Source organism: Zingiber officinale, chromosome 1B (assembly GCF_018446385.1).
Source record: "Zingiber officinale cultivar Zhangliang chromosome 1B, Zo_v1.1, whole genome shotgun sequence".
Classification (NCBI taxonomy): Eukaryota; Viridiplantae; Streptophyta; class Magnoliopsida; order Zingiberales; family Zingiberaceae; genus Zingiber; species Zingiber officinale.
Window position 1 is genome coordinate 148,276,522 of NC_055986.1, and position 60,948 is coordinate 148,337,469.

The window sequence follows — 60,948 nt, forward strand, 5'->3', positions numbered from 1 at the left end:
TCCAATCAAAAATCAAAATTTTGGTACAATTCTAGATTTTAAACCTTGCAATGATCACTAACCAACCCACAACTTCATCTATCCCAAGATTTCTAAACACCTTTAACGTGTGATTTGCTCCTATAACACCTATATTAACAATTGCATGACGCCAAGCAACAAAGGATAGTGTGTCACTCAAAAGTGATCCAAACCAATGGATGGCCCAAGCCATCTAGCAATGATTGGCTTCTTTAAAAGCCATGTAAAGGATAAATAGAGGATATAGCCCTTCAAGTTCAAGCCACTTGTTTATTCTCTTCATATACTTCCTAAATTTTTGGCATATGAATCAATTATTAAAGTGACTCTGGGAACTCCAATCCCATGTGCAATTTCTATTTGTCAGCATGTCCCTTCAGCCAGTCTGAATCAGATCTTTTTTCTTTGCTTTTAGTATCTTGCATGGTCTCTCAAAAGGAGCAAAGCTGTGAACAAGAGCAAGAAAGTACTTGGGGTCATTGGAAAAGGTCACATGAATGGGGTTGTCTTCGCATTGATATCTGATCAGGGGGATTTGCGGTTCCGCGACCTTGCTGGTGAAAAATCGGGTCGGACATACAAGAATCGCTGGCAAGCTGATTTGCTCAGGAGTTTACTCAGGGACACTATTCTGGGCTTTATACTTTGGTTACTATATGAGCAATTGAAGACAACATTATAGTGCACATCACTATCAGATTTCAATAACTTCCATCCTTGAGCTAAGTATTCTGCTACTAAATCTATTTGATGTGAGTATTACTAGGCTTAACAAAGTGGGTGTTCAATCATTTGTTTTCATTTCATATCATTAACTGCTAGTGAACTATTCTGGTGATCATCTGATTGCCAAAAGAATTTTCAGCATCAGGTTAAGTATTTTGTATGAAGTTGAATCTTTGAAATGAATATATTGCTTATATTTGTTGATACTGGGAATTAGACAGGGAAGAAGGGTTAGATTAAAAAAACAACCATAGAGATATGGTCAAGATAAAAAATATTAACATTGTAAAAAATATAAATCTTATATATAAAATGATTGTTGTTGACAAAATTGTCTTTAACTTTTGCACTTTTTATTTTCTGCCAATATCTACTTGTCAAAAACTGGCCAAATGAGACCACTTATTTGTAAGTCTATAAATATTCTTGCCCTTGCTGAAATATTCATTGAAGTATATTGTTGGTGATCGATCAGAAGGAACCTCCTTAATTAAATATCGATGGCCGGCTGACCACTGATAAAAGTGGGTCCTTCACTTTTATTATATCAATGAAGTAAATTTTGGCTTTTGGAAGAGTTGAATGAAATATTACTTCATGGTGGATTTTTTGACTTATGAACGATAGTGAAGAAAAAAAATCAGTGAAGAAGTAAAGGAAAAGTTTCTAGAAAATTTTAAGTCCATAATTACTTTGTAGTATGGTCTCCCAACGGAAGAATTAAATAAGGAGAGACCTTTCCCAAATGCAAAGGATTTACGAGGGAAGTTGATCAAATTGCATGAGGACACCTTTGATTCCAAGATTGTCAAGAGGGAACTTCTGATGAATTAATTACAAAATTTCATGATGCAAGATAGATAATAGGCAAATCACCTTCATGAAGAATTAAACTAAAATTCCAAGTAAACCAAGAAATAGGTTACATTTGGTCCAAGAGAAAGTTGAAGAGGATGGTTAACTACCACCATCACCACCATTATCACTCTCTTCATCTCCCGAAGTGATGAAGACTCACACATAGCTCACATGGTGAAGAGAGCAACCAAGAAGAACAAGAAATTGCACACGAGTGGCATCAAGTAGATGCTTAATGATGAGAGAAGAAGCTAAGGGGAAAAAAAAGACACCGCTTGCATTAATTGCAATAAGGATGGGCACTTCAAGACTAATTCCCCTAAGTTGAAGAAAAAAAAACCTTGAGGGCAATATAGAACGACATATCATCCTCCAAAGAAGATGAAATATCCAAGAGAAGAAATCACTTTACTCTCATAATAATAGATATCTCGGTGGTAAGTTTGAGTGATAAGAAGGAACCTAGCACAAGCCACAAGGAACCATCAAACAAAATCAATTATGGCACAAACTCTCCTCATGTAGATAGATTACTTTGCACAATAACTATCCTATTTATGTATAGTAGAACGGAACACTTGGAAGCAATTGAAAATCCTTCAGGCCAAAGGCCTCTCACCTTTCACCAAGTGGAAAGGATAGTATGAGAAAAGTCCTAAAAAAAATTTAATAATAGCTTTGGATATCTTGAGAAGATTAGTCAAACAATAAATTATATAAAGTTAAATTTGTTGGTACAATTTACCACTAGATTTTGTATTTGTTTGACAATATATTTAAATAGAGTTTGGTTAAGGTTAACCTAGTCAAGATGTTTAGTCAGGCCAATATTGATTGGATGACTAGTAAGGAAAGTCTCAATTGGAGGTTATGCAAAAGAAAGTCCTAACTTAGGTTAGGCAAAGAAAAGTCTTAACTTAAAGTTAGGCATGTGAGGAGTCCTAACTGGAGGTTAGGCAAGTGAGGAGTCCTGACTGGAGGTTAGGTAATAGAAAATCCTAGGGAGAGGTAACTCAAGGTAATGAGAAGTCTTAGAGAAGTGAACTGTAAACAAGGGAAAATCATAGGGGAGTGAACCCTAGATAATGAGAAGAGTGAACTCTAAGCAAAGGAAAACTCTAGGGAAGTGAACCCTAGATAATGAGAAGTTTTAGAGGAGTGAACTCTAAGTATGGAAAAAATCTTATGGGAGTGAATCCTAGGTAATGACAAGTCTTAGAGAAATAAACTCTACGGAAAGGAAAACCCCAGCAGAGTGAACCTAGATAATGAGAAGTCTAAACAAGGGAAAAATCCTGAGTGAACCCTAGGTAATGAGAAATCTTAGAAAAGTGAACTCTAAGCAGGGGAAAAGCCTAGGGGAGTGAACTCTAGGTAATGAGAAGTCTTTAAAAAGTAAATTGTTAATGTTGCAAGGTTACAAACATAGTCCCACATTGAAAACACATGGGAAAGATCATGAGTTTATAAAGAGAAAGATATCTCCATTGGTATGAGCCCTTTTGGGTAGAGTCCAAGAGTAAAACCATGAGGACTTAGACCCAAAGTGGACAATATCATGTCATTGTGGAGATATCTAAATTCTTTTCGATCCAACATAAACTTTAAGTAAAAGAAAATATTAGGAGAGTGAACCCTATGTAGTGAAAAGACTTGGAGGAGTGAACTCCAAGCAAGTGTGACTGAAAGGTTTTCGGTTGACCATGCACGATCGACCGGATCAACAAATCTTGAATGCTATGAGCACTGCTTTATTTTACTATTTTATATTTATTCTACTAATTCAGTGTTATATGAAAGTCTTAGTGGATTTGGTTGTTGTAAAACATTAACCAGAACCATAAAAGATCTAAATAGGTCTGGAGGACTAAATGTTTGGCGAGTAAGTTAAAGTAAGCTTCTGGAGTGTAGTTGTGAGATCATGCCCCAGTCAGGACAAACCTTAAGAGTTGATCCAACTGAAGAAACCAACAGAAATTTTTAAGTTGAGATCAAGATAATCCTAACTGTCATACTCATGCATCTATTTCATCTATTATCTAACCTTGTTTTGAAGGATTACTATTATTATACTAATATGCTAACTTTATTTTATAGATAAATAAAATTTGGGTTTGATTGAGGATTTGGTCGACTGATCCGTGGGATCAGTCAACCGATCCAACCAGTGTGGCAGAGATCATATCACGACAAAACAAAAATGGAAGACAACTGGATCCGTTGACGGATCAGTCAATCGATCCATAAAAGGTAACAATAGCCGATTAGATCAAATCGTCAAGGAAAGGAATCCAGTGGTTCCATCGACAGATAACCTGGTCAATCGATCGAACCACACAGATATGATTAGAGCAAACAAGGAAGGGCGCGGAGTTTAATCGATGGATAGAGGTTCCGTCGATGAAAAGGTTTAGTTAGCAAATTAATTTTTTAGTCGACCGAACGGTGTCTATAAAAGAAATTCTTGGAGTTCGAACTAAACATCAATTTCTCTTTGTGCAGTGTCTCGTCTGTGCTACTGTTACTCGTGCAAGCTTCAACTATTATGACGTTCTGATAACTTACGCTTCATCTAGTTCATTTGTTGTTGGTATATTATTGTACTTACATTTTCTATACATCTTGTACTTGTATGAATCTACTTCTTCTCTGATAATTTTCGATGAGAAGAACTATATTAGATTATCGATCGGAAGTAATCAAAAATCACGGATCTTGAAGTAATAGTCACTAGACTACAAATCAAGTAAAATTAAATTATGTCCTTTACTTTATTTCCGTTACTATTAATTTGATTCAATTTTACGAAATAAGATGACAAGAAAAGATTTTAAACGAATAAGACTCACCTCTCGACTTCTACGATCGTACAAAATTATGATGTACGTTCACATCTAAGTAAAAGGTCTACTTTTCATTGATTGCTAGAGGTCAATCAAAGTTTAAGAAGAAATCAAATATACCCTGCAACGGAATCAAATCACGATAAATTAACATGATTACAAGAAGTCAAAGAGTGAATTACAACAAAGTCGGACTGTGATATAAGTTGACATTTAAGGGAAGTGCCTACTCTTTATTGATTGATAGAGGTCAATCAAAGTCTAAGAAGAAATCAAATATTCTCTCATGTATAAGAATGCAACTAAAGGATCCAAGAAGGCAGTGAAGACATCGATCCCTTGCGTTAACTTGGAAATTTAATTAAGTAGTCTCGAATTGGATAAGTTAGATTCCAATTCCTTAGAATAGTACCAAAAATACCGAAATCATGAATATTGGAATCATGATTTCATCAAAACACTTGTTTCTTGTTGGTACTTGTTATAAGATCTAAGAATAACTATTTTACTAAAGTCGATAAGGAATAAAATACTACCCCATGGACCAAGTGACACCTTGTCGATTGATGTGCCTCTTTTAGAATTTTTCTTCTATAGATTGACATATTTTTCCCTCCTCAAATTATGATCCATAACCAACCAACACAATAAAAAATCAAGCATTGCAGCCTATTTGCCCCTGTTACGGTGGATGGTAAAGTACTTTGGCAGTTAATCAGATATTTACGAATCGATTCTTAACTGCGGTGTACTTACGGATTCATTTCCTCGGATGGTAAATAAAAAACTTCTATGCAACCGAATTAGTCCATTTAAAAAATTGAATATCTAAATTATTATAATATAAAAGTATTGCAATATATTAGAGAGGTGAAGAAACTAAAATTACCTACTAACTATGAACTAACCATGAGAGTTTTGGATGAGTGACACATGCACTTTTAGATTGCTTAAAGGAGAAAAAGTGTCAATTTGTCCATACTCACTAGATAGTTAAAACCATTACAAAGACACATTCCATCCTTTGCAAAAGTTTTGGCATAATTGTGGCTGGTAAAAAAGGGACAAGGCCACCTGGAAGAGAATCTTCGAAGTCACACTTTGAAGAATAGCAACACAATTCCATAGAAGAAGAATAAGGCCATAAACTTTTTTCTTGCACTTCACACAAGTCTGACGCCTTGTTTATTTGAGATGACGAATTTAAAAATTAAAGAAAGTTTTTCATGCTTAATTTTTTTTGGTATTTATTTTATGAAAAAGGATGGTTTTTCATCTATTTTACTTATTATAAAATAATAGAGGGTCGGAATTATGAATCCACATTCGTGGGATCAAATTTTATATATTTTTATATCTATTCAAATAAAAATATACCTGAGTCATTTACCTGATGGCTTGTCACTACCTCAACCATGCAAATCACGAGTAGCTACGGGCTACTCTACATGGGCCCATGGCCGCCTTTCGGCTTTGATTCGGTGGGACTATGGGGCCACTCACAAGGCCCGGCATAGTTGTCTCGCGTAGGTGGTCATCTCGTGCTGCCCTATGCAGGTGGCCGTCCCACGCAGTCGCAGGCCATGGACAGTCTCAGTCCCAAGGCGTGGCCAACTTCGGATGTCTCTCTCTTTCTTTTCCTCTTCATTTCCACACATTTTTAGGGTCATTTTATTTGGGAGGATAGATTCAAAAATTGAGAAAAGGAAAACTTTTTACTATTTATTTTGTAAGAATGGAAGAATAGACGGATGGATTTACAAATCTATCCACCAATAGATTTCTTAGCAAACTTTTATCCACCCAAAATCCGACGGAACGAGTTTCTTTCCTTCTCGTCACGTCCTCCTTGTCTCAGCCTCGCATGCACTAGCATTCCCTCATGGCCGTTTGCGAGTGCGGCGTCCCCCCTCACGAAAGCTCACGAGCACGAGCAGCAAGAGCTCAGCCGCTCACTGGTTGCTCGCTCTCACTGGCACAAGCAAGGCCTCTCGTGAGCGCGAGCACGACCGCTCACCGCACGGGAGCACGGTCGTGCTGCGAGCAGCCTCTCGTCGCTCGCAGGCGCAAGCACGGCCGCTCACGAGCATGGCCGCTTCTGATTTCAAGCAATGAAGAGGAAAAAATCACTTTAGCTCATTAATAATAACAATTGTTTCACCTGAATAATAATAACAACTAAAATTAAGCCATTCATCTCAAGAGAACTGTTAGTGGTTAGTCAAGCGGGTTAAGTGGGAAAGTCAATCTAATTGGGCCAAACCAATCGGTTAGGTGGTCGTGTTGGTAAATCAGCCTTGTGAATTAATTGGATCAAATAGGTCGATTGGGGTCAAGTGGGCCACATGTGCAAAAATGGATAAGTACACTAGTCGATCTACCCTAGAAAAGGAAAATTCTTTTCTTTTGTCTTCTTAAAAAAAAAAAGAAAATGGTTTTCACATGTAAAATATTTTATAATGAACAAATAAACACTTTTTAAAAATAAATTATTTAGGGTCGTGTCCGGATATTTCTATTTTTTTATTTATCTATCCAGAGGATTAGCTCGATCTTATTAAAAAAAAAAAAAATCTACCGATTATCTTAAAAATCATCGATGGACAATGGATGGACAATGGGAATAACTCAGTGCCATGAGCGATTGAGCGTTGTATATATTTATTTGTACTGTATGAGAATCAAAATCTCGTTACTTGAAAAAAATCATCCGTTCGCTTATTATCATGCAACTATTTATGCTCATATTTTTCTCCAACTATTCAATTTACACCCATTAATCCTTTGTCCGACTTCATATTTCACTTATCGATTGTGGCAAAGGCGAAACACTCGCCTCCAACGTTTTCATCGTACTCGACCCAAGATCATCACGAGAAAGGCCCAGCTGTCTCGAGGATCGACCCTATGATCTCATTGTGACAACACTCGCCATATACCAACTCGAATGGCCACTTATCGAGTAAATATAGAAAGTGTAGAGGTCCGTAGCCCGAGAATCCAATATCACTAGTAATTTAACTATTGTAGACATCCAAAAATATTTCATGTGAAAATCGAACTCACTGATGGATGTTTCCTTGTCATGTCATATCCTAGGACAACTATTTATACTCATATTTTTACAAAATGTCATGCTCATCTCGAGCGTCACACGGTCAGTTTTATAATTATCTATAAAAAAATAAATTAAAAAAATTAAATAGATGATCATATGAGAGGATATTTCTATCTATTTTGTTGTGAATTGATTCTTACCTATTTATATAAATTTATTATGGGATTAACAACTTGACTATACTATGAGAGCATGCTATTTATACTCATAGAAGATTACAAATGTGATTTAATTATAATATTTTTTTACTATCTTGTAAACGATGTCTTCAATTTTTTATAACATAAATATACCACCACTTGTATGTCTAAACAAACGATATAAAGGGATTCATTTATACAAGAAAATTTATTTATTTTATAAAAAAATAGATTCGTTATCTTAACGACCTCTTCAATATTAGTCCTATGGATATGGAGGAAGGTTCATATAGATAACGGGATAAACCCCACTGAGGACAAATTTATTTATTTATTTATTTTATTATCGATATGAATCATTGCTCATAATTAAATGGCATGCCAAGATTATTTTTTTTACTAACTAAATATAATAAACTAATGGACATAACTCATTGGACTAAAAGAGTATTTAATTATGATGAATATGATCGTCTACTTATAATAATAAAAAAATATTTAATTATGAGGGTCGGTGTCCAAAAATATAATTAAACGTTCGAACAACCTTAGTCTCAGTCCTCAGGATGTCAAACTAAGCCTATTAATTAATTAATTAATTATCAATTATCTCTTTTACAACCGGATCAACAAAGGTAACCTACGTTTTCTTCACGTTATTGTCACCTGGAGCCCACTGTGGCTCATCCAGTCATCAATCGAGTAGGAATTGGGGAACAGAAACGTCGCTCAAGAGAAGACGTTTCGAACCTCGAAACCGTTCATTAAGAAACGTCGATGCACGTGCACGGTTGCACGATCTTTCCCTCAAATCTACACCTCCGTATTATACCACTAGATCATCGATCGACTGGCTCCGCGGGAGGTAGATATTTGGGTTCGTAAATAGGGGGTGCATCGTTTATTCCCATCAGATGATTTCCCAGTGGCAACGCCAGATTTAGAAATCTACCCTGGACCCCATCGTGTTGGGCACGGAATACGTACCGTCAGATTAAGGATTGGGAAGAATGGACGATCGTGATGAATCCAAAGAAAGGGTCGTGCTGACTGGTGAAAGCCGGTAAACGATGATCGCCGAGGCGGTTGCAACCGGTCATCAATCGCCTCCCCCCGCGAGTTCCCGCGACCTATAAGAGGAGGAGCCGCTCGCCGGCGGCGTAGCGCCGCGAGAAAGGGGACTGCGAGGGGGAGGGGCGAAGAAGAAGTGAGCGCGTTGTATCTTTTGATTCCCGCAGGTTTTTTTATCTCGTTGGTCGACGCCGGCTCGGATTCGAAGGGTAAGCGCCTTTGCTTGCCGATTCATTTGCCTTCCTTTCCGGCTCCGCTATCTTTTTCTGCTTTCTCTTCTTCGTGATTTTCAACCTATTACTTGATCGTTTGTGAGAGTGTCAATTTTTTGTGACTTGATTCCATATAGGAACCTTGCGGCTTCTCGGGGTCGAATTGCTGCGAAACGTTGTGATTAGGTGATTTCGAGATCAGTTGTGACTTTGCCCTATCACTTTCACTAAACCTCGGAGAAATTAGGATTTATGTTCTCCTCCTCCTGATCTCTTAATAGCAGCTTTATTCGTTCCCTGTAAATACGATTGCAGCTTTTAATGTTTCGATCTCTCTTGACAGTGACAAAGGAGATATTTTATTTGATCCTCATAGCTGCTTATCTACATTTCGAGTTAACTTCTTCCGAATCATTTCTTTGGAGCTGAGAATGGAATTGAAAGGCAAAAGTGCAAGTTTTGTTGAATAAGTGGTGTTTAGGTTTCAAAAGTGCTCCTTTTAAGGTTGTTTATAAGATGGCTGGCTCACTGTAGGTACGTGGATCCTCTTTGCTGTATAGTGTTATCTTCTCTTCGGATTTGCCGAGGCCAACTAGGCTCCTCTGTTATTTTTGTCAGAGCGATGGTCGTCAGAGTTCAGACACTTTGATCCCCATGTCAGGGAATGGTTGCTCCGGTCTCGGACTTGCCTCTGGTGACATGAACCAGATACCTAACAGCGCTGGAAACTCATCGGGTCCAAATATTGGTGCGAATTCCCTTGTCACGGATGCCAACTCGGCTCTCTGTAGCGCTCAGTTGCAACGATGCGCCAGCTTTAATAACGAGACATATACACGGCTTCCTACCTCTCCCATTTCCTTCTCCTCCAACTTTTCGGGTTCTTCAGTGATGGATGGTTGCTCAACTGCGCAGCAAAACCTTTCCCTAGCACAGATGCAAAAGCAAGGGCTGTCAGGAGCAACATCTCAGTTAACGCAACAGGACCTTGGAAGTTTTATGAATGCCCAAAAGAAACCACGAATTGATGGAAGGCATGAGGATGTCTTGCATCGACAGTCGATACAACAGCTTTTCCAGAGACATGAGCCCATTCAAGCACATGGTCAACAGAACATGCAGCAGGTCATTTTGCAACACCAGAGATTATTGCAGCAGCAACGGCAACAACAGATAATGCAATCCTTCTCTCAGATGCAGCGAGTCCCTGTGAGAAACTTGCAGCAACAACATCTGCAGCCTCAGGCTCTTCAATTAGCTAATCCTGTTAAACAGACAATTGATAATGGAATATGTTACCGTAAGCTTATGCAATACTTGTATCACAAACGACATCGGCCACGGGTGAGTTTATTCTTTAATTTTTATCAAAATCTAGTAGCTTCCTAAGATTAATCTCATGTCATTCTTGTGTAATCTAAACTGTTTTAGTCCTTTTGTTTGGTTATAGGACAACACAATTTTATATTGGAGGAAGTTTGTGTCTGAGTATTTTGCACCTCAAGCCAAGAAAAGATGGTGTTTGTCCTTGTACGAAAATATGGGTAATCATGCTCTGGGTATTTTTCCTCAATTGGCTATTGTAAGTTGTTGTTATAGTTCTTTCAGTTGCTTCTTCTTTTGACCCTTTATTCTGCAGAATGAATTAGAAAGAATATTTAATTTGCATTTATCTATTTGGGCTATAAATGCAACTTCTCTGTTATATGGGAAGGATTAGTGCTGGTTATAAACTTATAATGAGTATCTGGTCTTGAAATTAGGAGGCGGAACTAAATTTGGTTTCTGTTTATTTGACAACTTATTTCTAGTGGAAGATATATTGTGATGCATGCCGATAGTTTATGTACTTAATTTTTTGAAGCTCATGCTCCCTTCCTGGAAAAATAATAAAATAAATACTTGTTAGGTTTAGCCGTTTAGGGAAGATAATATTTTGTGGATAAACCTTATAGGCAGTCACACCAATATGTTTGTTATGTCTTGTTTCCTCAAGATTCATGTATCCACTAAACAAATTTAAGTTTGTCTCTGACAGTATAAAATAAGAATCTAAGTAGGCTCAGCTAGATTTTGTCCTGATGTATTGCCATCATATTTTAATTTCTTTCCATGGTTATTCAACATGTTAGCAATTTCAGAACTACTTGTTTTTACTTGAGCCTGGTAATTGATATGGTCTCCATCTCTGGAAGTTGCTGAAAAATAGATTAAAATCATCCAGTTTAACATGCAAGCTTAGATTATGGTAATGCAGTTATTTTCCTATTATTCTTCATCATTTACTGTTTGTGCATTCTTTGGTTAATGCAGGATGCATGGCAATGTGACATCTGTGCTTCCAAGTCTAGAAAGGGATTTGGTTAGTAAAATTATCTCTATAGTTATCTTTGGTCATTAGGTTAATGCTGAAATCTGATTGATTTTAGATAAATCAATCTATGATAAATGACACTGTTTCCATATGTATCTTACATATATGCATGCATTAGCAATATGCTTTTTCTTGCCTGTTTTTCTTATATATGTAATAACATTCATCATGATTGAACGAAAGATTTATATACATTTGAGCCAAGTGCTGCAGTATCCTGTTCCTTTGCTGGATGAACAAAGAAGCAAGGAATATAGAGCTAATATTGGTGTGTCGATAGTATCTATATTTCATGGCATTACCCCAAGGACCTCAGGACTATAGGGACCTTTATGGAATAGTTTAAACTTCTAAACGATTTGCTACACTGAAACAAGCTTGATTTCGGTTGCCGTTTGTTTTTCACTGATTCTAAGGTAAAGCCTAGGAATTCTATTGTCTACAATATTCCAAATGGTATAGTAACTCCAATATTGATGACCAACTAGTTCAGCTAAATTAAATCTCATATCAATTTGGCCCCAATCACTAACATCATTATCACTTAATGGAATTATGAAACTTGGGCGGTGAAATGAAATTTCCCTCAACTCAAATTGGTTTTTGCATAAATATCTAGGTCTTGTCAAGTTGGAATCTCACCCAATCTTCTACTAGAGAAATATAACAATGGATCCTATTCAATATGAGTTTGAACTTAATTGCCTTTATGTAATATCAACTAACAACTGCGTAAAGTTTGTAATTGAAACCTCAATTTTGTTAACTACCAAAGATCCAAGCTGAAGTTCCTGAAGTTTTAGCATTTATTACAGGGATCTAATTCTGAGAGTAAGAAGGGTTCTTGCTTTACAGTTTAGAATGTAGAATTCAAGATGAATCTAAGATACAATGTTGTTAGGATGCCTGTAATGCATCCTTGAACTATTTGAAGACTTTCATTTAAAGGTGTTTTTATCAGCTTCTTTGGTTCTCCAAAGTCCAATCTCAAAATACAAATTTGTTTGAATTGAAGGAAAAAATGGAAAATTACAAATGGGTAAAGGAAAATTATATGTCCTAAGTCATTCATTGCATAGTTGTCAAAAGCACGAGGCCCAAAAAAACACTCAAGAGTTATGGAGCTTAAAGTGCAAAGCGCAAAGCGAAGTGCACGCTTTACAGAACAAAGCACAATAAATAACATATATATGAATACGTCATAGTGATGAAATCAATAATAATCAATTAATAAATTAAAAAAATATAAAACAGTAAAAAAAAGTAGCAGAATATAAATAGATTTATATGAATTAATAAAATTTATTTGAATTTTCTAATTTTAAATATAGTTTTATATATTTTATTAAGATAATTTAATCAGGGTTTATGCTATTTAAGTTGGGAGTTGATTGAATTAATCAAATCCCATCCCCAAAGTTCGAGTTCAAACAATAACTTGAAGATATCGCGATGCCTCCGCTGTGCCAAAGTCGTCACAGGACGCTCCCGGCGTTGGCGCCATCACCACACGCTCCCGCCGGTGCCGGAGTCTTGCGACGCCTCCGAGCCTCCAGCGCCGCCAGGAGCATCCCGCGACGCTTTGGCACCACTTGAAAATTCAAAACAGAAAAAACCTATAGAGAAAAGAAAGAGGAAGCACAAAACGCACTCGCTTGTGCTTTTACGCAAGGTGCAAAGATGCACGCACTTCAGAGAACTCGTATGCTTCCGAGTTCTTTGCAACACAGTGCGCCTCGTGTCACTTGGCGCTTAAGCGAGTGAAGAGCACGCTTTTAACAACTATGATTCATTGAGAAAGGCAACTTTTCTATCTGGAACTTAATTTGCATCAATGTTAGTGAAAGGCAAACAGAAGCTCAGCACAAGCTTCATGCATACTATTGGCATGTTGCTAATTGGCACAAGTAAATGTTGTAATGCCACATTTAGTAACAAGATAATAGTATGCAACATGTTGTAATGCCAAACCCATGAATAAATATCACCTCAGTGGTGGTGTTAACAACTATTTCTATTGTCATGCCAAGAGTTTCACCATTTTTTAGTGTCTGTGCCATTTATTTTCTTCTATTTCTGCAATCCTCCTAACACATCATGTCAACCGTAGTCCCATCAAATTGAGTATAACATTCTCTATATTACAGCAATTGGTGTTACTTCTGCAAATAATCCAGGTCTTAGATGTCAAATTTTTTCCCTCATAATTTGATTGAAACTCCCCTGTCAAATAACCATGTGGGTGTATTTACTGGAACCCTTAAGCTCATATTTGTTGGCACCAGAAATTTGTCTTGAATTGTTAGAGGCTAAAATCTACAGTTAGTTTTTCTAACTGGAAGTTTTGTGAATTATTAGTGGTATATGTATCAATAGCGATATTCTATAAAATTCACTAGAATCACAATGGTCCTAATTTAGACTGTCTGCACAAATTCGTGTTGTTTTCCAGAGGCTACTTTTGAAGTACTTCCTCGACTTTTTCAAATCAAATTTGATGGTGGAGTTATTGATGAGAATTTGTTTCTTGATATGCCACATGAGGGCCGGTTGCCTTCTGGAATTATGGTATTGAAGTTTGAGAAAGCTGTTGAAGAGACTGTTTATGAACATCTACATACTATTCGTGAAGGACAGCTTCGTATATTATTTACACCAGAACTGAAGGTTTTAAACTAAATGGGCTTAAGTCTCTTACTTGAATTGATTGATTGCCTCTTAGATGTAATTTTCTCCATCGTTAATGTTACTTTTTTACTCTGCTACAGATATTATTATGGGAATTTTGTAGTCGACGACATGAAGAGTTTCTTTCTCGTAGGTTGCTTGCACCGCAGGTATTTGGTTTGCTTTACTATTTTATTGTATTGCTAAATATAGAATGAAATTCCTAAAAGTAATAGAAAAACAGTGCTTGGTCATAAGACAAAATGACTATTTATGAACAATTAGTAAGGTTTAATAGATGATGAAATAATAGGATGAGGCAGATTTCATAGTTAGCTAGCTGGTTTGTTAAAGAAAAAGGTGAGGATAGGTGGGGATTTGGAAACTCCACTTAACAACAGTCAATCGTGATTTAATAGGTGATACTAATGATATTGCATCACGAGCTCAAGGATGGATATCTCCATGTTGTTAAATCCCAATTAATTGGGGCATGTGTTTTGTTGTTGGGGAGGCTAAGCAAGCAATTGATTGTGTTAATAAGTTTGTGGACAAACTGTTTGAACTCGAAAGATGATGTAGACTTCACATTGGATGTTAATAAAATTATTTTCCTTGAAGGATATGGAATTGTCACTAACAAGGATATGGTAGATTTAAGTAGAGCTGATCTAGACAAAACATATTGTTCAATTTAGGCCAAATATTTTATTTTCTATTGAACTATGAAAAATCACCTCATTGTGCACATTTCTTTTAAAGGATATTTTCATCATCAAGGTGTTAGCTCCCAATAATAATATCGATTATTTGATTACCTATAGTTTGAAACAAACTAATAAAGAAAGAAAAAGATATTTGGACTTTGATTGCAATTACCACACATTTTTGGGAGTGGTTCAGAAAAGAAATGTCCATTTTGAATCTATCTGTTTTTATTTATTCTTTTTTTTTCCCTTGTACATTAAGGGACTTTGTTAGCTGAACTTGTCATGATTCAAAAGCTTTGGACATGTTATAAATTCCATGTGTTCTGCATAATTGATGAAGGACTCTCTCTCTCTCTCTCTCTCTCTCTCTCTCTCTCTCCCTCTCTCTCTCTCTCTCTCTCTCTCCTATAGTGTTTGTGTGTGTGTTTTTTTTACAAGTCTAGGCTCAGGATCATATCCTTGGGCAATGGTTTCCATTTCTATTCAACAGTAGTGAATCCATGGTCAAGATCTCCTTTAGAAGCCACCTATCTTCTGCCATTGAACCTAGAGAGTGGTCGGTTTGGAAGGAGGATGCCCCTTAGTGAGGTGATCGAGGGGATTCACTTGTAGGCCTGTGGCTTATGGGTCAGTCTTGTGGTATACCAATTAGAGGCCATGAAGCCTCAATTGGTGTTGGAGAGTAAGGAAAAGGCAATCTCTTGTATCATTCTACAAGAACAAGACCAACTATGTTTCTTGGTTATAGCATGGGCGACGAAACACTACAAGAGAGAGATAAGAGAATAGAGGCAGATGAAATTACATTATTGTTTAATTCCCTTTTATGATGTCCAGCATCTATTTATAAAAGATACTACAACTTGGTTATATAAAAAAAAATTATTTTAGTTAATTTGGGTCCAAATTTGCATGTCCATCATATAACCATACAATTGCTTGTCTTTCTTCATCGTGATCAAAGTCCTCCTATGATAGACAATCCGTCGAACGGCATGATAGGTTCGTAACATTTCTTGCCTTATCAAAATTGTGCTTGTCCTCAAGTATAAAACCTAATTTCTTATTTGACACTTTATCGCCCTTCCATGAGTTTTTTTACTGGTGATGTCCTTCAGACTCAAGTATCATTTTTTGATGTCATTTGGTACACCAATTTTGTCCATACCCTAGAAATGTTAACTGTGACCATCGTTGGGACCCTCACATTTGACCCCTTTTCCTTGTTTTGTGAATTCTATGTTCATGGTGGCAAAAGCCAAGATGATTAAACCTAACATTTAGCCATCTATTTTTTGGTGGCTAAATCTGTGTTGATGAAATTTCTTGTACTTCTTGAGTTGATTAGAGCAGAAACAATGTACAAATTAATGGTGGCCGGGACTTCTATTATTGGTATTTTTTTGGGAATCGAGTAACTCCATGGATGACCATTAGCGAGTAATTAGGAGATTCTTTAGCATTCATTTTTTCAATTCCATCTAACATGGCTAATCGCTTGCATGTATGGTTGTTGGAAAAATGGTTCATTATAATTGAAGCAAAGGGTCTTAGTGGCTTAGCATGACATTTGACCATCTCACATTGGTTGGTGATGAATTCTTTATTAGTTTACTATTATAGTTGCGGTTCTTTAGGTCCTCATGATTTTTATTCATAGAGGTGTGCATGTTGTGTTGTGTTGTGTTGTGTTGATGGTGTCTCAGGGTTGGTGTATCTCTTCTAGTTGTAGATTAGGTACCAATGCAGGGGTGAAGATCTACCCGTTGGCTTGTCAAGAAGGATCCAACTCAAGTACTAGTTGGCAGGACATCTCTCTTGAAGCTTGGATAATTCACCTAATTTTCTTTCCTTATTGTTTGTCCAAAATGGTCATGGCAAATCTCTTGGAATTCTCCCATATTAGTGCAAAAAACTCTTTCAATTTTTTAAAATTATACCTGTGCATTTCCTTCTAGGTTATAAGAGAATGCCAATTTTTTCTTTTTTCTAGATCTATTGATGTTTTAAAGAAGTGGTGGCATCTTAGTAGCCAAGTTAGTGAATCTTTTGTTGTATCATACTTCAGTAAATAAAATCTCAGAGCACAATATTGGCACCTCCCATTTGAGTGGTCAATAGGGGGGCTCATCCCTAGTATTGGAGGTGTTCTTCCCTCAGGCTCCTCATCAATCTTGGAATGCAATTGTCCTTAGGGCATCATGTCAGTCACCCTACCATTGTTGTTAGTCACTTGGGCAGTGGCATGAAGAATGCCCATCTCCTTGGAGAATTGTAATCAAGTCAACTATGTTTTTCATGTTCCCCTTCTGATTGTCTTGATGTTTACTGTTAGATCGTTTACAGACTAGAGGGGGGAGGGTAATAGCCAATCTTGTTCACTTTCTTGATTGATTCTACAAATTGAGATAGTGCAGCGCAAATATAAAGAACACAATTAAGTAACAAGACCATCAAATAAAACAAGGATTTATGTGGTTCTAAACCCCTCTGTTTTTACTTTGTGGCTTATGATCCTTCAGGAGATCACCCCTCACAAATTAGCATCTTTTCTCCTTTTTGGTAAGTTACCGAAGGTGGAGAATCATTTTCCAATACAAGAAGAAAAGGTAAGAGAATTGAGCATAAGACTTAGAGATGAGAGAATTAGATTTTTCCATTTTCCAATACAAGAAGGGGAGCCTTGGCGTAACGGTAAAGTTGCTGCCATGTGATCTAGAGATCGTGGGTTTGAGTCTCGGAAACAGCTTCTTGTAAAGCAGGGTAAGGCTATGTACAATATACCTTCCCCGGCACCCTGCATTGGCGGGAGCTTCGTGCACTGCCCTTTATTCCTATGTCTCTATGCTCATATTTATAGTCAAAGCCTTCAACTCTTTTTTTGCCTTTAAATCGAGCCCTCAGTCAGTCGAAGGATCATACTTTCAGTCAACTATTGATTGACTTTGTTAGTCTGTTGCATGCAATGATTATTTCACTGAATTGAGTTATTAGAAGATAGTTGAAACAATAGCTCGTTGACGTCATATCAATAGCTCTCTTTGAGGTTTTCCATTATTAATCAATTGACTAAACCTAAATGGACTCTTGAACCAAAGCATTCTATGGTTTTCTGTTCAGTGCTAAGTCAAATACCTAATCGACTCATATACCAGTCAGCTGCTGTAAGGTTTCAATGATCTGTAGCTCTGACTTCGACCACTTCCTAGGTTGAGTTTTTAGTTCCTCCTCACTGTTGTACAAGCGCATTCAATTCATCCTCACAGAAATTCACCAATGTGGCAAGAGATTCCACCCTCCAGGACTTCACTTTAGTGTTCCAAAAAGCACTTTCATCCACACCTAGAGCTCTTACCTCCAAGACTTCATTGTCTTGCCTAGCATTCGGTTCTTCTTGATTTATCCGGACTTCAATCTGCCAAGTGTCCCATCCCCGACCTACTTGGTGTTCCAATTGCCAAGTATTTGGTTCTCGATCTACTTGGTCTTCCACTTGCTTAGTATCCTTGATCTACCTAAATTCCATTGTTACACCTACAACACATGTCAAATTTTCTATATCTGTATACTTGACACATATGTGAGAAATCACAATATCTTCCTAACTTAAACTTTGACCTAACATCAAACCATATGCCTAGGGGCTGAATTTTGGTTTGTTGTCCATATCCTTGGTCTAATCTTTCTTTATTTACTTAATGCATGATAACATGCTTAGTTGGAAGTAATCTTCCATATCTTGTTCTAATGTCAATTTGTTACGACTCTTACGAGCCTGGGTGCAGGATCATATGCACTTGTGGTGGGGTTTCTGTTCCAATTCGGCAACAGTGGAGGTAAGGTCAAAGTCTTCATCAAAAGCCACCCTTGTTCTGCGGTTAAACCAAGAGTGTGATCGGTTTGGATAGGGGGACAACAACTCCTATCATCAATTCAGAGAGGAGATTGAGGGGATTTGTCATGGGCTTTCGACCCATGAGTTGCTTGGTGGTGTATTTATTAGAAGCCATGGACCTTGATCAGTATTGGAGGGAAGGGAAATCACTGTCTTTCGATGTGATCTGCAGGAAGAGGTGGAGCTGTCTTTTGGTGTCAGCATGGGTCCCAAAGTAACAAGCAGTGATTGGGCATGAAAAATCATGAAAAAGAGAGAATAAAGGGAGATTAAATTATTAATGCTTTATTCCCTTGTATGATATCTAAGATCTATATATAAAAGATGTTACCAGATGATCATATTAAATTTCTGCTATCAAGTATCCCTGTTCCTACTTTGCACGATCAAAAGATCAGTTCTCTTCATTGTTGTTCAGTCCTCCCTGATGGACCCTTCAGGAGGCTGATTGGTTCTCTTTCTTCGTTGTGGTTGAATCCTCCTTGACGGACCCTTTAGAAGGCTGATTAGGTCCATAACGTTTTGATACATTTTATATTTCATGTGTAAATCATAACGTTCTCTCTACTATTATCTAATGAATATTTACAATATTTTATTTGCCATGGAGAAGCTTATTTCTGGGATCACATATAGTATATTTGAGCATACTATAAAGTATATTTATTATTCAAGAGGATTAGGTGCGCCTATTATAGATGATAAAATTGATGAAAATGCGTTCAAAGAACGATTATATTCATAGTTAGGTAAGCTGAATCTATTATAGGAAGGCGCCTAATAGAGATAAGCTAAAATAATCTAAATAATATAATTTTGAATATCGTTAGCTGGTAAATTATGTTATTGATGGAAACAGTGATAGCTTATATGCAAGTAAATGTTGGTTGATGAAGTATATGTTTTGCTTGTTAAAATATAACTTTTGTATTTTTCAGGTTAACCAATTATTGCATGTTGCTCAAAAATATCAAGCAGCAATAACTGAAAATAGTTCCTCTGCCGTTCTGCATCAAGACTTGCAAGCCAGCTGCAACATGTGAGTGAAACTTGTCATATAAACTGCAGTGCTTCAAAGAAATTCAATATACATTTGGAAAGTCAAATGTACAAAATTTACCTAAAAGGGTAGAGTCGTTTCTATCAAAATCCACTTTCATCAAAATGAGGAGCTTGCTTTGATATATCTATTAAAGAAAAAAAAAACATGACTAGTTCATTCAAAACAAACTCCATTTATCAATTACCAATTCCACCAAGGATTGATCAGACATTTTCGGTATCCTTTTCCTTGATAATATTTGTTATGGGAATACCTGATGGTTGTTGGTTGTTGAGTACCTGATTGTGGGATAAGGTTTGGTTGTTGGTTGGTGTTGTTGAGTACCTGATGGTGCGTTGCATACTTTCTTGATACCTATGAGAACACTATCAACAGAAACTTTAATCCTTGGTTCAATCTTGCAATAATTTCAACATAAAATAAGTTTTCTCACATCATTGATTAAACAATCAAGCAACGATGTCCATTAAATCACGACAAGCTAATGCAATGAATTCCTGTTACTGACTATTTTGTCTCTTTATCTCTGCCTATAATCTTCTTACTTCTTTGTTACTAACATGAAATGTCATCATATGTTGGTATATTGAAAATCAAGAGGTTATATTAATGAATTGAACTTCATGATGCCATCTTTTCCTATAACTTTAAAAAAATCCATTTGAACAGAGACTACATTTGAATTGTCAAAAATATCAATTTCATGTAGTAATTCTGATGGATCTTACATGTTAGTTATGGATAGTTTTGATTGCTTATTTATTGTCAGTCTTCTCGGTCTTTGTTGTCATGCTGATTTTATTATTATGTGTTTTTTTTTAACTCGTATATTTCTTGACTATGTGACTCATTTTGTAGGTTTGCAGCAACAGGTCGTCAGTTATTAAAAAGTTTAGATTTACAAGCTGTGAATGACTTTGGATTCTCCAAAAGATATGTCAGATGTTTGCAGGTAACTTATAAGCCATTGTTTATGTGCCTTGTGTGAATTCACTTCTAGCTTATACTTTTTTTCCATGAAGTTGCTGATATGCCATTTGCTTTCCTAGATAGCTGAGGTTGTGAGCAGCATGAAGGACTTGATTGATTTTAGTCTGGAGCAGAAGATTGGAGCAATAGGTAAAATTCTTATACTACTGTATATAAAAGATAAATAATTTCCTTTTGTGAATTATTATGGATGCAAGACATGCACTAGGGGTGCTGCTGTTCCAAAAAATTCAACCCAACTTAAATCTAGGTTTCAGAAAGTGTATCTGGGCAGTATACGGTTGACCTACTGCATCACAACCATGCGGTCTCTATTAAAATAATTTGAAATATTTATATTAATAAAAATGACTAACATATATACTATTCAACAAATTCATTTCACACTTCCACATGAAATAATATATGTTGATTGGAGCCCTTGGGCCCCGGGGCAATGGTGCAGCAGGGCACCTTCTCAATTTCCTAGACATCTAAGGATCGAATCCAGAATTATGGGTGGTTGATTAAGAACGTTGGAATGATGGGCCACCCACTACGAACACTTCCTCATTTATCCTAGTAGCCGGTGGAGAACTTCCATGAGGTTGGACCGGTCACTTCCAAGATTAGTCGGCGTAAGCTGAATACCTGGTGCCAATATATATATGTTGATTGGACAATGCAAAGCAAATCAATACAACAACACCAAGCCTTATCTCATTCTATGGGGTCGGAATACAAAACAAATATTATATATATAAAGAGTGTTTATAACATGTTTTTATCACTTGCAAAAATAATTGTTTGTGTTGCACTTACAAGTTACAAGGTACACAAATATGATAATTTAAAATTCTAAGTCCTGTACATATTCAACCGAAGCAAATAAAGTTTTTATGGTTACAGAAGCAATATACAACCATATGAGTTTGTTATGCAGTCCCCAAATATGCTAACCAAGCTGTCACTTTTCAAAACCTTTTCTAAAACTTTTTCTAGGTGCATTCAACATGTCACTTAGCTTCTCATTCTACATGCCAATATTTAAACATAAAATTGCAACAAGGCCATTTGCATCGTGTCTTCAAAGAATTTCCAGTTAAAAAATAGAAAGTTTTGGCAATTTTTGGTTATTATTCATTGTTTTTATACAATGTCATTACAAGGATTTTGTAGCTATTTTACTAGATTCAATAGTGTTTGATCAAATTTAATTTATTTGAATTGTTCCTTCTCTTGATCTTGCAAAAGTTTGATCTTCATGTTAATCTTATACTTTTTGCTTGGTTGAATTGTTCTTATTTGATCTTGTGGAGCTTTATCCTTGGTAAAAATCATGTCAAATGTTTACATAGCTGACTTTAAAATTTGGCAAAGACCTAGAAGTTGTATTGCTTTTACCATCATTGGGTAACCAATAGCTGCAATGTAGCTGGTCTTTTATACCTTCAAAGAGCGAAAAATAGTAGGTTTAAATCTTTTAGTGTGCTTTCTGTTCTTCCCTTGAAACATGAATGATCCTTTTCCATGTTTTAATTTAACCAAGATGTATATGTTTTGTTATTTGATGCCTTGGAAACTAGAAGTTTCAGATACAAGGAATCTCGCCTTTACATGCTTGAACTTAACCAAGATGTATATGTTTTGTTATTTGATACAACAATAACCAAGCCTTATCCCACTAGGTGGCGTCGGATATATGGATCATTTTATGTCATTGTGCTCTATCCCCAACTATATCATCATTTATATTTGAATAAATTCTATCTTATTTTATTATTACTAGCCAAGTCTTCTTTGGCTTTTTTCTTTCTCGTTTGATGTACATATTTGTTATAGTTTCATATCACCTAACTGGAATATCTATTGGTCATTTATATACATGTCTGTATCATCTTAAAAGTGTCATCCGAATTTTTCCCACAAGGTGCAATCTCGATTTTTTTTTTCTAATGTATTCATTTCTATTTCAGTCCATCCACGTATATCCACACATTCACTTTAATATTCTCATCTCTCTCATTATCTGCTCATGTGCTCGAGTCATAACTCAACATTCAGTTACATATAACATTGCAGGTTTAACTACTATTTTGTAAAATTTCTCTTTAAATTTTAGGGGTACTTTATGATCACATAGAGCACCCGACGTTCTCTTTCATTTTAATCTTCTATTCAATCATCCTGTTTGTAGTTTATGTAAAGCATCTCGCTCAATCCCTCCATCCCTTTGTAAAAAAAGATCCTAAATTTAAAGCTCACTTCCAAAAAAAACTCGTTGATCCTATCTGAAAGCTATGAGATAGTGCGCTAGCTCCTATGGATGGTCGGTCGAAGAGTAGTAAGCTTCTCGAGATCTGAAGGAACCCCTCAACGATCCTGCGCATAATCAGACGAGCCAACAAAACGTTAGTGACCTAATACCGGGGTGGGGATCCCTGGCTAGATCCTCCGACGCTCAAGTCAGTCTCCTCTCTCAAAAGTGGAAGAAGAACAATAGAGAAAGTGCTGAAAACGTCAGGCTCAGATGCAAATGTTTGCGTACCTCGCTAGCGGAGAGGATCCTCTTTTTTATACCACCTCTCATAACCTCCGCGATCGTGAGGTGACCCTCGATTTGTTAGAGTTTGTTAGGTGATGGAAGAAAGTACAACCTGTGTTTCATGATAGTTTGAGAAATATTTTTTCTACCCACATATGTACCTCTTTTGTCGTTTATATTTCGCATCATTACTGAGGTTGTTGGAGGAGAATGCTATTATAACTGACTCATCAATGGGAAACCAAATAGTTTTCACAGGAGATTTCAAGTGAATATTCCCCGACAATTATGATAGGCTGTCAAAGTGATGTTTGTTGTTTACCTGCTGAATGCATCTCAGCTGCTCCAGAAGGTCGGCCGCATTATTTGCTAGTGTATTAATTTGCTTGATCATATATTAAATACTGCAAAAATATGCTCAGAAGCTAATATAATATTCATATTATGTCATAAGTTCACTTGAGAAGTAATATAATAAAGCACGTATGTTAGAATTATATTTTAGGGGTACTATATCTTTAGGTAATTTAAACTCGTCCGACCTTTACTAGGTCAGGCACATACAAAGAACCATATGTTCAATCGATCCTCTTCTGAATAATAGTGTATGGGTAAAGAGTTTTATGAGACGACACATTATTAAGCCCGCACAGCCCTTGCCCGACCGAGTGTCCACAGAGAACTTTATGTCCGTTCGGCCTTCACCCGACCAAATGTGTATCAAGAGCTATATATAAGATTACATATCTCGGGGTCCTTCCGGACTCTGCCCGATTGGGTGTTAAACCTTATGCTCGTTCGGCCTTTACCCGGTCGAACGTGTATCAGCTATATATAAGATTACATATCTCTGGGTCCGTCCGGACTTTACCTGACCGGGTGTTCTCAAAGAACCTTATGTTCGTTCGGCCTTTACCCGACCGAACGTGTATATATATATATATATACATATATATATATATATATATATATAAGATTACAAATCTCTGGGTCCGTCCGGACTCTGCTCGACCGGGTGTTAGAACTTTATGCCCGCTTGGCCTTTACTTGACTGAACATATATCAAGAGTTATATATAAGATTAAGTATCTCGGGGTCCGCCCGGGCTTTGCCTGACCGGATGTTCTCAAAGAACCTTATGCTCGTTCGGCCTTTACCCAACTGAACATGTATCAAGAGCTATATCTATGCTTACATATCTCTTGGTCCATTCCGACTCTGCCCAACCGGGTGTTCACAGAGAACCTTATGCTCGTTCGGCCTTTACTCGACCGAACGTGTATCAAGAGCTATATATAAGATTACATATCTCTGGGTCCGTCCGGACTTTGCCTGACCGAGTGTTTTCAGAGAACCTTATGCTCGTTCGGCCTTTACCTAGTCGAACATGTATCAAGAGCTATATATAAGATTACATATCTCTGGGTCCATCCGGACTCTGCCCGGCCGGGCTCGGTCGGTCTTGTATTGAAACCTATATACGAGATTAAGTATTTCTGGACCTGCCCAGGCTTTGCCTGACCGAGTATTTGCAGAGAATCTTATGCTCTTTCTGCCTTTACTCAGCCGACCATCATTATGGCCGAACGTATTACTTTCCATCTTGAGAATAAAATACTACAGTCTTTACATCTGACCAGGTTCATAATCAGTCGTCTCTACTCGAGCACCCTGCTTTAGGGTGATGCAGGTAGGACTTGACGATTTTAAAGCTAGGTGACCATCAGGATCAAGCATTGAATGTTCTTCCATTCTGGCTCCGACTGTTACATCACCTTGACTTTGACCGTCACGTCATCCTCCAGATTTACTCGTCATAACCCATATCACTCGTCATCATCTATTTTAACAATTATTTTATTACGTCTAATATTGTTAAATTTAAATTTTATATTATTTTGTTATTTGAGACTTATGGGATCAAAAAACATGATACATGGAACCTAGTATGTATTTGCTTCCTTTTTGTGAGTTTTTCCAGAGATCAATAGGGCATCCTTTTTATATCAAATGAGCATTTAAAAAAAAAATTATATGTATCAAAAGAGTGTCCTAATTTTATTGTATGCCTCTTTTATCTCTCTTCATCTTATAATAATTTATATAACATACAAATTTCTATTAACATAATCAAAAAATATTTTTTTTATTCATCTTAATTACTCAAATTTCAATAAATTTTTATTCCGATTTAGTGGGAATTTTATAAAAAATTGGACTTGAATATTTATATCAAATATTTTTTTTTTGGTTTTTTATAAAATCAAAATTCAGATTTTGTAAGATAAGATTTGGATTTTATATTTTTATTGTAAGAGTTTTTTGGATATACAAAATATGTTTATAAAATGTCAATACACTAATCGTAATTTTCTATAGTCAAAAATCGAATTTTAAAAAATTGAAATTCAGATTTGGAAAATCTAGCAATTATTGGAAAGATTGTATATCATAAATTATGATTTTAGATAAAATTTTATTATGAATGATGAGGTGTAAAAGAGCATACCATAAAAATGTGTAACGGCATCCTTTGGATATGATTTTGAAAATGAAGCACCACTTTGATACTTATGGTGAAAAAGGATGCCTCTTCATATTTGTCCTGTATTCTTTGAAACTGAACAAGTTCCTTTAGAAATATGATCCTATACCTTGGAAAGATCTTTATTCTGATGTATGCACAAATGTTTTTACAGAAAGCTTAAAGAGCTTCCCCAGGCAGTCAGTGGCCGAAATCCAAAAACAGAAGTTGGAGGGAGGGCAACTCTCGAGTCATAGTCTGTCTGGTGAACTTGGTAGTCTGGATAAAGACGTGAAAATTTCCCCAGGGTCAAATAGTTACATAAATGACAACCTGGTAACTACCCAGGTTGCTAACAGTAGTCATCAGAGTGTTCATGCTCTAAACAACTATCAGAATATGCTCAGAAATACTGTGAATATGAAGCAGAATGTACTTCACCAAGAGGCTTCTAGTTCTTTAGATAAATCTCTGCTTCAGCAAGAGGCTTCTAGTTCCTTGGGTAAATCCAAACATGCACTGTCTTTACAGTTTCTGGGATCTGGCTTATCAGGTCCAACAGATGCGTCTAACAATAATTTAACCGGCCAACATCAACATCAGTTTCCATTAGATGGCTGCTTGAGCAATTCATATAGCCCTCGGGTGAACCAAAATATGCAGCAACATGTTATTCAGCAAATGCTACAAGAGATGATGAATAACAGTAAGGAAACACCACAACAATCTATTGTTCCTGTTGCAAATGCTAACCTGGCAGCTGGAGATGTAAATGGGTGTGACACTACTAGCATGCCAATCAGGATAGACTCTGGCTCATTCAGAAATGCACTTGATATGCAAAACCACTCCTCAGGCCTTCCTAAGGAAGGTACAGGGGCCTTCCCGAGCAGAAATGATTGCTTCAAGTCTGCTGCCGCAGCTAGCGTCCCCTCCATCAGCGGAAACTGTCTTAATTCGAGAACAGAGTTGCTGGAGAACTTGGATTTCACAGAAATAGATCAGATTGCCCAGGAATTTATAGACGGTGGGATGTTTGATGGCGATTCATGGTGATATTTGGCCTCTGTTATTGCAAGGTATGACTACATGTCGGAAAACACTGATATGCAAAATGCATAATGTTTGCTGCATACTGGTTGGAGCTTTAGGGTACTGGATATGTTGTTCCATGTGATATGCAGGTGATTCTGGAGGAGGCTCTTTAACTAGAGAAGTTGAGGTTTGTTGTTAAAACTTGTTTTTTGCAGACCGGCGAGATTAATGGTATTGTTCTTGTTTGAGGTTTCCTATTTTATGTTCATTAACTTGCCTAAATAATTAACTACTAGACAAGAATCCTCTGCATTTTAAGATATACTTGGATGGCTTCCTTCAAGTGCACCATCAGTCAATTGAGAATTGTTGGACCATAATTTGATAGGTTATTTTGAGGTTCCAGATGACGATCATTCTATAAAAATCTTGTATTTGTCTCTCTAAGATCAGGTGTCTTGTCACATCTTTTAAGAGATGTTTTTGTGTACATTTGATAAACTTCATATTTCTTTCACCTGATCCTATCAAAAATAGGTATACCCATATCGGTCTCTTGTTTCTTGGTTCGAGAGGATGAGCCCTAGTAAGGTTCAATGTTATTAATTAGGTTTGAGAAAGCTCATCGTTGCATGGTTCTTGTCCTCCCCATCATCATAAAGCACGTCGGCTTGAAGTCAAGGAGGAGCTTCAATAAGGTACAGACTTGACTATGATTTCTAATCTCCTCTTGCCAATGCCACAATGGTGTTAATTGGAACTGCTCGTTATGTCAAACTATCCGTGTGGTGTTGATCATTTTTATTTGTGCAATGAAAACTTAATAGTGGATTTCATAAACTGTCATTTCTATTATTTGGTTGATTGAAATGATCATATTTATACTGTTTAATGACACTGTCATTTGCCCCCGGGATAATGGTATAACGGTTAGATCTTCTAAGGGGTTAATCAGATATCCAAGGGTCGAATTTCAGTTGCAGCACACGAGAGGAATTTTCCTTTAGTGAGACACAACCATAAGAACGTTGGTCATTTGAATGAGTGAGATAGTGATTGCTAATAGAGGGTTGAATTCTCATGCATTTAAACATGTACTTCATAAACTCTGAATGAGTGAGATAGTGATTGCTAATAAAGGGTTGAATTATCATGCATTTAAACATGTATTTATATAAACTCTATACTCTAAAATTAAGAAATGAAACAAAATTAGGATTCAAAAATATTAAAATTATCCTAAATATCATAAATTATTAAAAATAATAATAAAATCTTCAGAGGTTCGGATAAGGGTTTAAATATTACTTTTTAGATCCAAAACTTGGCAATTATGGGGTCTCCGTAATAAAGTAGATATCTGGATCATACACGTGTGGTCATTGACAGTTTAATTTTGAATTTTTAGTTAAAAGTTATGACTTTTTGAAATTTAATGTTAGGTTCTTGTATCAATGGGTTTCCACGAGTACATCTTGATTTTTTTTTAGATGGCCATTGGAAAATTTTTATAGAGTCAAATCGATCATTTTTTGGATTAATCGGTTGTTGAATATCTGAATTATCTCGAAAAAAAATGACACAGTCATGCGTTTTTGTGCTATTTGTCGTAACTTCTCACAATGGATTCACAATATCATCTCGACGACTTACTGCCGGACTTGCTAATAGCACAAAAACTTGTGCTTATGGTCTTGTGCATGCAGGATTCTGGTTGATTTAATCCTCAGCGATCCCTTTCAGTCCTTTTTTAACTTCAAGCGGTATTCTTACTTTCAGAGATCTTGTTAGGCACAAGTCTGACCTTTTTCTCTGGCGCCTATAAATTCAAGTCCGGAGCAACCTCTAACAATAGTTTTGATAGTTTGTATTTCGCCTCAATTCCATCAGTTTTGTTAGTTTCCTTCCTGTTCATGGCAAAGTAGTAGATGTAACTGAGTCAGAGCCCCACTTCTTGTCGTATGGGAGCCCCAGTTCAGTCAGCATTCCTATATATATCTGAGCCAAACTGCTATTAGTCTTGAACAGTTGAACGACGAAGCTATATGAGAATCATCTACATTGAGACGCACACAATTTGCACTCATTTACTATTTATTACCATTGTAGTCTAGGAAGGTCTGTTACCCTATCCAACGCCCCGTACGCGTCTCCGTGTGTGACACACTTAGAAATCCGGATGCTCCGCACACTCATCATGTAACAATATTTTTTTAAAAAAATATTATGTGTTTTAAATATTGCACCTGCCTAAAAAGATTTGACTCGTCTGTTGCAACTTATTCCTAGGCATTATTATCACTGCGATAAAATCTCCTTCATGAGTCAATTAACCTTCCAATTTCAGCACCATCAAAGGATTTGTAAGGGTGCATTCAGTTTAGATTTAGTTAAAATTTTAAATCGTGACTTTAGATTTTTGTTTAGTGATTTAAATTCGAATTTGATTTGAACTATTTGACTTTAATTTGAATATATTTAAATTAAAATTATGTAAAAATAATTAGAATTCAGTTCAAGTTCGATTCACGAGTGACTCGTAAACAACAAAATAAAATATTATGGGTTCGAAGTTGATTATTCGAATTTAGCTCAAATTCAATAATTTCAAATACAAAAGTCCGCTCGAAAGCGCACAACCCCTCATCTCACCTTATAAAAAATTTTTAATCTCATCTAAATCGACCTAATGGCTGTCTTAAAAACTCACACATCATTTCTAGTTGTCTGGTGAGTTTCTCTTTCCTTGACTCTTGTTCTATGAGATTGTCTTAGGCACTTGACGTGTTTTAGTTGCGCATTCCTTCAAAAGAGGCATCTTGACACCATAGAGTCTATCAACAGTTAGTGTCAAATATCAGATTTACAATTTTATTACTACATCATGAGCCAATAGTCTCGGATGAAATTGTTAAATGAGTTTAAACTTATAGAAATTCTTAAAACAAGTCATAATTTTATATCCTCTTAGCTATTTCTATTTATTTTTGAGTTTTTAAGTTAAATGTATACCAAAATTTTCCAATGCTCCTTAAAACACTTTGAGTTATATTGTATCTTTATCTTTAAATTTTGATCAATTTAGATTCATCTATTTTTTTAATTAAAATTACTATATGGATTTAACTTTGTCAATTTTATTTTCGATCAATTTAGATTCATATATTATTTTCATTAAAATCACTACATGGATTTAACTTTATCAAATTGTAAAGATGAGCGTTATTGTATTATCTAAAACCTTTTAAGTTACTTTACACCTGGTTTTGAATTCAATTAAGATTCAAAGTTATAAATTCAAATGCCTAAATTTTAAATATGACCTCTTCAACTCTTCAAAGTTATTCTTTCCTATGGTCTTAATTTTACTATGAGTACCAAAAAAATACTATATAGCAAAAAAAATTTATTACATACATCTAAGCTGATCAAATTTCAATCATAACCCCTGTATTATATTCTATCTCTAAAATTATCTTATACTTTTATTCTAAAAAAAATAACCGATTTACCAATTTTAACTAAAATGGCTAGGTTAGCAATTGCTATTGTATATCCCAGTAATCATCTGATTCATATGGAAAATAAATTGCACTAAAATATTACTACCTAACAAAATAATGCATAATGACCATCTGTTTGCATGGAACTTGGCCATACTGCACAAGAAATTATCCTACAATATCCAAAGAAAAACATATTAGTTTCTTATTAATTTCCTCTCCTCTTAATCACACTACGGGTAGCAAACCTGGTCCAGTATTTTTTGTGTTTTATATAGAAGGAATTCGATTTCAATTTAAAAGCAAACAAAGCAAAGTAATAATTCTGGAGTAGCATTCGCACGAGTGCGGCGAATCGAGCAAACATAAACAAGGGACGATTGGGAAAGACAGCTGAAGTATTAACAAGGAGCAAGCTACAATTTTAACAAGATGTTTCTTTGTAGCTATCAAACGCGATATTCAAGTGCTGGTTGTTGAAGTTATTCCCAACATGTTATCAAGAACAGTTTTTAGATCAACTCTAGGAATAATGCTTCTTGCTTACTGGTCAGACCCAGCTCACTTAAAGAAAGTCCACCGTCTCCGTCAGTGAAGGCGCGACGAGGGTATGGTCTTACCTGTCAATTTATAGGAGTAAATTGAGTCAACAACTTTCAAACTGGCATTAAGCAAATAAATGAAAGATCCACGTATCAATACAATAATACAAGTGTATAATAATAGCATAACATGGTAGAGATAAACGGGAAAGTTCCCTTCCAATATGCCAATGATTTTTAACTTAAAACACATACAAACAGATACTTGTGAGCCCATAAAATGATGGGCATATGCAAAATGGCATTGCAAAGTTCAAAATGACCCATAGGATGGCGGGGCATATGCAAGATAACATTGAAAAGTTCAAGAAAACAAAGCAAAGAGAACTGCAGAAACACCACCATGAATACACATAGCAGAATAACAATTCGTGTAACTATCAGTAATATGCAAGAATATGTAAGCCCGCACATTTGAATGATCATCTTGGACTTACAAATTTGCTAGGAGTTAGATGATCCCCTTTTGTGACCCGGTTATGAATACTGAAACCATACCAACTCAATTGCATGCCTGATTATTTACTTTGAGTTGACAACAAATTTTAAACTTTCTCAGGCATCAAAAGTCCGTTAATCTACATAATGACTAAACCTTCACAACTCTCTATAACAATTCCTTATGAGCTATGCACCATTATTTTATACATTTTCCGTATGCTTAGCCCTTAACAAAAAATATAAATCCCAGTATTAAAATGTCCTGAAAAATCAACTTCAATATTGCACGTGGTAAAATAATTTATTCATTATAGCAAAAAATAATTACGCTCACCTCAAGTGCCCCTCAGAGTCTGTCCCTAAGTTATGTGAAGGGAGGTAAATCACGAGATCAGCTTATTGCCGACTGCCAAGCATAAAATAATTTATTCATGCTAAGACAGAATAGACATCGATCAACACAAAATTCAAACGTCATCAGTAGTCACTTCTATGGTTTACCCACGAGACGAATAGTTTACCCCCTTAAAATCTTAATATCAATTTTTATGTAATCAGTCATTGTTCAAGTATTCTACTAAAAATGAAATCCAGAACATAATACATTGCACTTAATGTTGATTGCTAGTGTCACCAGTATTCACTGGATTCCAACTTGATTTCAAATCTGGCGCACTAGGAAACTAAAGGCCTGTTTTTTTCAGCTAGATATTATGACACTGCAAGGTTCAAATAGAAATTTCAATAATTTAGCATGGGTCGAAAATACAAAATGAAACAGCATTGAACAAGAGGAATACGACGGACAGTTCACCTATGTCAACTACCAAGCCAGTTATAGTTGACCGGCGGCCGGCGATCGGTGGCTGGTGACCGCCGACGACCGGCGGCCGGCGATCGGCGCCGGCGATCGGCGGCCGGCGCCGGCGACCAGCGGCGGCCGACGACGAAGGTCGGCGACCGGTGGCAGGCGGCGATCGACAACATACTAGGGGTATATTCAACATTTAAACTTTGGTGAAACAATGACCTCGTAATGTAATCGGATTACATAGCATTTGCTTTGTAATCCAGATTACAAATCTTCACTACCTTTTGTAATCCAGATTACATTACATTACAAATTTTAAATCAAACCAAACAAAATAATCGACTTTGTAATGTAATCTGGATTACATTACAAGGTAGATTACAGGCTACCAAACGTAGCCTTATAGAATATCTAAAGTGAGAGAAAGAAAAACAAGAGATCTTAGCCAAATAAAATGTATTAAAGATGAATGTAATAGGGTATTAGTAAACGATGGAGAAATAAAAGAACGGTGGAAGAGGTATTTTCATCAATTTTTTAATGAAGGTTTAGGTGACCAACTTAACTTAGGTAATTTAATTAGGTCAAATGAGCATAGAAATTTAAATTTTTATCGTAGAATTCAAACTTCAGAATTAAACAAACTTTAAATGAGATGCACAATGGAAAAGCCGTTGGACCAGATGATATTCCGATAGAGGTATGGAAGTGCTTAGGGAAACAAGGTATTGAATGGCTTACAAATTTATTTAACATGATATTGAAAACGAAAAGACTGTCTGATCAATGGAGGATAAGTACTCTAGTTCCCTTATATAAGAACAAGAGAGACATACAAAATTATGCAAACTATACGGGTATTAAACTAATGAGTCATACTACGAAACTTTGGGAAAAAGTAATAGAAAAAAGATTAAGGAAGGAGACCACAGTGATAGAAAATCAATTTAGGTTCATGCATGGAAGGTCGACAATAAAAGCTATACATCTTCTTCAGGAGCAAAAACAAGATCTACACATGGCATTCATTGACTTAGAAAAAGCTTATGATAGAGTCCCAAGAGAAATTATATGGAGAATTTTAGAAGAGAGGTGTTAGCGTAACATATATTGAACTAATTAAGGATATGTATGAGGATGTAACGACTAGAGTAAAGACTTCAGACGGAGTAACTGAAACATTTCCAATAAAAATAGGGTTACATCAAGGATCAACTCTAAGTCCTTATCTTTTTACACTAATTATGGACGAACTCACTGCGCACATTCAAGACAGTACCGTGGTGCATGTTGTTTGCAGATGATATTATTTTGGTAGATGAGACACGTGAAGGAGTAAATGCTAAGCTAGAATCTTGGAGGGAAACACTAGAAGGGAAAAGTTTTAAAGACAGAATATATGGAATTTAAGTTTAGCAATATTAGAAGTAATGAAACAATTGTTAAGATAGGAGAGGACGAGTTGCCCGGAACCGAGAGATTTAAATATTTAGGATCATTTTTACAAAATGATGGAGGGATTGAGAGAGATGTCTTACATAGAATACAAGCAGCATGAGTGAAATGGAGGGGAGCGTCGAGTGTTTTATGTGAACGTAAAGTACCTCTTAAACTTAAAGGTAAGTTCTATAAAACCGCAGTTAGACCTGCTATGTTATATGGAGCTGAATGTTGGACTATGACTCGAGCACATGAGCAGAAGATGAGAGTTGCAGAGATGAGGATGTAAAGGTGGATGTGTGGACATACAAAGATGGACAAAATAAGAAATGAGAACATTAGAGAGAAAGTCAGAGTTGCATCTATTGAGGAAAAACTTCGAGAGACACGTTTAAGATTGTACGGACATGTACTTAGACGACCAATAAATACTCCAGTTAGGCGATGTAAAACTATGATAAACATGCATATCAAACGAGGAAGACCAAAAAAGACTTGGTTAGCAACAATAAAACAAGATAAAATTTATTTAAATATAGATGATGATATAATAGGAGATAGAGCTCAATGGCGTAAAAGGATTCATGCAGCCGACCCCACCTAGTGGGAAAAGGCTTGGTTGTTATTGTTGTCGTCGTCTGCAATGCTTCAGCTGAAAAACTCAGGCTGTAAAATGATGATCAAATATTTCTAAATAGACTTTCAGAATTAACTATTTAAAGCAGCAGAAAACTCAGACTGTAAAATGATGATCAAAATTTCTGAATATAGTAACTCAAAATTCAATGCAGCTATAAGTAATATCAGTAACATTAAAAGTCAAAGCATCAAAAATAAGTATTACCAATCTGTAGGAGCCAGGCTTAACCACCTTCCCAATATCAATGTAATCATAAAGAAACTGCAATTTTAAAGAGGAGGTATTAAATATGTAACCCACAGAGATTTCACCATCTTTTGCAAAAGATTGAATCAGAGATATCTACCTGAAGCTTGTCAGATTTCAAAAAACGACGCCCTCGTCGACTGCCATCAGGCATACGCACAAGCAATGTCACAGCATTCACATCATCAGAAGGAGGCTCTTGTGGCAAAGATGATGCCTTTGCAGCAAGCTTCCTCTCAAGTTCCTGAGGTAATAAAAGTGTTACCATAACCAAAATAAAATGACATTGGTACAATACCCAATATGTATTTGTGATCAAAATAACTGGAACATTCAACTCTTCATATAAGACTCAACAAACTACTCATTGATCTGCAGACGGTTACTTTAGTCCATTAAAACAGGAGATTGAATTTGAAACTTACAATAAATTTTCAAGGCCAAAGTAATGACCAAAACAAATCAGAAAACAAAAGATCACCAGAAACAATTGAGCTATCAACAACAATAGCTTTAATTTGCAGAATATGTTTGACAAATACATAAACATAATTTGTTTATCAAACCACTTAATATTTTGTGTTACTATCATAATATTCTATCAAATCTCTATTTCTCGAATGTGTCCTAGAACCATAGTTTATAAATTGCATACCGTGCCAGACGAAATAGATGAAATAGACGAAATTTGTCATTCCACCCACCGCCTGCTTGTGTTGTTAAAGGCACGCCCGAAGCATGAGGCACACAAGGCGCTAGGAAAAACGTCTTTTCCAACGCAAGGCGGGCGTTGTTCGCCAGGCGCGTGCCTGGGCGCGCCTAGGACACCTTTGCACCTCACCTGAGGCACGATTCGTGAACATTTTCCGGATTTTTTACCAAAAAAAACATTTCATTTGATTTGGAATTAGGGCACGGAGAAGAAAAAGATAGAAGGGAAGAAGAAAATAACGCAAGAAGAAGAAAGAAACCAAGCCTACCCGGAGTCCGCCACCGTCGTTGCCTTAGTTGCGTCGTCATACCCAAGTATATGTTTTTTCCATTTTTTTTTGTTTTTGTGTTCTTCATTTCTTCTTCTCTTCTTCTTTTTCTTCTGTCATCTTCTTCTTCACTTCTTCTGTTAGCTTCTTCTATTCTTCTTCATTTCTTCGTTTTTAGTTTTTCTTCTTTTCTTCTTCTTCTTCTTCTTCTTCTTCTTCCTCTTCTCTTTTCTTCTTGCTGAGTTGCTGGCGTGTTCTTGTTGCTCTCTGGTTTTTTGTGTCCTGTTTTTTCATTTTTGCTGGTTCGTGTTCTTGTTGCTCTCCGGTTTTTTGTGTCCTGTTTTTTCATTTTTGCTGGTTCGTGTTCTTGCTGCTGCCTGGTTTTGTTTTTTTTGTCCTGTTTGATGGTTCGTGTTCTTGCTGCTGCCCAGTTTTGTTTTTTTTGGTCGTGTTTGCTGGTTCGTGTTCTTGCTGCTGTCCGATTTTGCTTTTTTTGTCATGTTTTCCTTTTTGTTTTGTCCTTTTTTTCTATTGCTGGTACAATGTTTTTCTATTGCTGGTACAGTGTTGATTTTATTTCATTTTTTATTTTTTAGACTATTTTCTTGTTCAATTATCATGAAAGGTAGTAGTGATACTCCAATATATATATCAAAAGATCCAGCATGAAATTATTTCCAAAAAGTTAAATCCAGGTAATAAAAATAATTTGATTTGTAACTTTTGTCAAAAAAAATTATAAAAGGAGATATCTATCGTGCAAAACATCTTGTTAGGGGGTTTCGAAATATTACGACTTGCAAAAGATGTCCGCCTCATGTACGTGAAGAAATTAAACATTTCATGGAGAAAAAGATAGAGAAAAGTAATCTTTCTAAGCTTGCGACATTGGACTTTGAGGATGTAGACCCTCTTGGAGATTATATTGATATGGATAATATTAAAGCTAAAGTTATGTCACCTATAAGTACAAGCTCTAGATAAGTGAATATACAAAAAAAGACCCAGACAAATAGATCCAATGAATACGTATTTTGCTCCTAATGTGCAAAAAAAAAAAAATGTTGAAAGTAGAAAGGATAAAAAGAAGCAAACTACGATAAATGAGGCATACAAGAAAGAATTGAGGGAAAAAGCTTGTATGGTCATAACTAAGTGGATGTATGATGCATCAATTTCTTTAATGTCGTTAACTATTCAAGATTCAAAAAGATGTTGGACTTGGTTGGCCAATATGGTGTAGGTCTAAAAGAACCTAGTTATCATGAGGTGCGGGTTCCTTTTATAAAAAAGGTTGTTGATAGTGTGACAAATGATTATATTAAGTCGTGTCAAACAGAATAGGCCAAGTATAGTTGTAGTTTGATAGCAGATGGGTGGGCAAACAAACGGCAGAGGACATTGATTAATTTTTTAGTGAATTCTCCTAAAGGTTCAGTTTTCATCGAATCGGTTGATGCTTCTGATTATGCAAAGACGGGAGAGAAAATATTTCAGTTGCTTGATCAATTTGTAGACCGTGTAGGAGAAGCAAATGTTGTTCAAGCTGTTACAGATAATGCAAGTAACAATGTGTTTGCTGGTAAGAATATATTTAATTCTTTCTTATCAATATACTTTTTCTTATATATGTTAAACACTGCTGAGAAAGATAAAATCACTACCCAGTTCTCTATATATCAAAAGGCAGAAGGGTTATTTGGGAGGAATGTGGCAATTAGATATAGAAGAGCATTATCTCCAGCAGAATGGTGGGAATGCTACGGAGCAAATACTCCAGAATTGCAAAAGTTGGCTATTCAAGTGCTTAACCTCACTTATAGTACTTCCGGTTGTGAGCACAATTAGAGTATATTTGAGAAGGTATGTAATAAATATAAATGTATAATACTATTAGTATGTTATTTTTATAAGTAGAAAATATTCTTGGCTATTTTATTATACTTATTGTGATTTTTGACATTTTGTAGATTCACAGTAAAAAAAAAGAAATAGGTTAGCTCAGCAGCGCTTAAATGATTTAGTATTTGTGAAATACAATCATGCCTTAAAACTTTGGTATGATGCACGTGATAAGATTGACCCCCCATCTATTCGACAGATATTGATGACAGGAATGCATGATTGATGGTTAGAATGGATGGAGAAAGAGATAATAAAGGAAATGAGTTGATTTTTGAAGGTGATGACTTGACATGAGATATCGTTGCTAGGGATACTGGAGCTGAAGAGCCTGAATATTGTACTAGAGGAAAAAATATTGCATCCATGACCTCTAGTTCACATGCAAGGACTAAACAAGTCGAGAAGGGAATACATCTTCCTCTATGAGAAACTCATCTCTGAGACTTAGAGATGATGAAGAAGAAATTAAATTTAAAGAAGATGAAGATAAAGAAGAAGAATACAATGAGGATGATCTTAAGCTTGATGATTAATTTGACTTATTATGCTTATTTTGATGAACTTCGTTAGTTTAGATTAAAAAGTTGAAACATGAAAGTTTGAAACTTTTATTAATTTTATCATGGTGTTGATTCATATTATGTCTCTTATATTAATTTTATCATGGTGTTGATTCATATTATGTCTCTTATAGCTAGTGGCTTGATATTTGTGTGTATAGAATATTAATAGTTATCATATTTGACATATTATATGAGCGTGTCAGTAGTTTAGTAATCAACCTCATGTTCAAGAGGCGTGCGCCTCGGGCTCTAGGAGCCCTTTCTGCCTCGCGCCTCTAGCAACACTGTCGCTTGCCTCCCGACACTAGCATTGCAAGGTCGCGAAGATGCAGCGATCCCGAGGCGAATAGGGATAATCTAAACAAACTTAATAAAACCATTATTTATTTTAATTTCAAAATATAATAATTTTTTTATTTATTTACCATATGATGGCGCATATTTTTTTCTTTTTTAAAAAAATTGTTTTATTTTTTATAGTTTTAAATATTTTTGGTTAAATTTTTATTTTTAATTGATATATTTTATATTTAAAAAATACTGAAGAATATCATCATGATATGATACGGTACCGAAATCATATCATTCCAGTCATAAATCGAAACTTTAATACGATCAAGATTTTAAATCATGTCAGTCATAAATAAAGATCATATTGATATAGCTACTGGTCTTTAGTTGAATTGTACCCAAGAAAGTATAAACAAGTGTAGATGAGTCAATAGGTGAGCAAAAGGTCAATTAAACAGAATTAATCGATCGAACCAACTGAATTTAAAAATTCAGTTCGGTTAATTCGGAAATTTATTTTTTTAAATATATATATATATATTATATCTGTTTTATCGGTTCGGTTTCCATTTTTAGGATCGAAATTCAGTTAAACCGAATAACCTGATTTTTTCAACAGAACCGAATAAATTATGTAATAGAAATTATGATTCTCTCTCCTCATGTGGCTTCTTTTTTCTCTCACGCATCTTCTCTTTCTCTCCCATTTGCTTCTCTTTCTCCTTTGCACTTCTCATATCGATGGCTGCCTCCTCTCCCCACGTTCTCCTCCTCCAACAACCCCTCCGCCCTACCTCACCCTGGGCGGCGAACAACCACTCGTCGTCGCACCCCTCAGCCCCTAACCCTACCTTTCCACCATCTCCTGCATCGTCGTTTGATCCCACTGATATCCCCTCCGTCACCACCGAATGGATCTTCAACTTCACCACCTGCCCCGCCACCCCCCGGAGCCCGTCCTCCTCAAGGTTCAGGTTGAACTCTACAACTACCATGGCTCCGGCATGAGCATCATGGAGATGAGTTCGATTCCATCATCAACTCTGATTCCTCCTCACAATCCCTAGGTTATCCCTTCGCTTCCTATCCCTTCGCTTCCTATTCCTCCTCGTCTTTAGATTAAGTTATTCTTCGATCAGGACCACAGCCCTCGATCCATATCAAGTGAGTTGTTTCTTGCTTTTTCTATCTTTTTTGGTGGCGATTCTAAAATCTTAGTTAATTCGGTCTTTGGTCGGTTCAATTAACTCAAAAAAAATGATTTATTCGGTATCAGTTAATTCGATTCGATTCGGTTTTAATCGAATACTCACTCCTAGTTAATACATCTATTCACGGTTTAAAATATCGACCCATTTTGGAATTTCGATTTATGACAAGGCTTCAGTATTGTATTGTTTCATATAGATATGGTTTTGATATTTTTTTTAAATATAAAATATATTAATTAAAATTAAAAGATTTAATCTAAATATTAAAAAAATTAGAAATACAAAAAAAGAAAAATAATAAATTAATTTTAAAAAAAAAAAGAAAAAAAAAATCCAGGATCGCTAAGCTTAGCGACCCCGTGAAGGTCGCAAGGTCATGGCACCCTCACGATCCTGCCGAGGTCGCTGCAGGATTGCAGCGCCTTCGTGATCCCACGGCGAGTGTCAAGCTACTAGCGAAATGGCAAATTCCGGCCATTTCACCCAGCACGATATCAAATTTAAAACCATGCATCTATTCCATTCATTATATATTCACTACCTCCATTTTGATATATAAAGGCAATTTTAAATTCTTGATGCACTAAAATGAGCAACAAAGTCAATAATGATTAAGCAAATGTCTAATTGGAATGCAAAAAAATCTATAGAACCAAAAGAAAATCCTAAGGTACATAACTAAAAAAAAAGAAGGTACCAAGAAGATTTATTCTAAGTTGCTCTCGGGTTAATATCAGTATCATCCAATCTATGCAAAGGTAGCAAAAAAACGTTCAGCATACTGAATGCAAATTTGAGTTTGATAAATGTACGTAATTCAGGTTAAAAATGAATTTCTGCACTATGATAGTTAATCAAGATATATTCTATAGTAATTTTATCTATCAATGGAGACATATATAAGCATGTCTTACCTCTTCTTCGAGATGCTTCCTATAAGTTTCTGCTTCTTCATATCTCTTCTTTTGAAGGGCGGCCTCCTTGGCATTGGCCTCTTCTAAACTACGGAGCTCAGCATCCTGCTGAGCCTTCAATTCTTTTTCTCTATCTGCTTGAAGTGATGCAAGATACTCATCATCCTGTGATCATAAAAACATTACTTTATTTGGCCACATCAACGATGAGTGAATAAATAAAGGACATATCCAACCTGTTGCTCCCTTAACAAGCGTTGTGCCATAAGTGTAGGGGAAGGAGGACGAGGTATTTGGCGAGCTGGGTATTCAAACTGAAACCCTCTTTCATCAGGAATACCACCAAACATTGCAGCCTCAAGCATGACAGCTTCATCATGCTCTTGAGAAGAAATTCCACCCCACTAAATTGAAAAATGAAAACAGAATTTTAGATTTATGCAAATCAAGGATAATACGAAGAACAAACAGAATCTTTCATAATTAATGCCTGATCTCTCTCAAAAGAATGGCCATTAAGCTGGGGGTCTTGATCAATATCAAGCCTTGGAGGATCTGAAGCACTATAGCTTGGCTGTCCAGAGCCTGTAGGTTCTGCAATTACAGGAGCAAGTTGCCTGGAACGGTGTCTCAATAAAGGTTGCTCCTCCATGTCCTCAGTTTCATCCAAGACTAGTGGACTTTTTCCTTCTGTATTCACTTGAACTGAAGTTCCACTTTCTGCTGAACCAAACCCATGCCTCCAACAACCAAAAAATATATATAGTAAGGAGAGTCCATTATTTAACCAATTCATATGATATATCAAATGTTTCTCACAAAAAGAAAAAGGAAGAAAATCCATAGCTAATCTATCAAGAAGCTTGGTTTGGTGAATATTTTGTTGGCCTGGCTGTCAAAATGTATGCACTAAAATAATATATATGTTCACGAACCCAAAACAGATTGCCTGGCTAATGAAACATTAAGAGAAATCTAGAAAATGCAACTTCTCTTAGCAAGGAATGACTATTGGTCTAAGATACCATTTCAACAATTATCACATTTCAAATTATCAATGACTATATACATGCAATTTAATGAAGGAAAGTCTTGGTGCAATGATAAAATTGATGTCGTGTCACTAGTTCGAATCTCGGAAACAACCTCCTGCAAAGCAAGATAAGATTGTGTACAATAAATCTTTTCCCGGGACCCCGCATTCGCGGGAGCTTCGTGCACCAGGTTGTCTTTTTTATATACATTCAGTTTAATCAACTTTAGTCAATTTAAACTGAAATAGTAATCTTAGTGTCATAAAATCTATCGAAGCTACAACATTTAAAAGATTGAAGAAGGTCCTCAGGGAAATTCAACTACAAAAGAGATCTACTACTCTTCAAAATTGTGTCCCATCTTGGCACACGTGAGATGTTGATCATGTTCCAATGTTATATTATTTAAAAAATTTCAAAAGGGTAATTGTAATTTCTAAAACTCTTTGGGCTTTTTTTTTTTTGCAAAACTGCATTAAAAACCCGCAACCTTATTCTCCAAAAATGGCGAAACCATTCATCGCCGCCCTTTCCCTCTCTCACCTTCTCTCGTCCTAACTCCTTCCCTCCTCATGCCACTAACACCGATCGCATTGTAACCGTTTCGCCACCGCCATTACAATTGTACGCCAACGTTGTTGTCACAGCAACCCCGTGACATCACTGCCCTCGCATTTTGCGAACGCAACCTCAACCGAGAGTCCTTCAACCGGAGTAATTTGAACCCTTTGCTCAAGTGAAGATTTTCCTATTTGTTTCATTGTATCATCTTGTGCATTAAATATAAAATATTAATGATATTAATTAGCTATAATAAAATTTTCAAAAAATGAAAATTATTGACAAGTTGCTTCAGTATGAAATGAAAAATAAATAAACAAATTGTAGTGGATAAATTCTTTGAGATTTAACGTATACTTTTACTAGGTAGAAATTAGTGTAAATCCATTCTTCTATTGCTTGATAGCGTCTTTTATGTTTGGTTGTCCTTTTTTACATTCTGACTATCTATCTAATTGTTGTTGCTTTATTAAAATTTATTGATTAAATTTCCAATAAACAATTTGAAATTTAAAGGTAACATAGGGAAGCTTAGTTTCTTTAGAGAAATATAGGTGATCAAATAACATAATTAATTATGTTGATCTAGTCACATACAAATTAATAATGCAAGACAATTTTGACTTTGCGCTGGTAAGAAATTATGTAATTTCTCAACTAAATTAACATGGAAATGAATGCAACCCTTGTACCATAGAGCTAAGGTTCTATAATTTCTAAGAGGTACAAGATTTCTTATGCTAGAATGAGAATTTAATAAATTTTCATAATTGAAAAACATTGATTTTGCGCGCTAGAGTTGCGCGAACATGTAGTGAATTAAGTTTAAGTTATGATACACTGGAAAGAGTAAAGCAAGAAATGGAGTGGGTATCATTGTAGATAGTTTGTTAAAAGATGAAGTTGTAGGAGTAGTTAGAAAAGGGGATAGAATTATAACCCTTAAGATAATAATGGCGAAATAAACTATGAACATAATTAGCGTTTATGCACCACAAGTAGGAATAGATGAAGCTACCAAATCAAGGTTTTGGGAGGACTCAGATGAAATATTACACCAAATGAAATGATTTTAATAGGAGGTGATCTAAATGGCCATGTCGGAATGAAAAATGAGAAATATGAGAGAGTACATGGGAGTTATGGGTTTGGAACGAGGAATGAGGAAGGGAAAACTATATTAGATTTTGCGATAGCATATGACCTTATATTAGCTAATACGTTTTTTTAAGAAAAGAGAAGAACACTTAGTCACATTCAAAAGTGGAAATAATAAATCGCAAATTGACTTTCTTATGGTTAGGAAGAAGGATAGAAAGATTTGTAAAGATTGCAAAGTCATCCCTGGAGAAAGCTTAACTACCCAACAGTAGTGTTGGATATACGCCTCAAACATAGTATCAATAGAAAGAAAATATATACAATTCCTAGAATTAAGTATTGGAAGTTAAAGGATGGGAAACAAAATATATTTAAGGAGAAGGTAGAAGTACAAGCATTAGGTGAAATATACGATGACTCTAATACAACATGGGATAAGATGGTATCAAAGTTGAAAATAATAGCTAAGAGTGTACTCGGTGAGTCAAAGGGACATGCACCACTAAGTAAAGAATCTTGGTGGTGGAATGAGAAAGTACAAGAGAAAGTGAAGGAAAAACGAATAGCTTATAAGGAATTATATATTTGTAAGAACGAGGAAAACTTAAAAAAATATACAATAGCCAAGAAAGAAGCTAAGAAAGTAGTGAGTGAAGCCAAAAATGAAACTTTTGAACGCTTATATCAAAAATTGGATACAAAAGAAGGGGAAAGAGACATTTATAGAATAGCTAAAGTGAGAGAAAGGAAAACAAGAGTTCTTAGCCAAATAAAATGTATTAAAGATGAATGTAATAGGGTATTAGTAAATGATGGAGAAATAAAAGAGCGGTGGAAGAAGTATTTTCATCAACTTTTTAATGAAGGTTTAGGTGACCAACTTAACTTAGGTAATTTAATTAGATCAAATGAGCATAGAAATTTAAATTTTTATCGTAGAATTCAAACTTCAGAAGTAAAACAAACTTTAAATGAGATGCACAATGGAAAAGTCGTTGGACCAGATGATATTCCGATAGAGGTATGGAAGTGCTTAGGGAAACAAGGTATTGAATGACTTACAAATTTATTTAACATGATATTGAAAACGAAAAGACTGTCTGATCAATGGAGGATAAGTACTCTAGTTCCCTTATATAAGAACAAGAGAGACATACAAAATTATGCAAACTATACGGGTATTAAACTAATGAGTCATACTACGAAACTTTGGGAAAAAGTAATAGAAAAAAGATTAAGGAAGGAGACCACAGTGATAGAAAATCAATTTAGGTTCATGCATGGAAGGTCGACAATAAAAGCTATACATCTTCTTAGACAATTAATTGAAAAACATCGGGAGCAAAAACAAGATCTACACATGGCATTCATTGACTTAGAAAAAGCTTATGATAGAGTCCCAAGAGAAATTATATGGAGAATTTTAGAAGAGAGGATATTTAACTAATTAAGGATATGTATGAGGATGTAACGACTAGAGTAAAGACTTCAGACGGAGTAACTGAAACATTTCCAATAAAAATAGGGTTACATCAAGGATCAACTTTAAGTCATTATCTTTTTACACTAATTATGGACGAACTCACTGCGCACATTCAAGACAGTACCGTGGTGCATGTTGTTTGCAGATGATATTATTTTGATAGATGAGACACGTGAAGGAGTAAATGCTAAGCTAGAATCTTGGAGGGAAACATTAGAAGGGAAAGGTTTTAAGCTTAGTAGATTAAAGACAGAATATATGGAATTTAAGTTTAGCAATATTAGAAGTAATGAAATAATTGTTAAGATAGGAGAGGACGAGTTGCCCGGAACCGAGAGATTTAAATATTTAGGATTATTTTTACAAAATAATGGAGGAATTGAGAGAGATGTCTTACATAGAATACAAGCAAGATAGGTGAAATGGAGGGGAGCGTCAGGTGCTTTATGTGATCGTAAAATACCTCTTAAACTTAAAGTAAGTTCTACTGTTAGACCTGCTATGTTATATGGAGCTGAATGTTGGGCTATGACTCGAGCACATGAGCATAAGATGAGAGTTGCAGAGATGAGGATGTTAAGGTGGATGTGTGGATATACGAAGATGGACAAAATAAGGAATGAAAGCATTAGAGAGAAAGTCAGAGTTGTATCTATTGAGGACAAACTCCGAGAGACACGTTTAAGATGGTACGGACATGAACTTAGACGACCAATAAATGCTCCAGTTAAGCGATGTACTATGATAAACATGCATATCAAACGAGGAAGAGGACGACCAAAAAAAAACTTGGTTAGCAACAATAAAACAAGATAAAATTTATTTAAATATAAATGATGATATAATAGGAGATAGGGCTCAATGGCGTAAAAGGATTCATACAGCCGACCGCACCTAGTGGGAAAAGGCTTTGTTGTTGTTGTTGTTGTTGTTGTATAGCATTAGCTTCGCACCAAGAAAGAACCCTTAAGTATTTTCGTGTGTTTCCAGTATGGTTTAAAATCTCAAACTGTGTCAGAATGATCGGAACGATACGGTTTGTGTCATGCCGGTATGGTTTCAATATTTTTTAAATATTATATATTATTAAAAATAAAATATTTAAAAAATAAAAATAAAAAATATATGGAATTGTAATACTCTCATATGATAAATAAATAAATAAAAATTTTATTATATATTTTTTAAATTAAAATAAATAAAATATATAGTTAGTGAGATAATTTTATTAGGGTTTAATTAAACCTATTTAGATTATACCTATCATAACTAGAAGTTGATTAAGTTTATTAACATAAGTTCTAATTAAAAAATATCCAACCCCCGCTTCTCGTGACGCCCTGCACTGTGAGGTCGCGCAGCCGATGGCCCCTCCGTCGCTACCGACAGGGCTACGCTACCCCTTCGTCGTAGCCGACGGGACCGTGCTACCCCTCCACCGCGATCGACTTGGTGACCCTTCCACCGCAGTCCAAGAGGTCACACGCTACATCCACACACCTCCTGTCGGGTGTGCCGATCGATGGGCGAAACGAAATGTTTCACCCATTTCGTCTGATATGGCACGAGATTTCAAATACTTGTTTAGGATTCAGTCATATTGTGTGAGATGCTTTACTCACTAAGTGGATTGTGGATTGTTCATCTTATTATTAGTGTGAGGGAAGTGAATTGTGGATTATTCACCCAATATATGTATGTATAGGTGCACATACATGATGCATTTCAATGCAAGTGGATTGTAGGTTGTTTACTCTCATATATCCTCTTATATATATATATATGCTGTAATGTTCATGTATCATGTGGATTATGGATCTTTATCTTTCTATATATGACACATCTTTTAGTGTGTGGGCTACGCGTTGTTCACCCACTTAATAAATTGTGTTGATTCTCGTTTAAGGTAAGATTACAATTTGCATAACATTGAAAAGGGGAAACAAAGAGAATTGAAGCAATTAATTAAAAAGCGAATGAAAGAAAAATAACAAGATCAGAAGAATGATTAAATGATGCTAAAAATATGAAAACAGAAACTATAAATTATGTTGTTGCTTTCTATTGATTTGGTTTGGGGCACTTCTTTTCTTTCACCATTTTACACTATGTGCTCAATCGCCCTTTTTCCTTTTGACTTCCAAATTCACAGATTTAGGTGATTTATTATAGGATGCTTTTGGTCAAAGATGCTCAGCGAGAATATTGAAAATGGTTTCTATCAGCAAGAGTATTGGAATGGTTTCTATTAGAGTCCATAGATTATTTTCTTTTATTTTATTGCAGGGATTGCTACTCATATGTGTTTTTGGTATTTTGGTACTTAAGTGCATTTTTTCATTTGCCACTCATCGTGAATCTAGCAAAGTCATTATTTGAGTTAGGACATAGTATTATCATTTTTCGATATCATTTAATAAATTATTAAGTATTCATATTTGTACAGCCTAATGCACCCTTGGGGGTGTTACCTGATTTTGATAGAGTGACAGATAATTATCCAAGCAGGAAGGATATCCCGTATATACGGATGGAAGTCAGATCATGACAACTCCGATATAAGACAGTTGTGAATTCAAATTTTAAAAGCCATGTTGATACAAGAATATCTGAACAATTCAATTAAAATGGGTAAAAAATTAAGGAAACATTGTTTTCATGTATGCCAATCAAATGAAAAAATATATGTGCTCAACATCTATTTCACCTGTTCATACAATCTTTATCCGCTAACCAATACATGAACCAATCCTAAAGAACGAGCTCAAGATGATCATTTTTCAATTATAAACTGATCAATCAACATATATAGAAATTCAACATCCAGCCAAGTAAAATTTTCAAGCCTTAGCAGTGATGAGATGCCAAACATGTTAATATGGGTATTACATGAAAAGAGATGCTGAAAATAGAAAACAATCTAGCAACTTCTGTTCAATCTCAAGACACCATTCTTTGCATTACCACACCACCATCATGCCTATGTTGGCATATCAACATAACAAGTAATTCATTAAAACATGAACCAAAATTCTTAATGGCACAGGAACAACAAAAATATTTGGCAAATAAGATTTTTAGAAATGGTAAATCTTTGTGAATTGTTTCCTCCATCCGTGTCACTGAAATTATGATGTACAAGTAAAATCACATCAATAAAAAAAATAACATTAAAGTGAAACCGACAAGGACAAAATAATTTGGCCTATTGTTTAAGTTCCTCCATTTTGCTGTCATTAAGGAACAAGAATATATTGTGGCAAGCCAATCTTCAACTGCTTGTTTCTTCAGCTACATCTTTGTTGTTACTAATAAAACCAAGATGTAGATTCATCTGAAATGTCAACACTTTGGCTTCCATCCTTAAGTTTCTAAAAATGAGTTGCATTTGTGAAATATTGACTTAAGCCTCTAAAGAAGGCAATGCAGGCAAAGCAACCAAGAAACTTCTCCCCAAAGAAAAAGGATGACATACTTCAGCATATTTAGGTAAATGCAGGTATCACCCCATATATCCTAAATCTTATTAAGTGCTTGGAGTATTTCAAGAACTAAAACAAATCTAGTTATTTATCATTCTCTGCCTGTCTACTATACAGAAGAAAGTGAAAATGTAATGGATATCCTTTCCCATTAAATTCAAGAATCTTTCTTTTAGAAGTTACAAGTGAACATGCTTTCCCCATATCAAATGAATCGTTAATTACATCCCTCTAGTACATCAGTTCATTTCTGGTTAATCTCAAAAAGCTAAAATAAGATCAGCCAAATAACATGAGGCCCTGACTTAAAGAAATTATGGATAAAATCTTTTGTGGATTAGAAACAAGAAACCATTGATTCACATTTTATCAAGATGTTTATTTTTTTATTGTGAATTAGAAAATAACTACAAAAAATGAGAGCAACCACTGAGAGAGAAAAAAAGTGAGAGATATACACCTTGTATCAAATGCAGCAGCAGATCTAGCCTCTTCTACTTCCATAAAAGATGGATCCTCCCCAAACTGTCCGCGCAATGCTCTTTCTTCCTCTGCTGCCTGTATTTTAGCAAAAACAACATAGAATAGATAAGATAATGACTCTGAACTACAGTAAGAAAGCAAAATAGACACCTCCAAGGACAGTGAGACTGCTCGTGCAAGATCAGTATCATCTTGTGCAGGTGATTTTTGGTGACTTTCCAAGTCCTATAACACCATGGTAGAAAAAATAACCAATAAGAAATATGATAAAATTTCAGCTAAAGTTTAACAAATTAACAAACTATTCATATACATGTTGCTCAGCTTCTCGCTTGGAGGCTTCAATAGCAGCTCTGATCATTTCTTCTTCTATATCATTGTTATAGTCAATATCAACCACTGGAGAAATGGTTGATCCAATATGATTATCAAAAGTGGTACCCCTGAAGGTATTAGTACTATGATCAACATGATCCATGTCCTCATCTTCATCATTGATAATAACAGTGCCACGAATCTCCTGACAGTCTGCAGTTTCATTTCCAGTTACATCTTCAATCCTAGGTCCAATACCAGAAGTGCCAACTTCTCTATTGTCATCCTTGAATTCAATGGGCACTTCCCTCACTTCCCTTGGGTGTGAAACCCGAGGGCCATGTGTAGGGAAACCAGAAGCATCTCTTCCATCAAAAAGGTTTGAAAAAAGGCCAAAGGTTGAATCAAGAATAGAGTATGGGTTCATATCTCGCGAAGAAGGAAATAATGGAAGAGAGGGCCTTGGAGGCTGATTCTCAAGAGGATCATCTATGTTCACAAAATCCTCATGACGAGCAACTCCTTGATTCATGCTGTATATTAGAGAGTGGTCAGCAACAAACAATTTCATGATAAAAACGATCATTTCTGAAGTCACAAATACTATGCATTGAGAAACTAGCAAAACATATTAATACATACTTAACCCTGTCTATTTCACCAAAATGAGCGTTAATAGCACTGTTCAGATCCCCATCATGTTCCTGAATGTCATTGAATAGATATTAATAGCAGAAAGTTCAATTACTGATTGAAGAAAGATAATCTCATCTAATAGGTTGGGATAAGGAAGACAAAAGCTCAAAACCTCAGTAAATATCATGAAATCAGGCTCTCACAATCATACAATTAAGCATATAACAGCAGACATATTTACAAATATACATACTACAATCTGATAGTTCCTTTAATGAATTGAACACTTTTAGTTGTAATAAACAGAATATAGCTATTCCTAGAGCTAAGATTGAAATGCATTTTCACAAAAATTTGGATAAGCACACAAACTAAGCTACATATCTTTTTTACCATGCGGTACTATGAAAAGTTTGAAATCTCAAGCTGAAGTAGCGTTTTAGTCCCCAACCAGTTTGAGACATGCAAGGAATGCCAAGTGTGAGTGCTGAAGGTGTGTCAGACACCAGAAAAAGAGGAGAGGGAGGAATGAGAAATAGGACATGATCTGTTTTTTTTGGATGTCAAGGAGGAAGACTTGCAGAAATCACGCCGCCGCGTGGAGGACTCTTGCGAAAGACTCGCAAAGTCAGCAGAGGCTTCCAGATGTCACATCAAGGTTCATTGAGGACCCACAGAGTCAAGACTCTACTTCTTTTTTGCTTGTGGAAGCCTTGCAAAGTCAGTCATGGAGTCGACCAAGGGTTCTAGATGTCTCAAAGAGGTTTGGTGAGGTGCAAAAAAGACTCACAAAGTCTGGACTCCACTTTTTTTTTTTCTTATAGAAGACTCACAGAACCAATCGAGGGTTCTGTACATTGTGTCAAAGATTGTCGAGGGTTAAGTGGTTACAAGATGTTTTGTGTGTTGGTAGGCAAGCAAAATTTTCCAATATTGAATAGCACATAACAAAATTTTAAATAGTTGGCACTAAGTCAATAATATTGTTAACAACAAGCATGAAAATCATTTCCTGAAAATTAGTTTTTCTGCACATGCAAATAAAAAAGAAAACTCTTTAGTTAAACTTTGAAATGACGCTAGTTTCTTAATCTAAGTCATTTTTCAAAAATAACGATATTCTCCTAGTGGCTTTCTCATTCTTGAATTAGAGTGATATCTAGTGCTAAAGGGTAAAATCCAACAGCAAAAAAAGACATCACAGTACTGTTTGCTCACTACTTGCCCACGCTAAAGTCACCTAGAATTGAGATAAATTCATTCAACGTCCTAAGGATGTTAGTACCTTTATCATTTATACCATTATCATCTTCAAAACCAATATTTGGAGAAAGAGGGGGTAAAATCTATTGGTGAAAATTTCTGAGTTGAGGCCTAGTGAGATAGTAGATTTGTCTCAATCGTCAAGTGGCTGATCCTGCCTTTGGCAGACATTGGCAAGCATAAAGGATGAATAGTAAGAGTGGGAATCATTCCCTGGTGAAATCAATGAGAAACTACGAGCATGCTTTAGGATGATATTGAGAAGTGAAGAAGTAAACCTAGATTTAATAAGAAAGAAGGCCAATTGTAATCTTAAATTCCAATCAAGTATGAAATTTAACTGATAGCATAAAATGGATTGGCAATTTGATGAAATGGCAATACAGAATTAAGAGAAAATCAAAAAATAAGAAACTCTAGACAACAATAACTACTAGAACTGGAGCTGTGAGATTTAGAAACAATTTTCAGCAGGAAGGTACATCAAGGGGAATCACAAACGGTGAGAAAATCCTGGTGTAGGCCCTTGTTGTGAAGTCAAGGATTAACAGGACCAACTTTTCTCTCTACCAAGTCATCCAATAGGCTATAACCATAAATTCTAAAGTCATATAATCTTTTACAATATTGCATTTCATCTTAGAGCCTGTTTAGGAGCAAGGCGATAATTCAATAAAGCTTTAACCTGACTAACAGGAAACTGAAAACAAAAACTTGCTAGAGAAAGCCAACTATGTTCAATAATAGAATTAGTAAATCATTGTCAACCATATACACAAAATACTTATACTAATACAAACGAGCAGAGATGTGTTTTTTTTTTCCAGTTTTTTCATTAAGCTTGACCTCGTTGCTAACTAGATGACTCCATGGAAGTTCATGTCAACAGCTCAGAAGTTTCTAAAAAAGTGCCAAATAATACTCGCATCATTCCAGAAAGAAAGTAAAAAAAAAAGATCAGAATTCAGAAGCGGAAAGATTAAGCTGTGGGAAAAAAAAAAGTTAACATAGTAAGAATATTAAATGAGAATTGCAAATCCACCAAGCTAAAATCAACATTAAAACCTTGATTTTGAACTAGATAGGAGAATCCAACATCTTCCTAGCAACGAACAAAGTGCAACAAAATCTATCACTCCCGTCAGGAAGAAACGACATTCACACAATCCTGGCTTAGCTAGAACTCACAAAAGAGACACATATTCCACACGCCCATCCAATGGGTAGAAACTTAACGTAAGTTAACTATTATCCCACGGGAAACAGGAATCAAGTTCGCAAACTGCAGAAGGGGAACGACAAGCCTAACACCGAATTAACAGAGCAAGAAGGGAAATCGATGAAAACCTCGTCGAGGCGACACGAGAAGGGATCGTACCTCGAGCTTCTGCAGCGCGATGAGCTCGGAGGCGCCAGTTATGCTGATGAAGGTGTCGATCGCTTCGCGTGAGGGCCTCGCCATCTCGCCCGCACTGATCAGTGTTGAGAATGAGGTAGAGGCGATCCAAAATGAAGAGCGAGGAAGCAATCAAAGCGGTGGCCGGCGAACAGACGGCATTAGAAGGTCTTGGAGCGGAAGATCAAGAGGCGGCGGAGAGTGTTAAAAGGGCTTGGTTGCTTGAGGGAGGGGGAGAGGAGCCCGCCATCGTTGGATCTACTGCATGATTCGTGTGATCTGAGTGGCGTAGCACGACGAGGCGGAGACAGGTCGGCGTAACACCAAACAGCACATTCGCGACTGGGCTCCACGTGGACTGGAATTTAAATGACCAACGAATGCATGTTCTGGCAACGTTGCCGGTAAAATATTACTTAAGATATACGAAATAGGAGTAATCGGTTTAAAAATGAGAGAATACAAATTTAAAAAAAAAAAATAGCCGGAGGCTTCCCGTCGCTTCTAGATCACATAATAATAATAGGACTCTTCTTCGATAGAATAAAATTTGATTAAGACGTCCCAAAAAAAATGAAATAATGGTATGATAATAGGGTCCTTTTTCCGTGAGAGGGAGATGAATTATGTATAATTTTAAAAACTCCTGTTTTTCGATTTTAAAATGATAATACGATCGCTTTTGCGTGGGAGGGAGATGAATTATGTATAATTTTTAAAATTCTTGTTTTTCAATTTTAAAATTAAAAGACTAACCAAAAGTCAAGTGCATATAACAACTTATACTTTTCTTATGTAAGTATACTAATAATTACAAACTAAATGTTTACCAATACTATGAGCTCGATGTCGTTATGATTGTTGCTGTAGAAACTTGCTCGAGTATAAATTCGATGTAGTAGGGTCGCAACATAGTAGTTGTAAGGGGACGATGAAGCAGAATCGAGTTGAAGCTTGTAATAGAATTGATGATGAGAATTATGGTCGAAGACTTCTTTTGTAAGGCATTTGGGGCACCTCGGTTCATCCGAGGCACCTCCATACATGCTGGTTGGATCTGAAACTTTGGCAGTTATCCTCTTTAGGGTGCCTCATATAGATTTGAGGTGCCTCCAATGCATCGAAGCTCATCCTTCACGTTTATCAACTCTGGGCCACCTCTAATCATCCGAGGTGCCTCCACTGCTTCCTCTTCGGAGCACTCTCCTTCACTTGAGGCACCTCCAGTCATCCAAGGTGCCTCTGTGCCTCTAGTTTGTTGGGAATACAATCAAAATTTTATATTAGAAAGACAGAAAAAAAATCATGAATTTACAAGGATGAAGATATCTCCATTGACATAATGTCTTTTGGGTAAAGTAAAAAAAATAAAATCATGAGGGCTTAAGTCCAAAATCGACAATATCATACTATTTTAGAGATATTTAAATTCTTTTAGACACAACAAATTGTATTAGAGTCATGATTCAAATCAGATGTCATGCGGGATAACCATGAACAAAGTTGAGGAGAGGCCCGGAGCAGTCCAAGAGTGATCAGATACTTATGGGAATGTTCGGAGTAGGTCAAAATGATCGGATGCTTGCGAGGAGGCCCGAAGTAGGTCAACAATAACCGAATGCTTGCGGAGATGCCCGAAAGAAGTCAAGAATGATCGGATCTTACAAAGAGACTCAGATTATGAGAGTAATAGTGGTTCTTTGTTTGAGGGGAGGGGTGTTGGGAATATAATCAAAGTCTCACATTAAAAAGACATGAAAAAGATCATGAGTTTAAAATGATGAAAATATCTTTATTAGTATAAGATTTTTTTGGTAAAGTCAAAAAATAAAATCATAAGGACTTAAGTGCAAAGTGGACAATATCATACTATTGTAAATATATCTAAATTTTTTTGGTTCTAACATAGTCATCTGAGGCCCCACCAATAATTTGAGGTACCTCCATGCCTCCAGTCATCCGAAGTACCTCTAATAATCTGAGGTGTCTCCAATGACTTTTCTTGCATTTGTTAACTTAAAACTAATGTCCCTATAAGATCGTGTTAAAACCACATATGCATGAAATTAAAATGTATTATATCTACGAATTAAACCATGTCTAACTAAGACCAGAATCTAATCTTGGTCTCAACTTAGATTTTCAAGTTGAATCTAAGTTGGACCAATGTCTACAATCCCACTTGTACTCATCCTCACTGAAACCCTCTCTCTAATTTCTTATCTTCACTTACCATTTGCAGACTTATCTCCTTGACTATGATCTAATGACCCACCAGGACTTCCTATTAGATACTCATTTGGACTTCAATCAGTGGTCTAATCCTACCGACCTAACTGAACTTTCTACTAGATATTTAGTCCTCTTTGTCCTATCTAGGATTCCTGTCAGTTATCTGATTCTCCTAACCTAACTGGACTTTAGCCTGATATCTTATACTATATACTCATCAAGTCTTTTAGCTTGTACACTTAGTCAACACATTAAATCACAACATGATTTGACTTTGAACCTTCGATAACATCAAAATATAGTTCAATTTTGGTGTTTCCTACACCAACAAATATGTCTTCTTAGTTTTTTTAGGTATTTAAGTATCAAGTCTCAACTTAGTGAATTAATAGATGAATTTCTCTTAATAGACGGTTGACTTAAAAACATCGAGTTGATGGGTCACCCACAGTGAGCGCTTTTTTATTTATCCTAGTGATCGATGGAACATCTCTGTTGAGCAGATTAATCATCCTTAAGATTAATTAGTGTAAATTGAATATCTAATGTCAATTAAAAAAAAATTGATTAAGACAAATTGTATAGATCAGAATTAAGTAATTTTTCAAATGGCACTTCTAAAATTTCAGAATGCTCAAAAGGTGTACTTAGGTTTCATCTTTTCCAAAAGACATATCTCATTCTTATTTTACCCCTTTTGTTGTCAGCTTACCTCATTTCTAAGTATCTGAGTCACAATTCTAAAAAAATAATTTTTTGATTTGGATGTATTAAGTAAAGTTTAGCCACGTTTTTACCTTACCTATTCTTGTTTTATACGCAACAGTTTCATCACAAAACACACATTCCCATGAGATTTCAATAGAATAAAAATACTAGTGAGAACACTAGACTCTTAAAGGTGATCCGAAACTTCAATGCCACTAAAACTATGAAGACTAGATGGTCGAAGACTTGGTGTTCTTCGAAGAAGATTAATCGAGGTTTCAGCATAGCAACTCATTTGACATTCATTGATTCTTTTTAAGATTTTCTCATTTATATATTATACCGAATATTATTCTCATTTATTTATTTATTTATATCAATTATACTGGTGTTGGAAGCAATATCTAATCAAACTTATGTTTTAATATTGACAAAATTTAAAGTTAAGCTATGTTGTTATTCTAACAAGTTGAACTGAGTATACAGAAAAATTCTAAGTAATTTTAGGTAAAGGAAAGTCCTAGTTGAGGTTAGACAAAGAAGTCATAATCCGAGAGATTAGGCAAAGTCTTGGCGGGTCGAAAACATTGGGTGAAATTCTAGGGTCGAGGGCGCTAGGTGAAAATCCTGGGGGTCGCGGACACCAGGTGAAAGACTGGACGGATCAGGATCAGACGTCCAACATGAAGTCCTGATATCTTGAACACTGAGTCAAAGTCCAATCAGTCTGGATATCTGGTCTGAAAAAAAATAATCTCTTTTGAGAGAAGTAGGCGAGGATGTGTTCCTCGAAAAGGGAATAGTAGGTGTCCATTCGACTTAGAGTTTCAATAAAACTCAAAATCAGGACCGGACAATCCAGAAGCTGTCAAAATCATATTATATATATATATATATATATATATATTATTTATTGCATAGACTAACTCTTTTTTCAAGAAAGACAAATACTGAAAAAAAAAAAAAAAAGGTAGTCTGAGCGCCCTGAAGGAATCCTGACGCCCGAAGTCCCTTTCGAGCGCCCAGAGCTGCTCCGGGCACTCGGGATATGAAGCATCAACCCGGGCGGGTGCTTGGCCAGGCACCCGAGCGGTCCGGGTACCCAGAGGTGCTCTAGGTGCCCGGACGGCCAAAACTCATTGACATGCTAAGCTAGAGTGTGATGACTGGCCGACCCATGTCAGCGGTCCAGGCGCCCAGACGTAGATAAACTTTGAGGATAACGTTTCGACGAGAGTTTTCCATGTCAGCACAGTCCAGACACCTAGGAGGGCATACAAGCACCCAAGAGGTCATCCAGGCGACCGAATGGGGCTATAAAAAAAGGCTTTGACCAGCAACTTTAATAGATCATTCTAAACATCTTCCGCTTCCGTGCACTGCTCTGATAAAGTCTCTACGAGGCCCAAAAATTGTTCCGATGATGACTACACTACAGATCTGATTCTCCAAGTCGCTGGTATTAATTTTATTATTCAAGTTACTTGTACTTAAATTGTAATCATTCTTGTAATTTTTTAATTGATTAGTAATTGTCCAATGAAAACACTCTCATGTGTCAACCTTAGAGTAGAAGTTGTCATAGGCTCTGTCATGTTAGCATTGTCTTTTCGTCTCTTTCTTTATTCCGCTACACTTATTTTTTACACAAGTATTTTCTGATAATGTGAAAGCTTCGAGTACTATTCACCCCCCCTTCTAACGTAACAATCCAATAAATTATAATACAAAAGATTGTTTTATGATTTTTTTTCTATTTCTATATAGTTGAGGTTTTTGTAAAGTTGACACGGTAAATACAATCATCCAATTGTAGATGATTAGTTTTCTTATATGAGATATTATATGGTGAGAAAATTGAAATATATATAGAGAGAGGGGGATGATACCCTGCACAATCCTAGGTGACTCTTACAGGTCCAGGCACCCTGATGCCCGACCAGGCACCCCTATTCACTTTTGAGAATGGGGGGGGGGGGGGTCCGGGCAGGTATCCAGGCGCTTGAACTTGTGAGGATCGCCCAGTAGTGTGCATGTAAGAGTGTGTCGAGTAAAATATATAAGTTCGTCCATCTTATTAGTCATTTTTTTATGTTTTTACAATTTAGTGCTTAAATTTCTAAAATTTTCAAAATCTGGAAGATGTACAGTAGTTTCAAATCGTAACTTAGTGGTACTAAATATTATATTCTAGCACTAATAAGGTGATGAATTTTTTTCTGTGGTGTTGGAATATAAATTCTTACACTACTCTAGTGCTGAACTTTTGTTATGGTGCTGATGATTTAAAAATTTAGTATCATATTAGTTATGTGTCAATTAACACAAAATCATAACATCATTTACGAGGCTCATGACCAAACTTGTACACCATATATACCTTCTTCATACTCATTTCTTCCATTTCAGGTCAAATATTTAGAAATTTAAATCCTTTATCTCCATCAATAAGCTTCAGTTAAAACTTATTGATGGACTTAGCAAGTTCCGATCAGACTCATTCTAAGTTCTGTAGATTTCATCATTGCTTCTCAATCTAAATTTGTCCTCATCATCTTGAAGCATTCACAGCAAAACCTTTTTAAACTTTTAGAACACTTTGGTTTTATTCTTTGAATAAAAACACCATAATGTATGTGTCAGTTGCAGGACTACCATAATTTCACTTACGGATCTCAGGACCAAAATTGCACTCCATGTATATCTTCTACACACTTACCTCTTCCATCTTGTGAAAAAAAATTCAAAAATCCAAATAACCTAGGTCCATCAATGGATTTCGGTTAAAACTCATTGATGGACCTAAAGAGTTCTGATCAGACTCATTCTAAGTGATACAAGTTTCTAAAGTGCTCCAGAGTCTATATGTGCCTAGAGATATTGGTTTGAAGCCATAAATAGTAGTGATAAAAAAGTTTTCAAAGTTTTAGATTTTAAGAGAATTGACACATACACATAATGTATTCCAGGGATGTCAAAACTAGGTATGGACTCCATAAATACCTTATACACATTCATCTCTTCCATTACATATAAACTGTTGGTGCGGGAAGCATCCGACGATCGAACCTAAGTTTTGATAATGGAAAAGGATTCAAAGTTAAGGTGTTTTGTTATCTGACAGCTTTTGCTGAGTGTTTCAGGAAAGTCCTAACTGCGGTTAGGCAAGGTAAAACCCTAGGGGGTGGTAACCCTAGGTCATAGGGGGTGGTAACCCTATGCGGAAAGTCTTGGCAGGTCGATGGCTTCAGGCAAAAGTCCTAGGGGGTGGTAACCCTAGGTGGAAAGTCCTGGTGTCGCGAACCAGGTGAAAGTCTGAACTGGCCGGTGAAGCAGATGTTCAGCAGAAAGTCCGGAAGCATCGAGTGCCGAGCAAAAGTCCAGTCGATCTGGAGGATCGAGTGGAGTAGGTGAGGACGCGTTCCCCGTAGAGGGAACAGTAGGCGTCGGGTCGACCTAGGGTTTCCGGTGGGAAACCTGAAGTCAGACCCGGACAGTTCGAATGCTGTCAAAACTTTTATTATTATCATTCATTATGTTTCTGTGCTAACTTTGTTTTGCAGGGTATGCGTTTGGGACTAACACATTTTGCAAGAACAAAGGAGCAAGTTACAACTCGGATGAACAGTGTCCGAGGCGCCTCCATGGAGCTTGGAGGCGCCTCGGGTGCGAACCAGGAAAAGCCAGCGCAGAAGGTTGGAGGCGCCTTAGATGAAGTTCAAGGCGCCTTGGGTCGAAGGTTGAAGGCGCCTTGGGTAGGCTGAAGGCGCCTTGAACTGGATGAAGTTCGACCAAGTCTGTGCTGATCCACGCGGGTGACTCGGCTCGTTCAAGGTGCCTTGGTGAACAGTATAAGGCGCCTTGAACCCCCTTTATAAGGGGTCTCGACCAGCAGCTTAAAAACACAACTTCCAAGCTTCCATTCTGCTGTGTTCTGCTCAAGTGCTGCTTCCGAAGTGCTGTTGCAACATTCCGACGACCCGAAGCTCAGATTTCTTTTCTACTACTGTTGTCGGTATAATTTTAATTGCAGTTACATTTTGTAATTAATCTGTAATATTCATACGAAATTATAGTTGTTGCCCACGGAAAGCGATCAAGGATCGCGGGCCTTCGAGTAGGAGTCGACCTAGGCTCCGAACGAAGTAAACCACTGTGTTCTTGTGTTTGTTTCCTTTATTCCGCTGCTTTAATTACTCTACGAACGTTTTACGATTCCGATAATCGAACAAATAGCCACGAGCGCTATTCACCCCCCCTCTAGCGCGTCTTGATCCAACAATTGGTATCAGAGCGGGGTCGTTTTGAATTGGTGCAACCACCTTTCAAAACAAATTTTTCGCAATTTTTTTTCGTTTTCGGAGTCGAATTAGAATTTAGCCTTATAGCTATATTCTAATTTTTGTTTCCCTCGAATCGACTTTTGCTCGAAGTAGGTGCAACACCACTCGAGTTCGTTTTTATTCTTTATTCCAGCACTACTAATCCAAGATTTAGTCTTGGAACATATTCTGTTGTTTTCTTTTGTTACATATTATAAATGGCCCAACAAGAGGGTTTCAGCACTGTACGCCCCCCGCTATTCTCCGGAGAGGATTTTGGCTACTGGAAGGGAAGAATGGAAACGTATCTAAAGATACAATTCGAAACGTGGATGATCATAAAGACGGGACTAAAACTGCCAGTCGATGACGACGGCAAAACTACACCCTGCGAGAAGTGGGACGCCTGTCTAATAAAAAAGGTGGAAGCCGACGCCAAAGCTACCTGCACCCTCCAGTGTGGTCTTACCAAGGAAGAACTCAACAGAGTTGGCCCGTTCTCCTCTGCAAAGGAGCTCTGGGAAAAGCTAATCGAACTCCACGAAGGCACTGACGACACCAAGGTAAGTAAAAGAGATCTTTTACTTAATAAATTATATAATCTAAAAATGCAGGAAGGCGAAACGGCGAGTTCTCTTCACGCGAGAATACAAGACATCCTTAACTCTCTTCACGGAATTGGCCAGGAGATAGAAAATCGGGACGTAATAAGGTATGCGCTAAACTCATTTCCAAGGAATACATTGTGGACATCAATGGTAGATGCCTACAAAGTTTCCAAGGATTTATCTTCTTTAAAACTAGATGAACTTTTTAGTGAATTTGAACTTCATGAGCAGACTAATGCACAAGGTATTGCGTTGGTTGCAGGTACAAGCCGAACCCGGGAACCGAGACCACGACGAGAACCGAACCAGCATCGAAGCTGAACCGGACTCTGACGATGAAGAAGGTGACATTACAACCGAGTTGGTAAACCTCGTGAAGAAGCTCTACAAGACGAAAGGATTCGACAAAAGGGATCTAAAGAAGGCAGTAAAATCAAAGGAAGGCCCACAAAATACAAAGATGAAGTTTGAAGTTACATGCTACGGTGTAACCAAAGAGGGCACATCAAATCCAACTGCCCTAACCTGAAGGAGGTCAAAAAGCAAAGAAGGAAAAAGGTCCTTAAGGCAACATGGGACGAATCTTCATCGGAGGACGACGACGAGCTCGAACAAACGAGTCTACTCGCATTAATGGCGGGACCAAGTCGTCGAATACGGATGCGAGAGCGAGCGAGGCAGTCCGAGCAAAGCCACGGATCCGTATCCATTTCAAGGACCAACTGTAAGTATCTCCCGGTTGAACATTTTAGTTAGCTATTTATTACGTAAATTAGCTAAACCTGAAAGTTAAGTCACTTCTAAAGGAAGTAAGTGTCCTTAAAGTGGCTAACACTAAACCCTTACCCGATCAGAATGAATTTCAACTCAAGTTCAAAAACTTGAGGAAGAAAATTCAAGTTTAACAAATCAGGTTAAAGATTTAGAAAATACCTTAGAACGGTTTACTTTGGGCTCCAAGAATTTGGACTTGATTCTTGGGACACAAAGAGCTGTCTACAACAAA

At 36.3% G+C, this 60,948-nt stretch overlaps 3 protein-coding genes across 10 annotated transcripts in view; 2 read left to right on the forward strand and 1 right to left on the reverse strand.

Annotated features, from left to right (window-relative positions):
• Positions 1–951, forward strand: part of LOC121984597 (traB domain-containing protein-like) — a 20,224-nt gene extending 19,273 nt beyond the window's left edge. For all 6 annotated transcript variants that reach the window (XM_042537606.1, XM_042537623.1, XM_042537614.1 and 3 more), the window contains one exon: positions 437–951. In XM_042537606.1, the coding sequence (XP_042393540.1) occupies positions 437–703 (267 nt within the window). In that variant the 3' untranslated portion in view covers positions 704–951. The remainder of the gene's footprint in view (positions 1–436) is intronic.
• A 7,841-nt stretch (positions 952–8,792) lies between these two features.
• Positions 8,793–27,218, forward strand: LOC121984624 (probable transcriptional regulator SLK2). Of its 3 annotated transcripts, XM_042537673.1 has the most exons (12): positions 8,793–8,986; positions 9,127–9,175; positions 9,333–9,523; positions 9,608–10,333; positions 10,440–10,571; positions 11,303–11,351; positions 13,816–14,030; positions 14,132–14,200; positions 19,574–19,674; positions 20,557–20,650; positions 20,748–20,817; positions 25,912–27,218. In XM_042537673.1, exons 4-12 carry the CDS (start codon positions 9,644–9,646, stop codon positions 26,790–26,792), a joined length of 2,301 nt encoding a protein of 766 aa, XP_042393607.1. In that variant the 5' UTR covers positions 8,793–8,986; positions 9,127–9,175; positions 9,333–9,523; positions 9,608–9,643; the 3' UTR covers positions 26,793–27,218. The 3 variants fall into 3 exon arrangements, with proteins under 3 accessions (XP_042393607.1, XP_042393617.1, XP_042393597.1); XM_042537683.1 differs by lacking the exon at positions 9,127–9,175; XM_042537663.1 differs by lacking the exons at positions 8,793–8,986; positions 9,127–9,175 and having other exon boundaries at positions 9,319–9,523.
• Positions 27,219–30,635: 3,417 nt separating this feature from the next.
• On the reverse strand, positions 30,636–52,298 carry LOC121984638 (plant UBX domain-containing protein 8-like). The gene is made up of 11 exons (XM_042537693.1): positions 52,055–52,298; positions 49,420–49,481; positions 48,776–49,310; positions 48,613–48,687; positions 48,440–48,537; positions 40,809–41,058; positions 40,555–40,722; positions 40,319–40,483; positions 34,555–34,698; positions 34,413–34,469; positions 30,636–30,894 (listed from the first exon to the last, which is right to left on the reverse strand). The coding sequence occupies exons 1-11, from the start codon at positions 52,136–52,138 to the stop codon at positions 30,787–30,789; spliced, it is 1,746 nt and encodes a 581-aa protein (XP_042393627.1). The 5' UTR covers positions 52,139–52,298; the 3' UTR covers positions 30,636–30,786.
• Between the last annotated feature and the right edge of the window lie 8,650 nt (positions 52,299–60,948).

Bases quoted from the DNA above. Each gene is read 5' to 3' on its own strand.
- LOC121984638 (XM_042537693.1), bottom strand. From the start codon at position 52,138: ATGGCGAGGCCCTCACGCGAAGCGATCGACACCTTCATCAGCATAACT. The intron at 49,311-49,419 runs GTATGTATTAAT...TCTAATATACAG, and splicing joins GGTGAAATAGACAGGGTTAA to CATGAATCAAGGAGTTGCTC. The intron at 48,688-48,775 runs GTATATGAATAG...ATGGTGTTATAG, and splicing joins AGCGAGAAGCTGAGCAACAT to GACTTGGAAAGTCACCAAAA.
- LOC121984624 (XM_042537673.1), top strand. From the start codon at position 9,644: ATGTCAGGGAATGGTTGCTCCGGTCTCGGACTTGCCTCTGGTGACATG. The intron at 14,031-14,131 runs GTTTTAAACTAA...ACTCTGCTACAG, and splicing joins TATTTACACCAGAACTGAAG to ATATTATTATGGGAATTTTG. The intron at 14,201-19,573 runs GTATTTGGTTTG...TGTATTTTTCAG, and splicing joins GTAGGTTGCTTGCACCGCAG to GTTAACCAATTATTGCATGT.